The sequence below is a fragment of the Elgaria multicarinata genome, chromosome 7, assembly GCF_023053635.1.
Source record: "Elgaria multicarinata webbii isolate HBS135686 ecotype San Diego chromosome 7, rElgMul1.1.pri, whole genome shotgun sequence".
Taxonomy (NCBI): Eukaryota; Metazoa; Chordata; class Lepidosauria; order Squamata; family Anguidae; genus Elgaria; species Elgaria multicarinata.
Genome location: NC_086177.1, coordinates 65454123 through 65526211, shown reverse-complemented (window position 1 = coordinate 65526211; position 72089 = coordinate 65454123). Strand labels below are relative to the sequence as shown.

Here is a 72089-nt window from a genome sequence, read left to right as displayed (position 1 = left end):
AGATGCGAAGTGATGCTGCTTTTCCTCTTTAATGCCCACATTTCTTTAAATGACCAGAACCATCCTATTTATGACATCTCCCAATTCACATTGCCGGTCTAGGAGGATACCATGGTTAATGGTATCAAAAGATGGTGAGATGTCCACAAGAAACAATAGGCTCTCCCTCTCTCTGTTTCTCTCTCCAAAACAGATCATCTGTCAGGATGGCCAGCACAGTTTTTATGCTGAATTTTATGCAATTAAAATGGATCTAGAAAACCCATTTCATCCAAGAGACATCCGCAAGCTGCAAACCTGATTCTTCAAGGGGAGTACTAAACCTGCCTAAAACAAGTTGAATTCTGATTCCATCCAGAGTCAATCTGTTTCCTAACCAGGGTAATCCTGAGCATGAGTCAGGACAGAATGTACCCCAAGTGGCAGTCTGGAATGATCGAAGGGCCCAGTTGAGAGCTGGGGGTCTGAGGTTATGGGGTGGAAGAACCACCTGTGAGGTGTCAGAAGTTGGTAAGCATTTGCCACTGGAGACTGGGAGGGGAAGACTGTTGCTGGCCTAGTACAGCACAGGGGGAACACCAAAGTCTTGTTTTTGCTTGTGTGTGTGTGTGTGTGTGCGCGCGCGCGTTCTGTTTGTTTGGCTGTGATTTTTGTGGGGTCAGCTAAGGAGCGGAGGAAGTTGGGGCCACTATAAAGGTAGTGCAGGGCAGAGGGGTTATGGTAGTGGGAGGTGATGACATTGCTCAAGGGGAAGGAGGATGAGACAGCAGTGTGCTGTATCCCCTTCCAGCCTACCTCCCAGCCTGGGCCCCCTCTATCCTGAAGGTGCTATTTCTTAAATACCAGGTCGGCTCATGGGAAAGGTTGTGTCATCTCTGACCTTAGAGCTGAAAAGCATGCGACCTGGTTTGTGCCACCAAAATCTGGCTGGTTAATCTTTCTACAGTGCCAAGCTTGACTGGAGGGGTGGGGAAGGGGGGTGGATAGTCTTGGTCAATAGGGATTCCACCCCCCTGGTCAGATACCCCATCAGCAGACACTGGTGGGTCTGATGTCAGTAGGGTGGTGAATTCGCTCCAGGTTTCAGTCAGGATCAATCAGAACTCTAAAGGAGCTAGAGATAAGATTGGGATTCTGTTGGTGCACCCGCTGCCTAATAGTCTCCCTGCTGGAACTGACTGAATAGTCCTAAGTACAATACTGAAGACCGAAAGGTTTGTGGTCTTGTGGGACTTCATGCCAAGGCTACTTGTCAGGAGTGGCTCAGGATAACATGTCAACCATGTGCCTGTCTGAGATAATACATAGGCCAACACATGTGGTAGGGCACATTTTGTTTCCTGTACTGGATTGGGAGAAAATGATCTCTGAGTAGGGAAGTCAGTAGTGATTCTACTGGCATAGGCAGTTCATTATCAAGCTGATCTACACTTGGAATGAGGGTATCACCTGGGCTATCAATATGATCACTCCTGAACATATTCAACCTAGCTGTAGAACTGTGTCAAGTCCTTGGCATTCTGAGCAGCTGAGGGCAAGGAAACAATAGTGTCAACAATTAGAGCACAAATGGTGGAAGACTCATAATGAATACAATTGAACACAGGTAAAAATCCATTTCTCTCACTCTGTCTTACTTCCCACCCAGTTGGCTACCAGAGAACAGATAGATTGCTCCTGTTGAACTGATGGTATGTTACCTCCCACTCTTCAAGTAGATATCCAACATGTACAGGAAAATGTCCTCCTACTGTTAAGCAAGAACCTGTAATCCACTTATGTCAAGAAACTGCAACAGAATTGAAGAGCTGAGAGCCACTTACCATTGAGAGCTGAGCATTTTTAAACACTTGTGCTTTTGAAGTTCTCAAACAAAACAAGAGATGTTTGTCTTGCAAGGAATGTACTCTACTCACTACTTTGCTGTACTTTACCACTACCATCCCGTAAAGTTGGATTCCACCCTACCCCTACTTAAAAGATTAAGTTTTACAACTACAAGATCAAGCACTTAAAGATCCTACCTCTTTGACCTCTTTTTGTGTAATCACATTGAAAGTAGGGTTGTCCATGGACCCCCCCAATCCACTCTGGATTGGGTCTGCTCCGCTTTGGGATGATCCGCCTCCGCTCCACGGCGGATTCAGATCCGGATCTCCGCGTTTCCCCCCCATAGATTTGCATTGAAAATGTAAAACGCCTTTAAGGTTTTTAGTGTTCAATTTAGAAACATAAAAATGGGCACCAGGAGAGCTTGTAAGTAGATCCTTAGGCATGGCCACTTTGAAGGAAATTGGATGATCCCCTGATTTTTGGTGAATTTTTAAAAGATTCCCCCCATTTACAGAAATGCATGTATCTCCGTCATTTTTCCAGATACACACATGCCCATTTTGAAGAAAATCTGATCATGCCCTAATTTTTGGTGAATTTTTAAAATTAAACCTAAATCAGAATCTTCCTCTCAGGTAACCTCGTCAAAAATGAACACAGGGAACTTCAAGATAGAAAATGATTAAACTGGATGAGCATACAGCACATAGCTGTTCATGGGATGAACAACTCAGACCTTGCGTTGCCACGCTTGGGTCGCAATACTTCTAAAAACTTAATTTCTTTCATGCCATCCACTCATTTCAAAGTGCTATAACGTGTTGGTTTTTCAAGATGCACCCACACACACCTCCATCACAGTTCACACATTCCAGGGTATGCCCAGCCAATAATTGTAACAATAATAATACTAATAATCACAACAACAAGAAGAATTAGAACAAAAATGCTGTCTGACTATTACCAGTAAGGGGAAATTGGATGTGCCACCAGTCGTTTGGCCGGTCCTGTCTAGGTGCCTGCCTTTGAGAAGCCACATCACACATCAACTTGTGCAAATCATTGGCTTCCTTCCACTGGTTCCCCTTTGGAGGGTTCTGATGACCCTCAAGGGCAGTGGGCACTGGGCATGTCCACATGCTGTACAGGACATCATCCACTTGCACCACTGTATTCCAGTTGTCCATCAAAGTTATTGTGGGTACCTTGCAGTGCTGTGTTGCCTATCTGTTATTTCATTTTACATATTATTTAAGGTTGTGAGTTTGCTGGGGCTACTGCTTCACCAAACCACTACAAACTGAAAAAAAGTCCGAGCCAAAAACAAAGAAAGAAAAGTTACTAAGTATCCCATTTTGCTTATCCCCCCCCCCTCCAACATTGAGATTGGAGGATGCTTCACATGGGCTGATCACTTATCACGATTGGGAGATGAAGCTGTCAATCAATGCTGAAAACAGTTCCTCCCTCTGGCTTTACCCATTCAATAAAAATTAATTGCAAGCAAACCGCACAATGAAAAATTCTGAAAATCAGCACAAATGACCCGCAATCATCAATTAAGCACAGTAATTTTCAGGGATCTAGCTTTAAAAACAAAGAAGTTATAGGTGATTTTTTGCCCAATGCTATTCTATGGGGGGAAAAGTCCGAAATGGCGGGTGGAGCCCCGAAAACACGCAGAGCACTCCGCAAATTAAAGAACCGCTCCGCTTCCCCCCAACCCGCTTCACCTCCACCTTTGGCAGAGGCGAAGCAGGTCACTCCGCTCCTGCTTCTATGACCCGAAACGGGGCGGAGCACAGTCCTAATTGAAAGCCCAGTAGAATACATTCAAGTGGCTCACACTGCTGTGTATGTAGTACAAAACAACACTTTGCACTGCACCACAACCCCTAACAGATTGTACTATATTGAGTAAAGAGACCATCTTCTATCACAATAGACACAGAGTAAACATATAGTTTTCAGCATTAGGACCAGGGAAAGCAAGGGGAAAAAAACCAAGCTGGCAGAAAAAATAATACTGTCAAACTACGTATGGCCTTTAAATTGTATGGCTGGCATCAGCATTCATACTGTACAGTAAGCAGTTCAGCACTTGGGCTTGGAAGGAGGGGAGGGCAAGATTCATTTTTAATAAGATTGCCTAATATACACCACTATAACTCATGGTTACTGTGCTTACTCAATTACTGATGCCTTCAATTAGAGGACTCCTCTGTAAAGTAGGGCATATGGTCAGAGTAACTAAAGGTTATGCAGTTTGTTTGTTTGTTTATTTATTTGATTTGTACCCACCTTTCTGTTTAGGTGAATAAAACAATAATAAAATAAATACATTAAAAGCACAATTAAAAACATAACAATAACAGGGGGAAACAGCACTCTACCTAACAGATCTGCTTAAACACCAAAGGCCATCTTCAATTAAAAAAAGAATGTCTTTGCCTACCGGTGGAAGGACAGCATTTGTGATTATTGCTCCTGATATATTTATTTACACTTAAAAGCTGCTGTCTCTACCTACTACGCCAATTGGACTGGAGTGATGGTTCTTAAGGACAGGGCATATTTTCTCCCATTTGGACAAACAGCAGTTGGTGGGATTTAGATTAGCAAAAGAAAACAGGTGAGAGTCACACCCACCTCCCAAACCAGTGAAAATCATCACACGTCCTGCTTTCAAGTACACCAACATATTGTCAGGAGATCTCCCACATCATGCAGAGTTTGGGCCCGATGTGAAATGTTTGTTGAAGCTATTTAAAGGGTGATTTCCAATGTAATTTCCCAGGGTTAACGCTGTGAAGCTTAACACATGGCCAAGTGCCTTCCCACCCCACCCCCACAAAATCCTCACTTCCCCAACTTTGTTGAAATGTGAAAGGCCCTATATATCTGCTGTTAGCTGCTCTGTAACAGGAATCTGGAACTACCATGTCACTACCTGGAAATTTGTGGCCACTTAATAAACACATAAAGAAAAGCTCTTTGTGTAGAGCTCAGATCTCAATTCTACAATTAAACTGGGGGGGGGGGGACTCAGTGAGCGATCCCAGCCACTCAGAAAGAGGTGGTGGTAAGACCACTCCTTAAATTAAGTTAGAATTGCACCTTAAGTTAAGGGTTATACTGTTTTAATGGATATTGTAGACTGAATATCCTGATTCGGGATTAAAATGAATAGAGCCTACCTTTAAGTAACTGAAAGGGAGGGGGGAGAACTTCAATTATTTTTGTTTAATACTTAGTGTTGAATCCAAAGTTAGTCCAACTTAGAGTCATTGAAATGAATAGGACTTAAATTAGTCATGGTTAATGTAAGATCCATTCATTTCAATGGGTCTACTTTAAGTGGGACTAACATTGGATTTAACTCTTAGAGAACAATTAGTTATACACTCTAGTATAATCCCATGCAGGCCACTTGAGTAGCCAATATCTAATAATGCTCTGCCTGAGAGTTATCCATTTGTATTTGAAAAGCTTGCAAAGAATGTCAGCACACCAAATGTACACCTTCATGTTAATCACACTATTAATAGTGTTCAATAGCTTAACAACAAAATCATGTTCATTTTAGCAGACCAATATGTTTTCTCCATTCCATGAGTTTTTTTTGTATCTTGGGAAACAATATGATCCTTTTACAGGGTGAATCACACAGCAGGCTCTGAAACTGCCAGACCTCAAGGTAATAATTAATGTGTCAAGATAAATTGCGGAACCAAGAACAAACATTATTTTAGAACAGATAAAGAAGAGAAACATCACATATTCCTGAAACTTCAAGAATTTCTAGCTGGTTGTTTGCTTCCCTCTCCCCTCTCCATTCCTTTCCCCTTTTATGTATATTAGATCATGACCCTATGGGCAGGGGCTGACTTATCTTTTAATCTCTGTACAGCAGTTAGAAAATTGCAGGCACTTTACATAATAACAGTAAGAACAACAACGGTAGTGGCTTTAAATTAATCATACCTAGCAAATCCTTATTCATGCACTTTTACGTATTTGTTAGACAGTTGGACTAGGAATGAAGATTCCTGGGTTCAAATCTCCACTCAAGCCTGAAGCTGACTGGGTGACCTTGGTCCACAGTTACTATCACTCATCCATGGCCCTATCTCACAGGGATATTGAGAGGATAAAATGGAGAAGGTTGTTGAGAGAACAAGTACACTATTGTAAGCTCTTCGGAGGAGAGGCAGGATAAAATAAATGTAATAAAGAAAGAAATAGTTCAAATCCTTTAAAAGATGTTTGTAATATGTGGGTGCCACGACACAGGCTCTGAACACCAGACCCGGCCGCGGCTACTCCCTGCTCAAGCCAAGCACCACCGCTTGATACACCTGAGGCAAGGGATAAAAACCACCTTCCCCCAAACTATGTGGAGAAAGGGGTTTTAAATGGAGAAGGATTTTAATATATATAATAATGCGCTGTGAGTTATATCTGCTTAGGTGAATGATTGTCAGAGTGGGTGTTATATGTGTAAACTTAAGATGATAAATGCCAAACAGACACGAGGGCTTTTTGTGGTAGTTTAAAAACAAAACAATCAAAATTTATTTTTAAAAGTTCATAAGCTTTGTTTCAAATAACAACATTTAAAAACCTTTTTGAAACCTTTCATACAATCCTGTCACTCATTCACATTCGCGCTTTCCTTTTTCTCACACAATCACTCTTGAACTTTCTTTATTCTCAGTATTGATTAATATACATCCACTATGTGCACACCACACTCTAAAGACACCACTCACTACACTGACTCTCAAATTTCCCAGAACTTAAGTACCATAAACAGAGAGAGCACTACAGACTCTAAGAGTACCTAACAAGTCTCCCTGAAAAGCTTTTTTTTTCAAAAGATCTCTCAATCCCCTATATATCACTCCTCCCCCCTCCCAAGACATTCTAACTCCGCCCACTCAGGCCAACATTCTAAAAACCACAGACTTACAAACCGCAGACATACATTTGGAATTGACTTGTGGGGTGTAACGCCACAGTGGGCAATAAAAATAATCAAGACAATGTATTTTTAGAATGGAGTTTCTTCTAATAATGTAGTCCTATTCAGTAGCCCTATTCAGGCATTTTAATTCTGGCAATATGATGGAGCACGCTAACCCTATCCCCACTCACACATTTCCGCTGCCCTCTACTCGAGGTTCTGAAGAGGAGAGTCTCCTGTATCTATGGAAGTTCTTCTCTTCTGGTCACTCTAAAAAGTTGCTCTCCATGAGTAGAGGTTGATAAAAATGGCAATGGAAGGGAGTAGAGTTAGCATGCCCCAGTTGCAGAACATCTGAATAGGGCTAGTCTCTAAGATCCAACTGGAACTATTTATTTACAATAAAATATATTTGAGGCCTAGAGCCTCTAACTAAAGTCATCCACCTTCCAATAACACTAATCTAATTCACCCAAACCTCTTCCCAGACTGCCTGTACATGTAATAAGACATTATTGCTTTGAGCACCATCTGAACCTCTGTTTGACCTTTTGATCTTGTTGTTGTTCAGTGTGTGCACTTACAGATGCTGCCCCTTCTGTCCTCAAAACATTTATCTGAAAGTAAAGATACCTGAGAACATTCAGGAGCTGGAATTGTACCTTGTTGTTAGCTTTGCAGTGTATGCATTTTTGCCCTCAGGTGCTACGAAAGCGCCCCCCCACACACACACACACTAACAAAAGGGGCTGTGATTTGTCTCATTCACTCCTTTTTCACCCTCACATCATCCTGTAGGGGAAAAAAACATAACCAGTTAGTGACACATGGCGGGGGTGGCATCCATCCTGCCCTTTTAGGGTTCAGACTAGGGGTGTGATCCACTCTGATTAGGAGCGTAGAAGCAGTAGCAGATTGGCCTGCTCCGTCTTACCCAGAGGCGGAGTAGGAGCGGACCGCGGACCCCCTAGAAGCAAGGCGAAGAGAAGCGCCCATTTTTCGGAGCTCCTAGTTCAGGCGGAGCGCTCCGGTCGCCATCTTGAAAACATTTCGCCATAGGATTGCATTGCGGCAAATAATCGCGCATAACTAGGTTGTTTTTGAAGCTATCGTTCTAGAAATTCTTGTGCTCAGAGAGTCGTGGATGGGGGTCATTTTGAGACCACTCTCACCTCTCTGCGTTGTCTGGGTCGCGTGCTATATTTTTGTGAAAATCGGGTCAACCGCGCGGCTCAAACGGCGTTTTCGGCTTTTCGCCCATAGGATTGCATTGAGGGAAAGAATCGGGGATAACTGGGGGGGGGGTTAAGCTATCATTCTGAAAATTCTTGTGCACAGAGAGTCGTGGATGGGGGTCATTTTGAGACCACTCTCACCTCTCTGCGTTGTCTGGGTCGCGTGCTATATTTTTGTGAAAATCGGGTCAACCGCGCGGCTCAAACGGCGTTTTCGGCTTTTCGCCCATAGGATTGCATTGAGGGAAAGAATCGGGGATAACTGGGGGGGGGTTTAAGCTATCATTCTGAAAATTCTTGTGCACAGAGAGTCGTGGATGGGGGTCATTTTGAGACTACTCTCAACTTTCTGCGTCGTACGGGTCGCGCGCTAGAAGTTTTTAAAAAATCGGCGGGAAAAATACCTTTTTCAAAGGGCTGAGGGGCAGAGTCAGCTCCCGGTCATGATGATCCCAAAGTTGGAGGAGGGCATAGGCAAAACAGGTAACTTGGGATTCTGGGAAACTTCTCTTTCTTCATCTGAACGGGCTTTTCCCCGTGTTTTTTAACACAGTAGCCCCACCAAATGCACAAACACAACCTGAAATCATATACTAAGCCAAGAATAAGAGATAGAAACACAGCACTGCTCCCCACCCTAACCTTGGTGAACAACTGAATCGATGTGGTGCAAGGGGATGAGCTCCCCTAGGGCATCTCATCGTGGACGTGCCCCCACTCTCTCCTGCACTGGAAGGCCATTAGAGCCTTCCAAAGAGAGTAAAACGGTGGAGCAATGCCTATCATGAGTTGAAGTGAATGGTCACTTTTCAGTGGTAGAGCAATGCCTGTTATGAGTTGAAGTGAGCATTTTACTTCTTCTCAGAGCTGTTGGTGGCTGTCTTGAACTGGCAGCTACTTCCCCCTCCCCCGGGCACGTCCCCCTATTGCTGGTAAAAGACAGATATAGCCTTTTTTAAAAAAATTCTTCTTGCTGTTTATTGAGCAACACTGCTGCTTTTAATTCCACCCCTCCTTTGTTTATTTATTGATTTATTCCATTTTATATGCATTACTGGCTTATCCTTGGCTCACTTCCTTATGCCCCCAGAAATGCCAGCTGCATGCCTGCCTGCCTTCCCTCCCTCCTCCCCTGCCCACCTCGCAGGGATGTTGTGTGTGGGGTGCCCGATTTTCAAAAATTCGCCAAAAATCAGGGGATGATGGGATTGCTTTGAAACTTGGTGTGCGTGTGTATATCCCCATGAGGTGTCATGGTGCCAAACATGAGGTTTCTAACTTGAACAGAAAAAAAGTTGTATAATTTTTTAGCTTTCAATGCAAGCCTATGGGGGGGGGAAATGGAGCTCCGGATCCGGATCCGGAGCTCCGAGCGAAGTGGAGCGGAAGTGGGCGGAGCGGGGGCGGGGTGGAGCGGCCCGATCCGGAAAATGGCGGATCTGCAAGTGAAGCGGAGCGGGGGGTCCGTGCACACCCCTAGTTCAGACACAGTCCAAACAAGCAGCCAGCCAGTGCCAAGCAATGAGTAAAAGAGTAGCTTGCTCTTTGCAGGTGCTGTAATGCTGCACCAGAGTAAAGACCTATATTGGCCTACTACTCAGGTAAGTGATCAGTCAGTCTGCAATTCACTCTCAGATACCTCATCATCATAACACCTGCTCAGCAGTAGCTGGCAGTCAAAAAACACAGCACACCTGCGTCGCCGTCACATTCATTCATGTGATTAGTGCTGATACTGCGGAGACTTATTGGAAGAATTCAAAGTCTTTTTTCCCCTTTCTGCTTCATGTTTGCAGTTCACGCCACTTCCTGGAACAAATTATTCTTGGGCCTCACGTCGGTTATAGCTTTAGATCCTTTGGTTTCACTTCAAAAGCATTTTTTTTTAAAAAAAAAAATGATGTCATAGCTGCAAAAGTATCTGAGTTTGCACCAGCACTTTGTAATTGGAATTCAACAATTCTGTTGATGTTGCACAACTTGGAAATAAATGGTGGTGTTTTAGCAGAGCTGGAAGGCAGAGAAACATTAATTTTTCACTAAATCGCACAGGAAGCAGATCTGCTTAGTTTGGAGGACTATTTACAAACCTACTTTTTCAAGTCAGAAGTTTACTTGAAACATTCTGAAGAGTACAATGAGGGTAACATGCAGCACCTGGAGAAATTCCCTCTTCATCACAACAGTTAAAGCTGCAGGAGCTATGCTAGAGAGACGAGATATAAAAGAGGACAGGACTCCAACAGCTTTAACTATTGTGATGAAGAGGGGATTTCACCAGGTGCTGCATGCATACAAATGACACCTCAGCAGGTTCTACACTATTGCTTTAAAATGGTTTATAACAGTAGTGACAGCTGTTGGGGCCCATGACACACTGCATATGCAGTTTTCAAAATGCTTTCGAAGTGTCTTATTCTGCTTGGTGTAGATCTGGGCTGAAATTCCCTTTTCTATACAACTGTTAAAAATACAGGAGCCCTGCCCTCCTTTTCATATGGTTACCCTAGGGTGACCATATGAAAAGGAGGACAGGGCTCCTGTATCTTTAATAGTTGTATTGAAAAGGAAATTTCAGCAGGTGCCATTTGTATATATGGGGAACCTGGTGAAATTTCCTCTTCATCACAACAGTTAAAGATGGAGGTGCCCTGCCCTCTTTTAAATCTGGTCACTCTAGTATAGCTCCTGCACCTTTAACTGTTGTGATGGAGAGGGAATTTCACCAAGTTCTCCGTATATACAAATAACACCTGCTGAAATTCCCTTTTCTATGCAACTGTTAAAGATACAGGAGCCCTGTCCTCCTTTTCATATGGTCACCCTACCCTAAGTAACTTATCAATCATAGTATGGTTCAAAGTATTTACCAATTTTACTGTAGCTGATTAAATAATGTGATAGTTAGACTTAATCTACTTTGTGTTCGACAGAAGAAGCATTTCCTGGGAGTGAACTGTAAGAATTTTGAACTAGCCAAATAATATTTTGCATTCACCACTTTGTATCAGTTTGGCCTGTTCAGACAAGACGCTAAGCCATGGTTAGACCACTAACCCTTTTGCAGCAAATGGTTAGTGAATGTGTTTAAACCATGGTTATGGAGCCACCATGGTTAGGAATGGTTCACATGACACATTAAGCCATAATGTTTAGTTCAAAATGCTTAACCTCCCTGGCTTAGCATGTTATCTGAACAGGTTCTATATCTGCTATACATGATCAAACAGCAAGTGGTCATACTGGAAAAAAAATGCTTCCCTGCAAAAGCAGACAGTTTCCATTCAGTTTAAGGGAACAAAAGAGGATTCATGAAGTTTTAGATATATTTTTGGTTTTTCACTTAGGATTTCATGAACCAGATTTGATTAGAAAGATGCTACTGTAACAATTAATCACTTTGGGGGGGGGGGAAATCTCAGTATAATGTTTATGAAGAAGCAAGTTTAATAATTCTATAATGTTATTGAAAAGTATCTTGAGGAATTATAGTTGTCTTATATTGGGACTCTGAGGTTCTAACTCAGAGGGAACTCTGTTAAGGAGAATAAAGGCTACTTTTGCCTGGTTTATACTATGATCTGAGACATCATTTTAGCTTCGTGAAATCTTGCGTCAGGGCTGATCTACATATTGAGATTTTAGCATGTGCATGGGTACACCCTCTTATATGCTGTAATTTGTGATGCAGATTCATTTGCATTGCAAATAAACACTGCAGAAAGCTATATTAAATGTATTATGGGTGCACACATTACAATATACATAATTCCCTGCCTCTGGAGGTCAGGCAGGCACCAACTTTGTATTCCTTTCGCGCCTCCTGAAAATGTCATTGTTCCAGGAAGCCTTTCCTTAATGACCAGCCATGGTTCACAGTTCGCCTTTCATTTTGCTTTTAAAAATCCATTTTAAGGTGTTTTATTCTGTTTTTATTGTATTTAATCTTGTACACCGCTCCAAAATTTTGAATGGGGAGTGGTATATAAATGTTGTAAATAAGTAAATAAAGAAATATATAACAAATATATGCAAAATCTGCAATATGTACCTATTAAAACAATCAAGTATGAAGCTATCATGAGCAACCCGCTGCTAAGTCCAAAAGAAATCAAGAAGATCATCAGACTGGGTGGTGGGGGAGAGGTGAATCACATTTCCCTCCTGTCGCTTTGCTTCCTGCTTCTGTTCCACAACAGGAACGAGCAGCTTCTTCTTTCTTCACATGGGGAAGAAAGCAGAAGCAAGCAACAACCACGTGGCCCATTCATTGGGCATTTTTATGGTGCAACCTCTCCTGCACAGAGCAGGAAATAGCTCTAATTAGCGCTACAGCCGGAAGAAACGTATTTTCTGAGTGGTATTTTGAAGCGGGAAAACCCACAGAAGGCGCAGGAGATGCAAGGGAGGATTGCTGCGTCATCAAAATGTCCCGCGAAGATCCGTGAGTGGCCAGTTGCTAGCATGCCCCAAAACGCTCCTCTGATGATGCTCCAAGCCTTGGTGAATGTTTCAATCGAATGCTTGCAAAGGCTTAAACTTTTTGCAAGAGTTCAATCTGCCCACTTGCATAAAGCTCAGAGAATGCTCAAAAAGCACCTGCTATCTCATCTCCCCTCTTTCCCTGTGCCAAGGCCCAGAAATTTACCCTGGAGTAAAGCAAAGGGTAGCAGTGTGGGCAAACACTTGTCAAGCTGCACTGGAATGTCTTTCCCTGCTGGAGGTTCTGGGATTGGTAATGCTTTTTCCTGGAGGGAAAAGACACTCTGCTGGGGCATGAGGAGCACCTCCGTCTCCTTCCCTTGCATAAGTTTTGTCACCGGGAGATACTTCTTTTTATTAACACAAAATGTTTTACTGGCTGGAACCTCTTCTAGTTGTTCTAATTTTATAATAGCATGGCATGGAAAATATATCCAAGCAAAGACTTTTTAAACATGATATTATCCTGATAATTAAACCAAAATATTATTTCTACATTAGCCCAGTGGCATTCAGAAACAGATTATAAGTGGTTCAATGAACAGCAATAATGTACAAAACTCTTTTAGTCAAATCTTAACCCTGTTAGACCAAATGCATTTCTATTTCAAGTGATTTACTATATTTTTTGCAAATCTATGTTCTTTGTTGGGGTTGCCATGTGGCTAGTTCTTGACAAAGAACTTGCATAGTGTTCATATATCTGAACCAGCTGGTAACTATTCTTTCTTCAAGGTAAGCTGGTATTTAATACTTGCAGATTTGACTTCTGAACTCTTAGAGCCAGCAGCATTCCTCCTTTCCTATTCCAGTGGGCTGCCTCAATTTTCCATGCTGGGGCTGCTGGTTTTTCAGAATATATTGATAAGATAATATATTAATGAAGAATATCTTTTCCAAAATTGAGAGATCGAGAACTATTTGTTTCTTTCTTCATCCCAGCAGTCCTAGGGACGGGCTGTCTGCAACCTGAAGCCAACACAGCACCTAGAAAGCCTAATCTGAATGCCTGCAACCTCCTTCCACGTTCCATCTTAAGGGCGCTTCCAAATCGAGGGCTCCTAACACTACCACTCAGAAGGCATTATGTGGTTATTCAGCCTTTCTTGCCTTAGCAGATTTTCTGCGGTAAGGAAAAAGACAGAAGAAGCAGTGGGAAAACATGGGAAGTTATGAGTGGAAGACATTCTCTTCTGGAGCAATGGCTTATTAAAAGCTTTGTCTGGAAGCACTGCAAGACTGGAGCAGGATCTACACTGCTGCTTTAAAATGATTTATAACAGTAGTGACAACTGTTGGGGCCCAGGACACACTCCATATACAGTTTTCAAACCATTTTCAAAGTGTCATATCCTGCTTGGTCTAGATCTGGCCCAGGGACTAGGTTTGGATAATCAGTGGAGGAAAAGAAGCCATCGTGGCTTCTCTTATCTGCCCTGAATGTGCTGCCCGCCTGACATTTCCCTAATTACCCTCCTCCAAAGCTGGCGAGGTGTGCATTGGGGATGGTTTCCAAACCACTCCATAACCCCTACAACAAGCTGTTGTGTTGTTTTCAGCACCTGCTGAAGATGTCTTTATTTCAAGAAGCCTTCCTCAGTTCATCAGCCTTGGTTTTATTGGTATTTTGTTTTTAAAAACATTTAATATTGTGTTTTATTATTTTGATCTTTTATTGTTCACTGCTCCAGAATGTTTAGATGTGGAGCAGTATATAAATGTTATATGGCTTGGGTCCAGGTTATTCTCCCTTATGAGCCTGCCTGTGCTTTGAGATCTTCTGAAGAAACCCTTCTTTCAGTCCCACCATCTTCACAGGCACGCTTGGTGGGAACATGGGGGAGGGCCTTCTCGGAGGCTGCTCCAGTGCTTTAGAACTCTCTTCCCAGGGAAGTTAGACTGGCTCCCTCCTTGATGAGCTTTCGGAAGCAGGCTAAAACTTGTTTGTTCCAGCAGGCCTTTGGAGAATAATCTGTCCCTCTATCTATGTTAATTGACTTATAATTTTGTTGTGTATTTTAAATGTGTGTTTTTTTCCTTTTCAATGTACGTTTTAAACTTTGTAAGGCCGCCTTGAGGCCCAGTATTGGGCAAAAGGCGGAATACAAATATAATAATAATAATAATAATAATAATAATAATAATAATAACGAATAAATAAATTGCTCTGATAGGGATTTGGGCATTTTCTTATGGCCAATATGATTACCTTTAGTTTTTGTATGATGAGCAGTGTGATTTATCTGTGGATTATGAAGAACCTTACCACCTCCTAGTAAGATCGGACATTAAGAATAAACAGCAGCTCCTTCTTTACCTAATGTGAGGCAGCCGTTTAAATGACGTACCAACCTCTTGAAAAGCAGGTTATTTTTCTCCTTCTGAGCACAAGAAAGGTTGCAGATACCTCTAGGCTACTAGTGAGATCACAATACTATCATTATGTTAAGACTTGCTCCTGCCTGTCGGAATCTGCTTCTCTGCATTTACCAAGAATGCTTGCTGAAATTGAGCAGACTCCTAAAATATGAAGAAATCAATGCTCTCTTCTGGGATGAAGTTGGACTCTGCAGCCAGCTAGTCACTTGGGCTGGTATCAAGGGTGGACATGACTGGGCCCCTGCCAACGACCCACATTCCAGCAGGGGCCCACCTAGAAGGGCAACTAAAATTATCAAGGGACTTGAGCATCTTCCCTATGAGGGAAGGTTACAACAGCTGGGATTGTTTAGAAAAAAGGAGGCGAAGGGGAGACATGAGAGAGGTGTACAATAGGGGTGTGCATGGACCCCCCGCTCCGCCCCACGGGCCGATCCGAAAATTTCGGATTGGCCCGCGCCGCTCCGCCCATACTCCGCTCCTCTTCGCCGCGGAGCTCCGGCTCCGAATCGGAGCTCCGCAGTGAAGGGGAGTGGTGCCAGGTAAGGCCAGGAGAGGTGGGCGGGAGGTTTACCGGGCCCTGCCGCCATCGCTGCCTGTGCAGAGTAAGGGACCAAGGGGGAGGGGGGGTCCTTACCTGCCTCTGTCCATGGCCCATCAGCGTCTTCAAGCGGCCCAGACTTCCTGGTTGAACTGCGGGCTCAATTGAAGATGCCGACGGACCGCCGATGGAGGCAGGTAAGGGAGAGGAGGGCGGGGGGGTTACCCGGCCCTGCCGCTGTCGCCGCATGGGTGACAGCGGCAGGGCCCGGTAAACCCCACTTAACTTTCCGGCGGAGCTCCGGATCGAGGCGGAGGATCCGCCTTCACCTCAATCCTCTTCGCCACGCTCCGCCGGCCCCCCAATCCTCTTCGCCTCCGCCTTATGGGCAGGGGAAGCCCCCCGCTCCGTTTCTAATTCACCGGTCCGATTAGAAGCGGAGCACATCCCTAGTGTACAAAATTATGTATGGTGTGGAGAATGTGGATAAGGAGACATTTCTCTCCCTGTCCCATAATACTAGAACCCAGGATCATCCCATGAAACTGAATGGTGGGAAATTCAGTACGGATTAAAGGAAATACTTCTTCACATAGCACATAGCTAAACTCTGGGATTCAATACCACAAGATGTGGTAATGGCCACCAATTTGGATGGCTTTAAAAGGGGTTGGATAAATTCCTGGAGGAGAAAGCTATCAATGGCTACTAGTCATGATGACTAGGTACTACCTCCAGAGAAAGGAGGCCTATGTTCACCAGTTGCTGGGGAGGGTACTATTGCACCATGGCCTGCTTGTGGATCCATGGTTGACAGCTGGTTGGCCACTGTGTGAACAGAGTGATGGCCTAGATGGACCCTTGGTCTGATCCAGCATGTATCTTCTTAAGTTCTTATAAGAAGAGTTCCCTGGACTTGCTGCTCCTCTTCATCATTACAACCGGCTTGTTCACCTGCCTCTCATTCTGGCCCAGACAACAATGCTGGTGAGATGCCACTGCCTACTGGCTCACTGCCTGTCAAGTAACAGCAATGATTAAAAAGAGGATGAGGAGCAATAGCATCTGGTAACAGTGGCAGTGAGAAGATAGACTTAAGCCCTTTCTACACCTACGGGCCTTCGGGTGGGAGGCGGGACAATCCCAGACTTATCTGCTTCCGGGATCATTCCTGGGCATCTAAACAGAAGTGCAACATCACGGAAGTGAAGAGGGATGTTGCACCTGTCATTTTGTGTGTGTGAAAAACTCAGGAGCTGTAGAGCACTTGTGCTCCAGCGAAAAGTAAGTAAAAAGCAAACAAAGAAACAAAAGCCCCAACCCCACTTCTCACCACCCTCGATGTCCCTGGACTCCCCCTGGCCCAGCTCCTTCCCTCTGCTGACCCCCACTACTTGCAAGGAGGGAAGAATCGAGGATGGGGCCCCACACTACCCACGGTCCTTGGGATAGCCCTGGGACCGCAGGTAAAAGGTCTCTGTTATCCCAGGAAAATGGAGGGATCATCCCTGCCTGCTCCCAGGATCCCCTGTGTGTCATTTGGACTCACAGGGATGATCCAGGGATGATCTGGGGGGGGGGGGGGGAATGGCCTAACTAAGGAAGAACGGCATTGAGGATATCTTGCCTAAGGGCCCTCAGAAACCTGGAGCCAGCCCTGCTGATCATCGCAGACCACAGAAACAACGTGAAGGAAAGGTGTGGCTTGGCTCAGTGCACTGATCAAAACAAAATGATCTAGACAGAGTAAGCACATTGCTAAGCAGCAAATATAGAAACAAAAGGTAAGGAACAGAACAAAGATATTCTCTAAGAGGCTTGACCTGGGACGTTAAGGGCAAATGAAATAAAAGATCTCAAACGTGGTGTGATTCACTGCCAAAGAGTTTAAAATAGGGCATGACTGAAGCTAAGAATCCAGTTGCATAAGTACTCAGCCATTTCATAGAGAATGCCAATGGGTCTGTTCTCAAGGAGTAGCTCTGTGGATGAAGCCACACGGAGAAAGTAAGGCATTAGTCAGAACAAGCATGTTGACAGATGGTGATTCCTATCCTAGCTGTGATTTCATGAATATTGTGAATCGTTTTTCAGCCAGTCCACACAAGCAAATCACCACCAGGAAGTGATACTTGTTGATGTGATCACACCAACTCTCATGTTTTATTTTAGCATTTATTATTTAAAACATTTATATACTATCTCCCAACAACAACAACAAAATCGTAATGCATTAATGCAGTTTACATAGTAAAATTGGGCAACAATAAAACACCTCAAGTTTGATCAGTATTTATTTATTTATTTAGAATATTTATATACCGCTCCCCATTGAAAAATTTCGGAGCAGTGTACAAGATGAAAATAAAAACAGAATAAAACAGTTAAAACAAAATTTAAAAGAAGCAAAAACAGAGATTCAAGGCTGCATATTAAGGAAAGGCTTCTTGGAATAAAGATGTTTTCAGGAGGCGCTGAAGAGTACAAGGTTGGCGCCTGCCTGACCTCCAGAGGCAGGGAATTCCACAAGAGGGGAGCCACTACGCTGAAGGCTCTTCCCCTGGTGGATTCCAATCGGAGGATGGATCTAGGTGGAACCACCACGAGCAGGCCCTCGGATGACCTCAGTGACCGGGCAGGTTGGTAAGGACATCTAAGATTGTATGCTATTTGTACAACTGCACTTTAACAGTGCAGTTGTACAAATAGCATACAATCTTAGATATTAAATGACCCTAAGTATGAAACAAGGAAGCAGTAGCCATTCTAGATTAATTAATGTGCAGAAAAAGAGTAAGTGTATATGAGGCGCCAGTAGGATTTTCAACTTTTTTAAAGAAACTTTCCTTGCGCCCATCTTAATAACAGCAGCAATACATACATAAATGAAGCTGATGGATTTTTGTTTGTCCTGGCATGGAGATAAAGAGATGGGGGAAAGCTTTCCCTGCCTGTCTTTTGCATATTAGGCCGCTGTTAAAGGCAGGGGAGCAAGAAGAGGAATATATATCTTCTATATATTCCCAAGCTTAGGGAAGCATGCTGTTAATGCCTGGTCTACATGAACGCAAAAACATGATAAGAAACAGCAAAACACCCCTCCCTTGGCTGCTTGTTTTAAAAGTAAGAATGTAAACATCTTTATTAAAATACTCAAACATAAATGAAATCTCTTTTTGTTGGGGCCACGTTAAAATAAATCTTCCCTAAAGGTAGAAATTATTTCGTAGCCCTATTTTAAAAAATGTGTGTGGGGGGGGGGAAGGATCCCCCATTCTTCTTCACAACCTGCTGCTCTCCGCTTCTCTGTGGGTCAGGAAAAGCAGCACAGTCTGACAGCCGCTGAAAACAAAACCCCTAAAAAACAAAACACAATGCCTACGGATCAGGGACCAAACGATTGGCCGCCTCGTTTGACGGCAGGAGCTTGGACGCCTTTCTCTTTCCTCTCCATTGGCCTCTGGGTTGCGGGGCGGAACCTCTCTGCCTGCGTAGTTTCAATTGGCCAGTCCGAAAGAAGAGAGGCGGAGCTTCTTCTTCTCCCCCCTTCTTTTCCTGGCTGTAATACGGTCACGTGGCCCCAGTGTTTACATCCTCTCAGCTGTTTGGTTCCATTCCCCTCCCCCTCTCCTCCTAGCGTCGCTCGCACCAACACAAACAGTCGGAACCAGCGATAGCGTGTGAAGGGAGGGGAGGAGGAGGAGCAGGAGGACCTTCTTCCTCTGCGCTCAGTTGGCCGCGCCGTCTGAAAACAGCCCCTCAGCCCCCGTGGAGGGGAGCCCCAGACATTCTTCCCCCCCCTTTTTTTTTCTTTTCTATTCGCCCTGGTTGGCCCCGCTTCCCTTCCACATACACCCCCCCTCCTCCAAAGCTGCACTCGCTTCCCCTTGGCCGAAGGGATTCAGAGGACACTGCGGAAGGGTGAGTTGCTCGGCGAGGGGGGTGTCCGAGAGGGGGCAGTTGCTGAGCAAGTGGGCGGGGGGGGGGGGCAGAAACGAGCGTTTGAGGCGCGGGGCACGTATGGCGCCGCCGTCGCGCGGCAGGAGCAGCAGCTGCGGGGCTCGAGCCCAACCTCCGGGGCTGTGAGCCCTCTGAAGGCCGTTGGGAAGCTCAGCGGCGCGAGCCCAACTGTTCGTGGCGCTTCTCCCCACCCCCACCCCCCCGCCACCGCCTCAGGCCTTTGGCATGTTTTCCCTTCCATCCCGCCTTGTCGTCCTCGGTTCTTACTTCGGAGTGTTTGTTACGTTTACACTTCTTGACACAGGCCCCGTGTTTAGTGTCAGAGGGGGCTGGGGGTGGCGACTTCAGGTGCTTCCTCCTCTGCTGCGCAGTACATTGCTCCCTGCCTCCATAGGGACACGTAGCGGTGTTTGGGGACGGCTCGCTCGTTTTAGATCAGGAAGCAGAAGTGTTATTGTTTCATTCAGGGTCCCGGGACTGGCCGAGGGGGAGGGCGGCGCAGGGGGAGAGAGAAAACCAGGGTGTCCCGCCTGCTCTCTCCCCCACCTCCAGCTATTAACAAGGCAGACCCTTTGGCTTGCCGCGTAGCCGGGGCTATAAAAGGATAAACAAGTCGGTGGAGTCGCCGCCGCCGCCGTCTGCTCCTTCCTTGCTCTGCCTTTTTGGCCGCCAGTTGGCTTCGTTTTGAAGAGGTGCCAAAGAGGAAGGAGACCAAATGAGCCACACAGCAACAAAGAAGACTGAGGGCGCCCGGTTCTCCCCGTCACAAGGTTAGGCAGGGAAAGGGGCGGGGAGATTATTATTATTATTATTATTATTATTATTATTATTATTATTATTATTATTATTATTATTATTAATAATAATTCCTTTGTGAGTGTGTGCCCCCACCCGACCCCCAAAACCTTTAAATTCCCTCCCCCAGTAATACCCGAAACCACATTTGGCTCGCTCGAATACCTCTGCCGAAGCGGGCCACGAAACTGTACGCCACAATAAATCGGTTCGTCTTGAAGGTGCCACAAGGCCCCCCGTTGTGTTGGTTGCAACAGAGACCAGCACGGCTCCTCCTCCTCCTCCTGAAGAGCTTGTCACATTTTCCTTCGTTCCTTCTGTTTACACTGCAGGATCTGCCTCGAAGGCTGTATGGGGACAGGGGTGGTTGGTGGGGGAGGGGACGCGCAGGGCTGACTTCAGAAGAGCCGCTCGCTGTTTGTTTTTCTTGTCGCTCTTTTGGCTGGAAGGAAGAACCTGGGCGGCTGCCTCTGCCTTCTCGGCTTTGGCTTGCGGGTTTAGTGCCTTTCTTCTTCTTCATCTCACAGTTAAAAGGAGACGTTTGGTTTCCTCCTTTGTGTGCACAGTTAGTTGTGTGCGCGCTGGGACTGTCAGTAGCTCTCTCCACGCTCTGGGATGAGCGAAGGAGAGGGAGATTTCCTTTTAAAAATATATATGGGGGGGGTATTTGTTACAAATGCAACAAGCAGCAGGGCCTTGGTTCTGTCATCTCTTTGCCAAGTATGATAAAGGATAGGACCCTGTTGTTGACCTAGAAGGGAAAGTAACTAAAGGACTGAATCTGTGGTCAGAGACCAGTATCCTGCTCTGGCCTATTTAAAAACCCATTGTAGTTCGGGGTTGACCCCGATGCACAACTCTGGCCTATGATAGATGCAAATATATACTTTTGTTACTCTTAAGTAAGAGAAGCCATTCAACAGGTTTTCCCATTTCATCCAAGACATGTTAAACATTTGGTGCAAAATCCATTTTTTCCCTGCCCAAAATTCTTGAGGTGGACTGCCCATTATCAAAATTCTGAGATTTGGTGCCAAAATAAAATGCCTAGTATTGTTCCAACCAATGTAGGACAAACTAAACAGAGTTCCTAATTTTACTGAGGCTCAATTCATCATACATTACTGCAGAGGTGTCCTCATCATGTAGGCCTGCCGTATTCATGTGGTTACTTCCCACACTAGCACCAGCCTACATTTGCTGTTTTATATTATTTTTTATTTACAATATTTATATACCACTCCCCATCCAAAAGATTTTGGAGCGGTGGACAACAAATAGGATAAAAGAATAAAAATAGAATAAAACACCATATTAAAGTAACGTGTAAGGCCTGTTGATGATGTAAGGCCAGAAACATATATTAATGGACACCTGCTTTATCATGTTGTGGACAGCTGAGAGATATGAAGGCCTTGGCAGTAGGAAACCACCCAGAAATATTCAGGGATATTTTCTCTCTCTTAGAGGCCTGTAATAGGAAAACGGGACATTTCAGGAAAAAACTCAAGTGTGGTGTCGCAAGGCAGGGAAGAAACCTCATATGTATTACCTTCTATTTCAGAGAAATAAGTGAAATATTTTTAGAGCAATGTTTTAAAATTTTACATAGCTAATCCACACTGCTGCAAATTTAAATGCAAGATCCAAAAAAGGTAGTAATGTTAGTTATAATATTGCTACTATGTTGCCTGAATTACTAAACAAACAGTTTTGACATTGGAAAATAATGTAACCTTTGCAGAATACTGTACTCTTCTGGGTAGTTGGTGCTGTACTGGTTCTGCAACATGGTCTTTTTGTAATACAATTGGGTTTCTTTTGCTTCTCATAATTCAAGATTTCTCCATCTTTCTCAAATTAACTTATGAAAAGAGATGAGAAACTTGTTTCAGTTAGTGCAAACTTTACCTTTCCTGATGTTTCTAAAGCTTGGTGAAAGCTCAGGATAAGAAGTGATGGATCTTCCAGACAATGATTATTTTTCTAATAAAAAATTTGAATTATTTTCAAGGATAAATTATTTACTAAGAAGTTATGCTATATAAATTTAATAGACAAATGTATTTATAGTGCCAGCCCAATCCTAGGAACACATGCCTGGAAGTAAGACACATTGAACTCAAGAGGACTTGGACTGTTACTTGTATGATATTGCTATTGAACTCTTCAGTGGTAGTATAAAGTGTTAATATATATCCAAATTTGCTGCTATTACTTAATTACGAGAATACTTTGTTTGCAAAGTTTATTCTCTAAAAATAAGTGTTTCTTCTGTTTCTGCTTGATGATACTAAAGCCTGCATTCTGCTTAAGCCCCTATAATAAAACTTTTTTGTTTACTACATTGTGGATGGTTTCTATTTTTAGTTTTATTCCTCCCTGCTCCCTTTTCCTAACTGAGAAAAAACTAAGATATATTTATGTCTCTTACAGTACTGGGGAGTAAGACTCACTGCGTTCAATGGGACTTACTCCTTGATAAGTGTGTGCCCTCTTTCTTTCCTGGGAATAAGCCCCATTGAACTCAGTGGGACTTCTGAGAAGACATATGTAAGACAGCGAAGTCAGAGTACAACTTCTCTAACACTGGATGTATTTGTAATTATTATTTGAATCAAATTAGGGTATTTATATCAAAATTGCATAAATTGTAATTAATTATTAATTTAGCCACTTATAAAGTCTCTAACTTTTCTAAGCACTATGCAGAAATGAAAATGTAGGACAGCTCCTGCCTGCTGGCTCACAATCTAATAGAAATGATACAAAGAGGGGAAAAATGGAATGGGGAGGGAAGAGGAAAGCAAGCACTGGTCAGCAGTCCCAGGACAAATGATAGTTGTAGCAGTGTTCTCTCTGACTAGGCGGGAAGAAGCAAGCACCCTGCATCTGTTTGTTCTCTGGTCAAGCATTACAATTGTATGTGCTGCATAATGTACAGTACATTTTGTTCTTGAAATAATAAAGTAATTGATTTTTAAAAAGCATTGCAAATATTTTGACTTTTCCAAAATTCCATATTTTGGGAGACTTCCCCCTCATGGTTTCAACATTTTTAGAAAAATTAAAACTTTAGTTTAAATACATAAGTTTTCAGTGGCAGTCATCCAGTCCTTATTTATTTATTCTACACAGCATTATGTTCACTGTTTTAACTTTTGTAAAGCGCCCAGAGAGCTTCGGCTATGGGGCAGTATATAAATTTAATAAATAACATTTAATTTAATAAATAACATTAACAGTATTGGTTTCACTGTATCACATTGTTGATATCTAACTTGTCTAGAAGTAGTTGGCACTTTATTAACTGTAGAAGCAGTACAGTAGTATGAAAGTAACTGAGATTAGGTTACCATTGTACTACATATACATAGTAAGTTTCTTTACTTTGAAGACATTACCATTAAGATGAGCCATGTCCTGATTAAGCAAAATGGATTCTTAACTTGAAGAAATTATTTTTCTTAATACTTGAGGGCCAACACTGATGATTCAGAACATTATACTTCTTTAACAGTCAAATCTACATAACATTTATATAAAGTTTTCCCTATGTTTTCAATAATTGTTATAAATTCGTATAATATGGGCCAGTAGTATTGCCCCATATTGCAAATGGGGAAGGGGTACAGTTGGGAGAGTGGTGGTGTGCCTAAGGTCATCTAATGAATTTGCAGTTGAAGTGAGATGTTAACTGTGGAATTCCAACTCATGATCCCAGTTCACACGTAACTGTGGCAAATCATGGGTTAATCAAATCACAATTTCCTGCAACACATGCCTCTGCCATTTTGCATATGCAACCAATGATTGGCCTGAATGAAGTTTGCTCCATGACATCCAAACCCAGACACAATGGGGTAATGCTGAATTAGTCTGAATTTTTAATAATAGAGGGAACCATCTGTCGAAATAGCTGTATTATTCTTTATATAGCTTCCCCTTTTGTTTTCTTCCTCTGTATTTTAAGTGTTCCATCTAAGCAATTTCTTGCTTTTGTGCCCAAACTGAAAATTACACTGTTAACAGTATTTTAAATAGTACAAACTGTCGACAATATACAAATCCATTCTTTTCTTTGTTTTACTATATAGAGCACTTTTCAGTCACAATGGTTCCCAAGGCAGTTTTCAATTCAGAACAAATGTAAAAAGAATTCATACTTAAAACAACTTAATTCTAACAAAGTAAATTGGAAGAAATAATAATAATCTGGAGCAACAGGAACATCACACATTAAATCACAATAAGCAAAACAAAAACAAAACAGGAAAACAAAAGAGCAAGAATGGCTTGCTTAGTTTAATCTCTGAAAAAGGAAAGTTTTTTCCTTGATGAAACTCCACCGGAAATCCAAAGGATGGGTCTCCACAGCAAATGCCTTGCTCCTTGTTGAGGATAACCAGCATCTACAATTGACAGTACAAAAAACAGGATTTAGTTGGCACATTTTAAAATGTGGGAGAAACTCATACAAGAGAAGGCATTTCTCCTATACACAGACCCAGATCATATATAGCTTTAAAAGGCTATGAGCAGCAACATGGGTATGGAGATAAGCTGGCTCCCAATGAGGATGTCTTAAACAGGGGTTATATGTTAATAGTGGTTTTCGCCTGTCAACAGATGAGTAGCTAAATACTACAGCAGGTGGAGATTCCAGGCCGCTTTCAAAAGTAATCTCATATAGAGTTTATTCATCCAATTTGGAAGTCTGCAAAGCATGAATAACAGTGACTAGATCATTGTCCTCAAGATCTCTGTGTTTATACTGGTAACCCTTCTTATCTGAATTTATTTTTATTTGAAGGTTTTGGACACCTCCATCCTTTATGGATGTACCACATGGCAGAAAACTGAAATTATATTGGGTGGCCCCAATCAAGTCTGAGTACCTAGTGATTTGCTACTTTAGAAATACAGTAGCTGTGATTACAATGTGAATGCCTTTCACTACACTCTGAATGATTCAACTTTTTAAAAATTTTAAAAAATCCAATTTGGGCTTTGTTCACAGTGACCCTCCAGGTGTAATACCATCCCTGCAGCAGTATCTCAGTAAATACATGCTGTATGGAGATGACAGTTTGTCCCATACACACAATATCTGTTCTGGCTGCTGCAAAAAGCAGCTTTGATAACTTTTTGCTATGTATAAAGAGAAATACAAGTATATATAGGCTTCCCCTCTGCCGCCAGGTACAGTGACATGGCTTTCAGGTATGACATGTGGCAGGGGCCTATATGAGCAATTCTCTGCAGCCGCTTGTATTCAGGCAATCTTACAGCTAAGATAGACAGCGATAGTGAGGTGTTCTCCCTAAGTGGCTGAACAGACTACAGTGCTTAGGGAGGTTCAACTTGATGGGTGGCAGCCTTTTGTCATTCTTTTTTAGGGACCCATTGGAAAGAAGAGGTCCACCAATAGGCAAAGCCACCTCCCTCTTGTAGATCTGTAACAATCTGGAACAGTCATATTTGAATACACAAGGCCTGGCCAGTAGTGGTATGGTTAATATGGTTGCTGCTATGCAAGTGTTTACACCAGTATACGTGTAACTGGTTGAGATCCCATGCTGTTCGAACACTGCAAGGAAAAAAGGTAATGTAGCAGTGACAACAACTCTGTTACCACCTACCAGACATAACCACATTCCTGTTGATGACCCCCACGTCTGCATGGGAAGCCCTAATTAACATGTGTCATGGTGTTCCTGCTAGGCCCACCATAGAACCCAGACAAAGTAATACAAGCCACAGCACTCCTTCAACACAGGGCCCAGAAACAGGTTAGTGCCTAGATGGATGGTAGCACATGCAAGGGTTTTCCTTATGCAGGGATTCAGATTATCTAGAAACCCAATCACCATTGGCCTACTAACAACCATTCCCCCCCCCACCCCCAGGGAAAATCTCAGAGACCCAGTGGAGGAACTGGCATCCAATCACAATAGTATCTATGTGAAGGGACCAGGCTTTTAAAAGGGAGAGGAAAGTGGCTCACTGGGACAAGAAACGACGCACACTACAACAACAAGCTCACAGGAAATAGTCATGTAGCCTGCCTGGAAATTCAGAAGGGAAGAAAATTGTAATGAAAAACAGTGGGTGTTCAATTCTCATCCCCCCCACCCCGGAAAAAAATGGTCTCCCAAGGCAAAGCCTGTCTTTGGGGGATCTTGCTGGTAACAATTTTAGAAGGAGAAGAGGTTACCAATGTGGTTAGAATTTGGGCTTTCTTGTCCACAACATTCTAACTGTGGTCACAGATGCAAGAAATGGTCATGTAGGGGGGACCATTGACACTTGTTAGTGGCATGATCTATGGCATACATCTTTCTCTCCTTCTTAGCCTGATGCATGGGAAAGCAGCAGACATGGGGTCCTTTCAGGGCCAGCCTGTATGTGGGGTAGTAACTCAGTGGAAAAACACAGGGTGAGTAAAAGAGACATCAGGTTCAGACCAACTTTCATATATTTAGTCTACAAGAAATCTGGACACAAAAAAGAACTACAAGGCTATCAAATATTCTCAGTACCAGCAAAAAATTTTTTCAAGAAACAGAGGAGCTGTGGGGGCCTCACTTTGGGGATATCTGCCAGTCTAAATGTTGTGACCCAGGAAATAGTTACTGACTCACATTATATCTCTTAGTAGTTGTTGACCCTCTCATTGGGAAATGATAGTCCCAAATGGCCTTTGTTCTTGTGGAAGCCTCTAAGACAGTCCTCTATTGCACAGTAGGAAGAGTTCTTCCCAGCTGAGAGAGAAGCAGCATCGTGTGTGTTTATATTAAAGCAGCCCAAGATCAGGGAAGAAGAGTAGCAGTTTCAAAAGCAGCATTCAAAGCACTGCTTTTCTTTCAGGCAACAGGCACCGCCCCATTCCTGCCATCAGGAGAATGGGCCTTGGATGGCCAACTTCTACAGCTTGGGTGGGACACTAGGCACTGATTATCTTTAGCAAACCTGCTGAGAATGGCATTAAATAGCTAGCACCCACTTCCCAAACTAGAAAATAAAGTAACACTGGTAAATTTGATGCACATTTGGTGTTGACTCAGGTGGAGTAGTAGGTTAGCTAGGTCATTGTGTAGAGCTGACTTGGCAGTGATGTATCACTCCTTGGGCTTGTTCAAGGCTTGAAGGGATAACGGGTGAAAGCCTGGGTAAAGGAGGGGTGGATGTCGTAACATTTTTCAAAAAATCCCTTGGAGAAGGCATCTGGAGGAGAGCCTCAAATTTTGATCATAGGACACTGGTAGTTTCATACTGGGAGAGATGCAGTCCCAAACCATATAGTATAGACTTAGCGCAAGTACTGCAGTAGTATGAATAGGCAGTCAGTGGAAGTAGTCCAGAGCATAGACTACTGAAATCAGATTATCCCTGTCTAGATAAGGGCATAGCTAGACCACCAGTCAAAGGTGGAAGAAGGCACTTTTGAGGCCATTTGAGACTCAAGTGACAGCTCCAGGAGAACCAGCAAACTACAAACTTCCTTCAAAGGGAGTGCAGCAGAATCCAGAACAGGCTGAACACCATTCTTCCAGTCAGAACCACCCATTAACTGCATTTTGGTCTTGTCTGGATTGAGTTTCAGTTTATTAGCCTTCATCTAGACCATCATTGCAGCCAAGCACTGATCTGACACATTCACAACATCACCTAATGATGATGAAAAGGAGAAATAAGAGCTGCTGTGTTACTAAGTTGATTTTTTTAGGGTAAGGAAATGCTCTTTAGTTGTGTGTAGGGGTGGTGGTATCTTCATAGGATTTTTCCAGTGGCTTGGGTGTGTTGTGAGGTCCTTTGCAGCATATGACATCATAGCCAGCCTGCACCCAACCAGATGCTTCTGCCTTAAAAAGTCACAGTATCGCAGTCGTTCTACTGTGTTCTTTTTAGTTAAAGCAACTCCTCTGTGCTTGCTCTGCAATGAAACTCATAACACCCATCACTACCCCTTCAGTCTGAGGTAATGGCCTCCTGCTTGTAGCAAGTTCATCTGACTGTCATTTAGAATAAGACTGAAAATGTACTTGCTACAAGCTGAAGTAAAGCTGCTGGTAGAGCTACTGAATTAATCTTTATGGTCTGCAAGTGGTTGTCAGTTATTAAATGGATTTATTCTTTGTTGATGTTCACTGGATAGAGTGGGGAGAATACTTCATTTGTTGTAAAGCTAGCAGCTGTCGCCAAAGGTGACTCATAAATTTACAAATAAAATAAAAATAGTTGTTCTCAGAAATGGATGTACTCAAAGCTCCTGCCTCAGCTTGTTCCAAGCATTGATAGCTGTTTTTTGTATTTCCTGTTACAGTCCTCCCCCCACACAAGGACCTCAAGGTAGCATGCACCCCTTACTCTTATCCTCCTAACAATCCTGTGAAATAGGTTAGGCTGAAAGTGACTACTTGGATGAGTGGTATTTAAAACCTATATCTGCTCTATCATTCTATTATCCACTGCAGAACATTGGCTCTCATCCCTCTCTGAGGTGGATTGTGGACGTAAATCCATCCCCTTGCCTTTCTCAGCTCCTTCCCTATTAACATTTTACCAGTTATCTCTTGGGAGGATAGGCTTGTACAGCTTATTGTTGTATGTACAAATCTCTGGATGAGGGTCACTATTGATAGTGCCTTCCAATCATTTTGACAAGTGAGCGTCATTTGTCAGTCAAACGAAAATGAGAAATAGAAAATGTTTGCATACATATTTCATATTTTTTTCTCAACAGGTTTTTTTTATCGAATATGTTGACACATGAAACTCACAATTAAAAATCATAACCTCTAGAAAAGCAAAATTGCAGCTTTGTTGCCATCATAGACATTTTGATCAAGCAAAACTACAGCCTTGAACTGTATATCGCATGTATTTTTGTTTCTTTTTCTAAGCTTTTTCGCTTTACAAAATTGCAGGCACCAAGGCTGCAGTTTAAGGTAGGGTTATGGGGAGAGGAGAGCTTTATTAACCTCTTCCCCTCAGGCAGATTTTCTGCTGAAAATCCCCCTAAGCTGCTTTTACATTTACAAGGGGAAAGATACTTGTTTTGCAGGTATCTGACCCTTTTATACAAAGAATGACCACAATAGATAAAATGTAGTTTAGATTTGTTTTTGTATTTTTAAAAAGGAAGCTGTGATTGTAAAAGTCACACTTATAATTGTAGTTTTCAATTGCAAAGCAAAAGTCATATTTTAAATTCAAAATGTTAATATAAGTATATATTTTTTTACAAAATATAACCTTGCCCTAAATATAGATAGTGGTGTTCTAAGGTTATGCAGATGATAGCCTTTACATGACATAATTTCCCCCTCCATTCAATAGCTGTTGTCTTTTAATAAAGTTAAGGCAAATTAAGAGTCAGCTACCCTTTTTTTGCAGTGCTAAGCAATCTTTACTATTTGGGATATTATTCTGGGTACATTTTTAGAGAAATAGCTCTGGTATTATTTTCATTTGGCTGGTCATGTGATATATCAGGTTGCAACTGTTTGTATCAATCATTTCCTTTCCATAGATACTTGCTTCAGTATTGTTGTCTTTCTACCATGACACTTGATTAATATCACCCTCCAAATGTGTTACGTTCGACAAGTAAGTTGTTTGAAGTATCATTGTAGGTTGAACTGAGGTTAAACAAACCATGATGTAGTGACAAATATTTTTTCTGGAAGTTCTGGTACAAGATTGCTTCCTAAATTGGGCAAAATTGCACCTTTGTATATACTAGGGTCTCACAAGTCATTGGCTCAGTTCAGACAACACGTTTCTCAACGGTGGTTTTAGAACTCCATGGTGAGTTTTTACACCGTTAAGAAATGTGTTGTCTGGCGGGAGAACTCCATGCAATAGTGGAGTTCTTTTGGAAAACACTCCACGCAGAATATCCATGCTGTGCAGAGGAGAGTTCCTGCACAACTGCTGTATTGCATGTTGTGTGGTGGGCTCCATGGAGTTTTCTATTGCATTGAGTTGACTTTTCTCACTGGTACAGAGTTCCCCAGCAAGAGCGACAAAAGGAGTGAATGCTATTCTAGGAGAGCTACTAAGATACATATTTTTTTGAAGCAATAGCTGATGGAGTACCATCGGGAGGACTGGGGCGGGGGGAGAGTGGAAGAACTGTCAAACATTGCAATGGATTTTATTCAGCTGCACAGTAGCCCACAGTCACACAATGGTGGAGTTAGAACATGTTCTGTGGGTACCTCCTAAAAACTCAACTGTTGTATGGAGTTCTCACACTGTGTTGACTAACGTGTTGTCTGAACTGAACCTTTGTATGCTATTGTGTTGTATGAAACCTTGCTCTTTTAGAATTTCAGAATGGAATAGGTGCTAGCAAAGTATTATAATTGGTATATGAGAGATAGGCAGCTAGCCTAACAAGTATGTCCTGGGTTGTATGCAAAAATATTAGGTAAATAGTTAACAGTATATGGTCATGGCTGTATATCTGCTCTTAAAATAACCCAAATTCTGTGCTCACGGAAGGAGACCATGATCAATTTCTCTCTCTCTTCCCAGACCTTTACTGCGAGTTATCCAAGCCACAGAAGTTTTGCAGAGGGTACAGGGCACTATAAATGGAAGGAGGGAACAGGGAAGCATTTATCTCTTGCGCTAGTATTGGATACAACCCATTAAGTTAAAGTGTTTACCTATGTAAAAGAACAATCAGGGTGTACAAAACATTACTTGATTTCCAACATTACCAATGTGATTTAATAGATCAGGTATTATATTGATTATTATGCAAATTGTGGCTACTTAAAACAGTGTGAGCATTTAGTTTCCATCTCACAGATAAATGCTATTCTGCCCAGTTACTAGCTTTAGGGAATTGCTTTAGAGAATTCTGACCACTTAGTCTTCAAGTTATGATCTTGCTAAGTGTCCTTATATATGCGTAATGAGAAGCAAACAGTTTCTTAATTTTAGAAATGCTCCACTAAACAGATTTAAACTTTTTACTTTGAAAGACATGTAGCTGCATAATCAAGGTTTCAGTGTCTTGGATAGTATAAAGTATAATATTGTCTATACCTGCAAACCAATGTGTTTATAGCAACCAATTAGTGTACGTGCCTTTTCAAGAAATAGATAAATTAGGGAATGGAAGATTGATTTTAACTCTGAATTTCTTCTTGGAGGTTTATATCAATCCAATCTGATTTGTGCAGCTATGTTGTTGGCAATAATATACTGTATGTATATATTAGCTGAATTGGAAGACTTTTTCATAACTTTTATTATTTTACAGTAATTCTGTGGGGAAGATAGCTTGCGGTGTGGGGGGGAATACAGCTAAGAAAAGGTAGGCCAAATTGTTTTACCCTAAAAATAAATACGTTTTTCCTATGTAAATTATTCCTTTTTTCTTTCAGTAAGTGGTTACTTTATTACAAATTTGGGCTTTGGTGAATTACTGATAATTACAGAAATAATTAAAAAGTGAAAGTTTATAGGATTAGATTATATTTAAAGTTGCAGCCTCTTAAACACTGTTCAAGTTAAGTTTTGTATTGGTAATACCAACTTTTTTGGCCTGTGGTGGCAGTCAGTTACTATTCAAGATGTTGGAGAGTCAACCCTCTTCCCACTTCTTCTGCCCAACATAAACAGCACTTTCTTCTGGAGTAACTTAGCTGAGCAGATCCAGATGGCAGGCTGAAGATGTTGGAAAGTGCTCTTTGCAAAGCCAAAGGAGAAGTCCTAGAAAATGAGACCCTCTGGGGCATCCCTCCATTTTGTTATGAGAGCCTGCTGGCTCAATAGTTCATTGAGCAGAAATCAGTGAACTATGGAGCTAGCAAGCTCATAGAACAAAATGGAGGAATGCCCCAGGGGCATTACCCAGGCAACATTACCCATGTTGCCTGGGTAATGCCACTTCCCAAAGATTGCTGGGAAATGGTGCTGCCTTGAGGCAATTACTGACCTGATTCACATGACACAAAAAGCCTTAGGCCTTTCCTGGACCAGGCTTTATCACGGGGCGAACCCCAGGATCGTCCCTGTGCGTCCACAAGACGCACAGGGGATCCTGGGATCAAGGAGGGATGATCCCTCCCTTGCCCTGGGATAAAGCCCTGGCTTTTGGGCCCGCTTTTTCTGCGGTCCAGGGCTGAGCCCGAGACCACGGAACATGTGGTCCGTAGGTATGGTTTGATCTGGCTCCATGCGATTCCTTGCGCTTAGCTGCGCACAGGGTGCAGCGCTCCTCAGGAGTGCTGTGCCCATTGGGGGTAGGGTGGGGGGAATGGGAAAAGTAATTAAAATTTTAAAAAAAGCCACTTACCTTTAGCACACGAGTGTTCGTGCCCTCCTTCCTATTTAAGAAAAAAAATGGCGGGCATGATGCCTCTCCTCCTGAGGTCATCGCACCTCAAGTGTAAACGGAAGAGGGGTCTCGCGTTAATCACAATGCGAGATCTTCCCTCCTCCATCGCAGACTATGAGGTAGGTCTAGCTAAGGTCTAGTGTGTTGTCACCGTGTGTTGTTTCAGGGTAGTTTGTCATGACATCCAAACCCACAGCATTTTTTTTCATTGTGGGTTGTTTTCCACAAATAAGCCACCGAGAACCCATGAGTTGCTGTTGGGTTGTTCAGGCGGGCTGGTTGTGATGCCTGAACTCAGCAGGGCAGCTTCATTGTGGGTTGTCGGGAACGGCTAGAGAGCCACCCAGTAAGAGCTGTGAGCACCCTTACTGCTCCTCATGATCTTGCTAGTGCCACCATCCTCACCGCCATCTTCCCTCATAGCTTCTACCTCGTGCTTCTAAAAATTGAGAAGAAAGGACACCAAACAGCGTTCGAAAACATTCTCAACCTTTTACAAGTGAACACATTCAAAAGTCCACTGCTTTGAAATTTGCATAATTTCCCCTTCCACTTTTGTATTGTGAAATTTGTGTATATTTACTAATCCCACTCACTACTCTAGCTTGACATTTGCATACCTTTACAGATCCATCTCACTGCTGTTCCTTGAAATTTGCATATTTTTACCGATCCTCATCACTGTTCTGTGACAGCTAACAATGGGGACCAGTGGAGGAAAGCAACAAGCAGGAGGGGAGGTGGGCAGGGATCTGAAAGCGGCTGGTGGCTGCAAGAGAAGAAGCTCTCTGGGCAGGTGCAATTACTTCAGTAGTACAAGAAGCAGCCTTTTTTTAAAAAAAGGTATGTGTTATCAAGGCAAGCGCCAAAGTGAAGAATAAATTGACAAGAGGAGGGATATCTTTATGCTGAGTTAAATAGCAGAGTGGTGGTCTTGTACTCATATGCACGAGATCCCGGATTATTTTTAAAAAGTTTGTGAATGTGTTTAGGGTGACTATACGAAAAGGAGGACAGGACTCTTGTATCTTTAACAGTTGTGTTGAAAAGGGAGTTTCAGCAGTTGTCATTTGTATGCATGTAGCACCTGGTGAAATTCCCTCTTCATCACAACAGTTAAAGCTGCAGGAGATATACTAGAGTGACCAGATACAAAAGAGGGCAGGGCTCCTGAAGATTTAACTGTTGTGATGAAGAGGGAATTTTACCTGGTACTGCATGCATATAGATGACACCTGCTGAAATTCCCTTTCCAATACAACTGTTAAAGATACAGGAGCCCTGTCCTCCTTTTCATACGGTCACTCTAAACGTGTTACCACTTTCATAAGTGCTCTGGAAATTATATGTATTTGGTGATCTGATGCAGAGGGGTGGGAAGTAGGGGTATGCACGGACCCCCCGCTCCGCTTCACTTCCAGATCTGCGATTTGCGGATCGGGCCACTTCGCTCCGCCCCCGCTCCGCCCATGCCCTCTCCACTCCGCTGCGGAGCTCCGGATCAGAGCTCCGTTCCCCCCCCCCCCCAATAGGCTTGCATTAAGCTTAAAAAGTATACAACTTTTTTTCTGTGAATGTTAGAAACCTCACGTTTGGCACCATGACACCTCATGGAGGTATACACACGCATGCCAAGACTCAAGGCAATCCCATCATCCCCTGAATTTTTGGGGAATTTATGAAAATCGGGGGCACGTCCACATGGGATGCCCTAGGGGAGCTCATCCCCTTGCACCACATCTTTTCAGTTGTTCCCCAAAGTTAGGGTGGGTAGCAGTGCTCTCTTATTATTGGCTTAGTATATGATTTCAGGTTGTGTTTGTGCATTTGGTGGGGCTACTGTTTTAAAAAACACTGGGAAAAGTCCATTCAGACTAAGAAAGAGAAGTTCCCAGAATCCCAAGTTACCCGTTTTGCCGATCCCCTCCTCCAACTTTGGGATCATGTGATCATGACTCTGCCTCTCAGCACTTCAAAAAGGTACATCTCCTGCTTTTTTTACCCGATTTTTCCAAAAATTCTAGCAAGCGAACCGCACCACACAGACAGCTGAGAGTAGGCTCAAAATGACCCCCAGCCACGACTCTCGAAGCACAAGAAGTTTCAGAAATATAGCTTCAAAAACAACACAGTTATCCCCCTTTCTTTTCCGCAATTCAATCCTATGGGCGAAATGTTTCAAGATGGCGATCGGATCGGACCGTGGAAACAGGAGCGCTCTGAAAATGGCCGCTTCTCTTCGCCTTGCTTCTAGGGGTCCGCGGTCCGCTTCTACTCCACCTCTGGGCAAGGCAGAGCAGGCCAATTCGCTCCTGCTTCTGCGCTTCTAATCGGAGCGGAGCACATGCCTAGTGGGAAGTTTCCCTCGTGAGTCGGCAATCCCGTCGGACCAATTGAAGTAAGGATGCTGTCTTAGGGAATGAGGAAAAAAGGGTTTCTGCTGCAAATTCATCTGGGCTATGTGCTGGGAATGGGCAGGAGGACTAAGAGGGAAACAGCCCACACCACAGTAAGCTGCAGTAGAGCCCAATCGTCTGCCAGGATAACATGGGTTATCAAGAGCACAACCAACCTATGGTGTGTTATCTTCAGGGTGGCTTATTGTGATGTGCCAACTTGCCCACTCTTTCTTGCAGCTTAATTACCTCACAGGATTGCTAGGATAAAATGGCTGAGGGAAGAACCAGGTATGCCACCCCTAACATCCTTAAAGTAAGGGTGAATAGAATTACAATTAAAAGAACAATACAAAACAGAAAAATCCAAATTAGTGTAATGCATTTATTATACCAACCAAAAGATCTTACACTAATAAAGATTTTGGAGTTTTGCTTATGCTTAACACAGCTATTCTTATTTTTTCTTGTTAAACAAATCTGGTAAGGCACAATGTGTCAGAGGATCCTTTATAGTGATGTTTGGAAACTGCGGCATCATACATATTTTCGCTTAATATCCACAAATGCCAAAACTAAAGTTTGTGTTGCGGCCATGTCACAATTTAAGGTACTTTATGAGAACTGAACTCTCTGTCTTTATAGTCTTATGTGTTGCCATAATATAGCTCCAGTCTTGCCACTGAGATGTCAGTTTCATGGAGATGTGGATTATTTTAAAGCATTTTGTTTACATTTCTATACCACCTAATAGCTGAAGTTCTCTGGGTGGTTCACAACAGTTTATACCACAAATGTATAACAAAATGCAATATTGTAGTTTTATATTGTATTTTGTATTTGTGTTTTTAGGCTGTTGGTTGTTTTATTATGCTTTTCATGTATTTAATTTTGTGAACTGCCCAGAGAGCTTCGGCTATTGGGCGGTATAAAAATGTAATAAATAAATAAAATAAATAAAAGTACAAACCACAATAAAACCTAGCAGCAATGCAGAGATTTAAAACAGTTTCAAGCAGAACCTGTATTTCTAGGTTCCATTTTGAAGGGGGGGAGGGTCCTCTGCCACTCTTGTGTTGTATTCTTCTTTCTATTATATGTGCTTGGGTTGTCTGTCGTTTCGTAGTGTATAACATGGTTAACAGATTTCCTCCCCCCCTAAAGGAAGTTTTAGACTGCAATATTAACAAATTATAGCCTATTTTGTTATCATTTCAAAGATCCATTTTCCCCTCCCCCAACATATTCATTGGCTGACCAGCCAACAATTCTAATGGTTTTTGTTTGTTTTTAATTTAAGCGCTACTAGTACTTACAGGGTTTTTCACAGTGAATCAAAAAAGTGCCATTGATTTCAGTAGGGGTGGGGGAATTAAACCCCATGTTAACTCTCCCATTGAAAACTGGGAGCAGGGACTTTTATCTTTGGCTGAATTAGACAAATGTTAATTTTATCGTTTCTGGGCTGGTTAACTGGTCCTCCTCCTCTTGCCTCACCACAGAACTGGAATTTTGCTGTATTCTTTGGCTTTTTTCCTTATAAAGTGATGCAAGATGTTTGTGCAAGGCCAGTCTATCAGTTAACACTACTCTTTTGCTGTTGTACTGACCAAAATTTTACTACTGATCATAGATTAAAAGATGGCTGTAGAATCCATTTCAGCTTTGGCTTATGTTAAGTTTTCTTCATAGACTAGAGGGTGTATTGATTAAGACAGGAGGCTGAATGCCAACTTGTGCTTCCTTATTTCAGTAAGAGTAACATAAGGCCTACTATAGTCATGCTTTGTGTTGATTATTGCTACTAGAGCACCAGAGCAACTCTTTCTTTCTTTTGCTTTCTTTGCTGTCACTTAGCATTATCTTCCTGAATGGAGAATTGACTATGGATCTGCTCTTTTCTTTTGATAGGCCTGTTTCCCTCTGAGGATCAAATACACATTTCCAGCCTGACTTTGTTTTGACCTAATTCCATTTGGGGAGGCTGATATGGATTACTTTGACCTAGCAAGGCTCATGGTTACAAACTCTGAGAACCTGTGGTATACGTCGAACATTTGGGTTAATTGAACATTTTTATTATCCAGAATATTAGACACAAATGAATACTATTAGCTTTTCCTACCTAGTGATCTCTGCATTAAATTTGATATTTAAAGCTTGTGAAAATAAAAGCATGTCCTCTTAAAAATCTTCTAGGATTTTCTTGCGAAGCAGTATTGAACCAGACAGGATTGGACCGTCTTCTGCACAGAACGTCAAGGAAGCACCTGCCAATGTATTGCTGAAGTTAATTGAATTGTTACAGAAAATCATCATGGGAGGAGCTGTGAGCGCAGGAGAAGACAATGATGATTTAATTGATAACTTGAAAGAAGCACAATATATTCGCACTGAAAGAGTGGAGCAAGCCTTCAGAGCTATTGATCGTGGAGATTATTATCTGGAAGGCTATAGGGATAATGCATATAAAGACTTGGCTTGGAAGCATGGAAATATACATTTATCAGCACCTTGCATTTATTCTGAAGTCATGGAAGCATTGAAACTTCAGCCAGGACTGTCTTTTCTTAATCTGGGTAGTGGAACTGGCTATTTAAGCACAATGGTTGGATTGATATTAGGTAATTATTTTTTAATGATTAAACTTATGTTTGATGGTAGACACAATTTATAGGTAATCTCTGTTTTACTTGTGTAACTCTCACTCAGTTGAGTTTTAGCAGGGACATTCAAGTATTGTTCAAGCATGAATTATTATTCAAGCATTTAAAATAATAATCACATTCCAGTATTATTCAAGCGTAAATTATTATTCAGGCATTTAAAAAAAATAAGCAATCTTCCATTTGATATAAAACTGATATTTACTTTTAAGTTGTGCCTTTATCTATCTTGTTATTTCAAAGGTGAATGCTAAATATTTGTTTTGATCCACTGTCCCTTTATGCCAATTTATACAAGATGTGGGAGACTTGTAATTGGATAGCCTGGTGCCTAGTTAAAAGTAGCTGTGAGCAGAACAGTTTGATTTGGGCAGCAGAAATGTAATCTAGTTTCTGTGCTCACAGTCACTGTATTTTCTCCAACGGAGATAATTGCATTTGGGGGGGGGGGGAATACAAGTAGGTGCACATTATACCTCCCGTCACCTAGTACCTTAGTCCTGATCCAAGTTGGAAGGCCCTTCAGAAATAAAACTGTAAGACAGGGATGGGCAACTTTTAGCCCTCCAGATGTTTTGGCCTATAATTCTGCAAATAAATTGTCATTGGCAATGGTGGCTAGGGCTTTTGGGAGTTGTAGACCAAACATCTGGAAGGCCACAAGTTGCCCAACCCTAACATAGATGGAACCAACTATGGATTTCTTGTGTAGTTTGGTTGTGAATAATGTTATTAAAATATTGTCAGTCATGAAAATGATAAATCACAAAATGCATGGTTCTTAATTTCAACAATATGGTGTTATTAGCATAAAACTTGAAAAAAGAATTGACATTATTCTTTGTCCTAGAATAAACAGCTGACTCGCTGCTCCCTCTGGTGGGGAATTAAACGTTTCCCTACTCAATGCAATGTCGATCAAATTCTATGAATTAGCTGCTAGCTTCTTACTCAATGTTTATCTTCAGGCATTTAAATTGGGTATGCCCAGTGGCCGTAGAATGAAGGGGGTGGGGGCGGAAATAGAGTAGAGTGGCTCGTATTTTCATCAGTGCTTGTGATGTAATCAGTGACACAAATACTCATTCTTAAGGCACTTCTAAATGGCAGCTTCTCCAGCAAATTGCATCACCAACACTGGAAGTTGAACAGGAAATTTTCAGATCTGGAGAACTTGCTGGTATGGAGGTTTAGCCTATGGTGGCTGGCTTGGCCACTGTGCCACTTCTGCTATACTGCTAGTTTGCATGCATTAGCATGGACCAGTACAGGGATCAGCACAGTTCCCATATGGCTTGCAGATATCAGATGCACTGGCACAGAGTTAGTTGCAAATGCCTTTCCTAGAAGTGCCCTAACAGCTTGATTCCAAAAACTCTACTAAAGCAAATTTTTAATTCTCTAAACAGCTCTGCCTTTGGAAATATTTTGGACAATGCATGTACTGACAACTTTTATAAATTGTTTTTACCTAAAAGGAAATTTGTAAACATGTCTTCCTGTAAATGTTGCTTTGTCAATGAATCAGATTTTTTTCATTCGATGTCATGGAGCACAGAGGGCCAGTTCACACAAACCATTAACTTCCCTTCACATTCTGTTGGTTTTGATAACAAAAATATGAAGAAAGCTGCATACAAATACAGCCATAATCTCAGTGCTGCAAAAGGTACTGCTATGTGTTGAAAATGACTAATAACTATGTAGGGAGGCAAAATACATGAAGAATGTAACCATCCATGATGATACTATCTGTAAAGAAAGAATATACTCAGTCCTCCCTCAAGCATTTCAAAGTAATGTACAAAACACCTTGACTTCATATCTTATTTTGATATCCTGGATGAAATAATGAAAATCTGCCCATTATGTACATACGTTATAGCTAGGTTTGCATTGATTGCTCCCACTCCACACACTTAATCCTATGACTTAACTCTGCTGCAATTAATGCTTGAAAAGTCCCTCAGCTTTGACATCCTTTTCCACTTAAAGTTAAGGAAGGTGCAAGTAGGGCTATGAAGAAGGGTGAACTGAGCAGCAATTGTCTTCTCAACTGCAAGGGGTTGTGCATATTTTTTTATATTTTTTTTGCACATGTCCAGCTTTCTAGAAGCACATAAACAAATGGTTGTGGTTGAAAAAATAATAAATTTAAAAATCAAGAAAAAGGGAGGATTTTAATGGGAAAAAAATCCTTATCTGAGCTGCCCCTTTCAAGCTTAAAAAGCACAACTATGGCTTCAGTGCAAACTTTCTCTCTTCTTTTCGGTACCAGACAGATAGGTGCCACCGGCTGGGTTCTTTAGCCTTTCTATTTGTATGTATTGAACCATAGTACTTAAATCCTGTTCTGGAATTCTTACAATTCATCCCATGCCCTGTGAATATCTTCCCCCTTGTCTATATCTAACTTAATGCCTCCCCCTTTAGCTCCTTCTGATCTACAAGAGACAAGCACATGTACCAAGTGCTACCCACTTCTCTAGTTCCTTATTATTATTATTATTATTATTATTATTATTATTATTATTGTTAGTAGTAGTAATAGTATCCTGCCTTTTGCCCAATACTGAGCCTCAGGGCGGTCTTACAAAGTTTAAAACATACATTTTAAAACATAGGAAAAGAAATGTAAAAAAAAAAGTTTAAAATACCCAACAAAATTATAAGTCATTAACATAGATGGAGAACTAAATTACTCTCCAAAGGCCTGCTGGAACAAACAAGTTTTAGCCTGCTTCCGAAAGCCCATCAAAGAGGGAGCCAGTCTAGCTTCCCTGGGAAGAGAGTTCCAAAGCACTGGAGCAGCCATTAAGGCCCTCTCCCATGTTCCTACCAAGCACGCCTGTGAAGATGGCGGGACTGAAAGAAGGGCTTCTCCAGAAGATCTTAAAGCACGGGCAGGCTCATAAGGGAGAACATGGTCTTTCAAAAATATTACTGACGTAATGTTGTTTAGCATTCACATCTGATCTCTGTTTTCATGTACAAGATACCCATTGATTCAGTGAGACTTAAATTGCTGCTAATTCTTAATTTACAGGGCCTTTTGGAATAAATCATGGAATAGAACTTCATCCAGATGTGGTGGAATATGCCAAGGAAAAACTGGAGAGTTTCATAAAATATAGTGATAGTTTTGATAAGTAAGTATATTTACTGCTTGGCTGTTTTGTGGTAAAATGTTGCTTTTTGGTGGTGGTAAAATATGCACAAGTTTTTTTGGTGTGTGTGGTGGTGGTTGATTTTAAGAAAAGCTTACAGTGCCCATTATTGCAACCACAATGAAAAGTCTGCAATGCTATTTTAAAGTTAGAAGTCTTCAAAATAAATTGAAATGTGTAACTCAATTTGAATTATATACAATCCATTAGGATGAGTGGAGGCTTTACTGCAATTGCATTATTAATAATCCTGGCCTATCCTTTGAGATATTCTGTTACTAACATAGATATATGTGCCACAGCCTTATTGTGTCTATTGTTGTTTGAGCAGAACCTTCAATCCCCTACCATATCCTTCCCCAATCCAGTCCTGTGCACAGGTCTCTGTGTGCTCATTTCCACAAGCTGGGGATGGACTGTATTGTCTCTTCAAAGTGTATAAGAAGAACTGGGTTTACTTCTAAATATCACTGAAGTTCAAATTGGACTATATTTTGACCATTAGTAATGGAATAAAGATGTATTTTCAATAGTAGTATCTATGTCTCTGCTCTTTTTCATATTTTGGGTTATTTGTTGGCTAAAATGAAAGAGTCCATACTGTGTCATTCATATCTTGTGTATTATTCAGCATTTAGCACAGTAACTATTTTAGAACTGTATCTTGACACATATTTCAGGTATGTATCAATTGCTGATATCTAGTTGGGCAGTGCATTAATATCTACCTATTTGCCTTTTCAAATAATATATTCTTAGTCATAACCTTCATTACACATTGAATAGCACCTGTGGCACATCTACACAAGTTCAAATGCATGATTTCATTGTATGCCAACTGAACACTGATATGCAACCAAGCCACAGGATCAACAGTACAAACCAGTGGAAATATTTTCCCCCAACTGCCTAAGATCTGTTACTGATATGGTTGCTCGATCTGGTTTGGGTAACACTGTTAGCATATATTTCCTCTGCCTTGAAACCATACATTCTACTTTTGTAATGCTAGAGAAGGACAAATAGCATTTTTTTTTTTGTATTTTGTCATAAATAGGAATTATGCATAAACAGTCATATTTGGATGTGCTTCCAGGTGAGCCTTGTATTGTGCAATAACCCTGCCTCATTCACAGAATTGTATGGCTTGTCCAGAGTTGTATTCCTCCACTTGTAACCCTCACATGTTTTCCTACTGCTTCTTCCATCTTTTCTCTTACTGTAGACAATTCATTAAAGAAAAACACCCAGAATAGCTGTGTAGTGTCTTATGATTGGCAACTCTAGGACTTGTTCATCTGGAAGCATTCTAGATACCAGCTAATTTTTAGTTGAAATCAATCACTAGAATCTTGACTATTATTAATATTTTCAGGTGTGTAAATACTGGCATATGCCTACTTCTGGGTGAAGATGACTTCTCTTCATCAGCTACAGAAGCCTGTTTCTGACATAAAGGATGTTGACATCCAGAGTTCTCATCCTTTCATTTGCATCAATTATCACTATATGACAAGACTTAGGAGACTTGTATAAGTATTGTATAAGCTTTTACAGTTGCTGAAAGGCATGAGTCTTACTGAATCTTATTTTGAGGTACATGTACTATTAAAATTATTTTAATGCATATCCCATTTTCTACCAGGTAGGCTCCCAAATTATATTACAAACTTTTACAAGCTGCACTATTAAAAATAAAACCAATAAGTGAAACTGAAAACAAATATGTATTTAAAACAGCAGTTAAAGAATTGGTGTGTGTGTGTGTGTGTGTGTGTGTGTGTGTGTGTGTGTGTCAAACACCCATTAAAACCTTTGAAAAATAAAAGCAGTTCTTCCCTGACTTCTAAAAAATGTACTTTATTTAATTACAGGATTTTGTTTTAATTAGAAGCATTCTGGACAGATTACAATATTCAGAAAAAAATACAAAGAACAAAACACTAAACACATAACCATATAAAGTAAAGTAGAGCCAGTAAATGAGCTTGAAGACTGAAAAAAATAAAACAGAAGGAAAGCGAAATGCTTTGCAAAAAAATAACAAAATATACACCTAGTGGCTAAGGGAAGCTAGGCAAGACAAATCTCCCAGGTCATGAAAGTTCGTAATTTGGGTACTTCTACAGGAGGCTATAGAAGGGGATGCGGAAGACCATAAAGGGTAACCTGCAAATTAGTGCCCTCCAGATGTTTTGAAGTGCAGTGCATCTGATGGTCACTAGGTTAGGAGAAAGTGATAGAGGTAATGACAATCTTTCACGTATCCTGGCCTTATATCGTTTATGGCTCTTTAAAGGTGAAATCAAAAGGGACGGGACAGAGACTTGTGCGCACCTTTTAGTCAAGAAGATCCTTATGGCATCCAAAAGAGTAATTCTAGTGGAAGGGAATGCCACTGTTTTTAATGAACAGCAAATGAAATAGGACTTGAATCACCTACAGAGCAGTGAACCTGAGCACCTAACTTGCATACTTTATTTTATTTATTACATTTATATCCTGTCTTTCCACTAAAAGTAGTGCTAAGATGGCTAACAATAAAATATGGATTAAAATAACTTTTAAAGTAAAACTCATGAAATAAAAACACATCGTTAAAAATGATAGCACTGGGTGATCAACACCCCAGTTCAGCAACAAATCAGCTGAAATGCAAAAATCTGAGTCAAAATGTTTTTGCCTGCTGGGGAAGCTAGCCTGGCCTCCCTTGGCAGATAGTTCTAGGACCTGGGAGCAGCCACCGAAAGTGTTCCTGTCAAATGTGCTTGACAGAATCTGAAAATAATCTGGTGGTAGAAAAGCTTTATAACTTTTGTAATATTTCACCTGGTCAGTATAAATGTTCTTTCATATTCTGACTCTTAACAATTGCTGCTTTCTCTGGCTCATTTTTTAATCAATTTGTAATAATTTGGGAGCTTCAGGTTGAATCCTAAGCATTATATATTTGTATTATTCTAAATGTTGTTTTCCTAAAAAGTATTCAGAAATTAACAAATATGTGACTTAACATTTCTCTGTGATATTTTGCGTGCAGTTTAGATGAGAAGTGGACTGTTTCTCTAAACCAAAAAAATCTGTGTGTTGCTTTGCCTTCATTGGTAATATGAATTAGTACAAAAACACTTCAGAGAAAATCACCATGGTGTCTCTAAGGGCTGTAGTCAAATGATTGTCTAATCCATTCCTCAAGACAGAATTAGTAATGTAGAAATAAATACTGCACAATTTAGTATGTATGTACACCACCTTTCTTACACAAGTGCATTTGTGAATATGGCTGGCAGTTGTACGACCATACTTCTGTTGATTAGGAGTGTAATGATCAAGTTTACATGCAAAAATCATACATTTCTTATAGACAAATTGAGTTAAGATAGTTCTTTACCCTTTACTTGGCAAACATGACTAGATTACTTCCGTAAGAGTAGCTTGGCTTGTTATGTCTTGAATGTTCTGTGCCAAATACTTGAGTTACACAAATGAATTTTATACTTTGTCTTTCTCTGGCAATTAGATCAATACTTCCTTGATCTGAAAATAATGTCTGCAGCTATACTTTTCTAAAGATGCATATCCTTCAAAACGTTATATTTATCCGTGACAGGAGGTCATTTTTGTAAGGCTATTCTATTAATCATTTGTTTCCATCTTCAAATGTTTAGTTCTCCTTTGGAATGGAGACAACACTTGGAAAAACACAAAAGGCGAACATTTCTTTTTTATTTGATTTTAATAGAAAATGTTGCTTCAAGCAACAAAAACAGACAATCATGTTCAATACAGACTGCACTTTGGAGGAATACTTCATACATTTTGGTAGTTGCTTTGCCCTGATTTTGAGACTTAGTAAGCAGTATTTTTAATTAACATGAGCCATTTCAGATTTTTAAGATGGAAGAAGCCTTAAAAATGTAATGCACAGATGTAGCAGTGGTGGGGCCCCTCTTCACCTGTTTATTGAAGGGGAATGTGTTGTCTTTTCTGCTCCCAGTCAGCTTCTAGATGTAGAATATCCGTCTTGGAGGGAGAGCAACGGGGCAATGCTAGGTTGCCCATCTGCTAGCAGCCTATCCAAACTCCAAGTACACAAGCTGATATGATCTCTACTGTGCAAGAAAGCCAACACTTCATCTCTGGGCCATATGAAACTATCATCATTCTTCTAAAGAAATCTCTACAATGGTAAGTGATGAGAATCGTAGTACCACTACTACTGGGATAGGTCTTATGGTTAAGATAGCCTTTTTAGTCGATAATATCAATAGGGAAGAAAGTCAGCTTACTTTCATCAATCTCTCATCAGTGCATTTTAGTTCTGACAACATAGTGAAGGCTAGAAAATGAAGTTCTGGTGTTCTTCAAAATGGAAGCTGAACTGTCACATGTTTCCTTGTTTAAACAACTTCAGCAAAAGAGTATTCCCTCTGGAATGTTTTTCATGTTGCTTTAATTTGGACAGCTTTGGTGTTCTCTTTTGATTTATCTGAAGATCTCACAGAAGAAGACTGTATATTTACATCATGGTGTCCTGGAAGATCACACTGGAATCATGAATTCAGTTTTTGGTTTGTCTACCCTGATGCATGGAAGCATAGCAGAATAAATGAAGAAACTGTAAAGCAGACATCACTTCAATTCAAAGTTGAAATTTTACGTAGGAGCAATCCAGATAGTGGAATTATGCCTTAAGAAAAACAGTTTTGTCCAAATGATGCATCTCTTCAATCAACAGGAATATTACAGTGTATGATTGTATGGGGGCATGTGTCATGACTTGAATAATTGGGGCCAGGATATTTGAGGGAGCGCTTTCTCTCTTAGGAATCTGCCTGGTCACTGAGGTAATCAGATGAGGCACACCTGGTGGTTCCATATGGACCTGCAGTCTGTTTGAAGTCCTTTCACGTATTGGCTCCCTATCTATGAAACTCCCCGCCTGCTGATGTTACATAGGCACCAACCAACATTGCTTCATTTTTGGGCACCTTCTGAAGACATTTTTATTTAAACAACCATTCCCTGACTGACCAGCCACAGTTTTACTGGTGCAATCTGATATTAAAAGATTTAATTACATATTTCTATTGTTATTTTTCTCCCCTTTTTATTCACCACTTGGGTACTTCATTAGATGTAGAACAAGATATACATCTGATAAATTAATAATCATTGCTATTTTATTTTTATTTATTTAATCCATTTCTTGGCTGCCTTTACATACCATAGTCTTCTCAAGGTGGCATGCAGAATAAAAACAATACAACAATACTGTTACTTCACTTGAACAGAAGACAACTATTTACAAATCTCAAATACAATGTTGCTACTAACAGTACAAAACAGCTGTTTACAAGTTTCTAATAGAACATTACTAATACGCAATACTACTTCACTTGAACAGAAGACAACTATTTACAAGTTTCTAATAGAATGTTACTACTACATAATACAACAATACTACTTCACTTGAACAGAAGACAACTGTGCAGTTTATTTTCCCTTACTAGCACTATTTCTTTGTTTAAAAAGCAAGTATAGCAAAATAAATACTATTGTAATTTTAATTAAATGACCTTCATAAAAGCATTCTAGCACCTATACTATGATTGCATTTTCATTTGATGAAAGTACATTCATTCGTTCAGAATATCTACATGTATGTTTAACTGTATACTGCAATAAATATATGTGATTGGTTTAGACTCTTTAGACTCTTTATGCCTGGCTTTCTATTGGGAATCTTCAAAACATGAGGTTCTAAATAATGTGAATGCCTTCCGCAGAGCTAAATTTTTTTGGATCTATAGTTTTGACTACAAAGGCATCAGATTTAAAAAATATGTCCAGATTGTGAAAGTGCCATGGTCCTTACTCTGTAGTCCGGAGCAAATGAGATTTGTTTGAGAGTTTATTTCAGCCTTGCAAATAAGTTCACAAATATTACTAGCCTGAAAAATATTTTACTAGCCTGCTGGGGGCTGGCAGAAGAGGGAAAAAGAGCTTTATCCCTCCCGCAGCAGCCTAATTTGATGGGTTTGCCATTGCCTAGGGATTTTTGGAGATGTGATTTTTGTATGTAGATGGCCATATACCAAGAATGAACACTCTATTCTCTATAGCAAAATGTTATCTTGGATATGTGAGTTCTCTTCTGATATAGACACACAGAAATTATTTTATAGGACTCTACTCTGAAATCAGGTTTGCCTTTCTAACTTTTACTTTTAATACTGAACAAAAAGATATGGTATGAGATCACAGAACATATACATAAACACTGAGTATTTGTTGTAGCAAGCAAAACACATTTCATTTTTTCCCAAATGTTCCAGGAGCCTGGCTTCCTTTTCTTTTTCTTTTTTCTTTTTATCATCATCATCATCATCATCAATAGAATGAAGTATCTTACTCATATGACATTTCTGTCCACAAAGGAAAAGAGAAGTCAAGGGAGGACAAATGTTCTTCTCCTGAAATCTCTCAGCTCTAATATTCAAAGGATTGCTGAGGAGCTGATTATATATAATGCTCAGCAAAGGAAGGAACATGAACCTCAACACTATTTAGATATAAATTAATATTTTTACCAAAATTCCAAGCTGTGATTGGGGAGTAATATATTTATTTCATAGTCACACAACAGCTTTCCTTTCAGTTCCCAAAACAGGGTACTTTGATTTTAGGTCACAACTGAGTTCCCTTCCTTGACCTCTAGTGATTTTTAATTTTTGTGAACCACCCAGAGAGCTTTGGCTATTGGGGGTGGGGGTGGGGGTATAAAAATGGAATAAATAAATAAAAAGTGTGAACTGTTTTCGGTTCTATTGTATTTACTTCCAAAAATATTGCATGTCATCTTCACTCATTTACATCATAAGCTGAAAATATTAACAATACTCTTATTTACTACCCAACTATACATTTTTTGTTTGAATCCTTTATCTGAAGGATGTGTTGTTGTTTTCCTGAGTTTAAGTAGGAAATCATTCAGCCTCGCCCCCCTCCCAATTTGCCATGTAGGTTAACAATGGTGGGCTAAGAGGTTTCTGTGAATCACTATTGATAATATTGCCTGTTAGCAGAACATAAATTTAGCACAATTTTAATGTCTTTGACACTGTTTTCATAAACTGCTGCATAGATGTTTGATTTAATGTTTCTTAAAAAATGCTGAAATCCAAAGCATTATTACATAGATTAGGATTGAGCCAAGTGTCTCTTTCCAATTTCTTGTCAAGTCAATGAGCAAGTGCAATATGCTTTATATTCGTAAGTAATGGATCCTAACATATGAATCTTTGCAGTAGGAATTGTTTTCAATAGAGTTTTATGACTCAACAAAGGTCATGTGGCTGAACTAATCTGAGTGGGAGGATTTAATTGATGGCTGCATCACAATGGCTGCCAGTGTAGGAAAGACTGTGTGTGTTTGAGCGTCATATTAAAATGTTACTTCATATAGGTCATAAAGCCTATATTAAGCACAGAATTAGGTATTTGTAATAGCATTCTAGAAAAATAGGCTAGACAGGTTTTTTGGTTTTTTAAGAATGGGAGCAGGGGCACAAAGACGTTGTATCACTATTCCCCTCTTGCATGCTCATCACTTCTGCTTTGGTTTAAAGCACTGTAAATGCTATAGAGGAATGTACCGGAGATGTTTTCGTTCTAGCATGATGCATTCTACTGTGCATTCTACTCAAGACAGTTAAGAATATTCTAGCAAAAATAATCCATACTTTTCTACTGCACCTTTAACATTAGCTTTCATAAACAAAAATGTCCTACACAGAAAAAGTCTTTCATAGAGGTCTTGAGAGAATTCTTATTAGATCTTCAGCTTTTTAACGCACATTACAAAATGTTATGTGAGGGAGATTATTTGGAAGACTTCACGGCAATCAATGAGGTTAGAAATTAAGATACAAAAATTATTCTCAAACTGTTACAGTATGCTCAGCATGAGTTCTGATATTGTACCCTGTGGGATATGTTTAATGTTTCAGGGGAAGATAGAAGTGGGAAAACTGAGAGGGTGAAACAGAAAAAATATTGTTGCTCTCACTTGGGTTTTAATTCATTTCTGTCTCTCCTCAGCAGATGCCATCTGTATGGATCTATCCCCTTCTTGATTTCCCACCTCTGGTCCTATGAATTTGAGGAATCTAGCATAATCTTGTGAGCTGTGATGCCCAGCATGTGCTGCCCCTTTATTCCCCATTCCCTGTCTCAGATTGGTTTGCAAACTAGCCTGTCCAGCTTATCTTCCTTTGTACTTGTATCTGTGGGTGAATTGTCTGGGAGAAGGCCTCACTTCACTATGTTACTACTTTGAAAAATCAGGAAGGCAGAGATCAGTTACAAGCCATAAGCATTAATTCGTTATTTTTACCCCTATTTCTATATTAACTTCACACAGGCAACTCATTTCTGTGATTGTTCAGATTAAATTAGAATATAATGAAAAATACACTCTATTTTACATATGGTTAATTTTGTGTGTGCTCTCATCAAATAAAATAGTACACAAATTTTAGAGCTACCTTCTAGTAATCAGATCATCTAGTAACCAGATCATCCTCCAGCCAGATTAGGTAGAAGTCAAGATCAGCTCTATAATAATAACTTCTTACGTAAATTCCAAGGGTAGCCTGCTTTTTGGCAACTAGATCTATCTGGTCCAATACAATCTAAAGTATAGCAGCATTTCATTGATAGATTATGGAAGGAGGAGAATGTTGAATAGTACATGATATCAATGGAAAATGTGGAACATGTGAACCTACCCCTTTCAGCAGGAATACTAACATTCAGTGTGCCCGTAATGGCAAAACCTGCCCTTATGATAACATCTACATTGCTCTTCTGGTTCTTTTAGAAACGTGACTTGTATAAGGCCTGGTTCAAAGGCAAACATTCCTATTGTTACCTGCGTGGAAAGGCTTCATTGTTTAGGCAGAGCATCAAGATCATTAAAATGGGTTTGGACTCCATTGTGTTGCTTGTTAAGTTGCATATGGGTACCTAAATGGCGTATGAGTCCCTTGGCTTGGTAGTCCACCAGAACTCAGGGTGTACTGCTCACTTTTCCCTGCCACTCTTTCCCTGCTCACTTTTCCCATTAGTTGGGAGCAGAATTGCTCAGGATTGTTCTGTGTGGGGGTAGGCTTTACCCTCATCCCTCTCCCAGTGAAACAGATGCAGAGGTTGCTTTTGGAGAGAGTCTTTAAATTATGCCACCACAGTGATGACATTCCCTGATTTCAGTGGGCAATGAGTGAGCAACCCTACCCTGTGAAGTAGTTGTAGGTAGCTAAATAGACTTTCTTTCCTCCTAAAATACGTTTCTAGAAGAGTCTCTTTGTCTTTTTACTCCTATCTATCAATAGTATATATTCTATGGAACTTACATAGGTAAAAAGGTTGACCATTGAGCTGCTAGACTTAACTCAGATTCTGTGCTCAGAATATATTATACAAATTTACTTCTTTTAAATCCTTTATTCTGAACTCAGCATTTGAATTACACTTCCAATATTCTGTGTAATTTAACGGCAATAGCTTTATTATATTATGGAAGCCTATGGTCAAACAAGTATTTTCATCATATATACACAAAGCAAAATGTGTAGTCACTACATGAAATGTTGTACACAGTGGACTACAAACATTTTCCTACAAAGAAGAGATCTCTGGTGACAAATTTGTTATGTGAAAATTAGTTATTTTGCTTCAAATTAAGTTTTAAATAATATCTGGTGGCACCGAGCCATTTATGCCTTTTAAAATTTATTATTTTAAACATTTATATCTCACCTTTTCTTAATTTCAAAACAGTTAATGATGCCAAAACAAACAATATAAAAACATATCTACACACTAATAGTGAACTCAATTCTTTTTAAAAAACTTTTTGAATGTGTTTTAATTTTACCTTATCTTGTACACCACTCTGAAACTTTGAATGGGGAGCAGTATATAAATATAGGGTGACCATATGAAAAGGAGGACAGGGCTCCTGTATCTTTAACAGTTGCATTGAAAAGGGAATTTCAGCAGGTGTCATTTGTATATATGGAAATCCTAGTGAAATTCCCTCTTCATCACAACAGTCAAAGCTGCAGGTACCCTGCCCTCTTTTAGATCAGGTCACCCTAGTATAGCTCCTGCACCTTTATCTGTGGTGATGAAGAGGGAATTTCACCAGGTTCTCCATATATGCAAATGACATCTGCTGAAATTTCCTTTTCTATGCAACTGTTAAAGATACAGGGGCCCTGTCCTCCTTTTCATATGGTCATCCTAATAAATACTGGAAAGAGAAAGAAGGAAAGAAAGAAAGAAAGAAAGAAAGAAAGAAATTCTCTGAGAGCCATTCCTTATGTAACCGAAACAGCACCATCAATACTCAAGAGGGAGACACCAGCAGTCTTGGAAGAAGACAAAAGAGTGCAAAATTACCACACATCTTCCGGAAGGGGTAGTGCTTGGTGTGGGAAAGCAAAATCCTGTCCCAGGTGGACTGAGCATGCTCAGTGGACACAGTATGCTGACTGATTGTTGCGGGGAGGGGGGTGTGATTGAAGGAGGGTGATAAAATGGAGTGCTGGAAACCTGAACAGGAGCATTCCATCATGCTGTGGCAGGTCCTACTAGTCACAACTAAAAGCAGTGCTGAACACTAAAAAGTGACAAAGAAAATACAACAATAAAAAGAACACCAAGTGTAACACTAGCCAGGGACAGCGTCAGAATTCATCATCATCATTAAATAAAAACCAACAGCAGTGTACAAACTACAGGCAGGGTTTGTTGGTTTTGTTTGCTTGCTGTTCTTAGGAAAGCTATTAAAGAGGAGACATGGCACCTTCCCTTTGTGCAATTATCTGAAAAGTTGTTTCTGTGTTCCGGATTGGAACAGAAAGAGGACTGCAGAGTTCTCAGTGGCAAAGTGCATAGAACTGGGAAAGTCTCAGATGTGCTGTATTACATAAATACTTATAAATTCTTATTGTCAAGGATGTTCATATTTTCCACTTGAGATTTCTTTGTAACTTCAACAAATTTTGGAAACTTAAGCCCAAAGAAATGAATGAAATATAAATTGCTCAACTCTGGATTTATGGTAGATTTAACTGTTCTGTATATTTCTTAGATAATGCAATTGCAGTATATGAAAGAGGTGCCATTTATTACAATTACTGGTCTCTTTCTCTTCCAACATTCTGACTTTTCATTATTTTTGTCTAGCTATTTAAATACCACAGTAGAAATACCACGTCTATATATCTACTAGACACAAGTAGATACGTAAGTAGTTCTGAATTATCATGGATCTTTAGATATATGTTTTAGAAGATATGACATTCTACAGTGATTCATCAAAAAAGCTTGTGTGAGTTCCAACATGAGCAATATGAGCATTGCAAGTTTCCATACATTTGACTATATTGCATCAGTTAGATCTGAAAGAGTTTCCCAGGTATGGGGATTTCTAGGAAAGCACTATATAACTTTTAGAGTAAAGCATGAAATGCTGTATATAATACAATCACTACAGATATTTTAAACTGTTTTCAAAACTGGGGGAGAGGGGACAATGTTTTGGACCTCTTAAAACAATTGTGCAGTTTACAAACAGTCTCCATGCAGACCATTGCATGGGTTGTCCTTTAGGAAATAAGAATTTTAAATCTTGTGATAAATTAATCACCTTCAGTTACCATTGTATATTTTTATCATTGATTCTTTTATTAGTAAATTTATATCCTGTTTTTTCCCTCTTGCAAGGACCCCAAGGCTGCTTACACGGTCCTCCTCCTCCATTTTATCCTCACAACAAAACTGTGAGGTAGGTTAGGCTGAGAGTCAATGACTGGTCCAGAATCATCCAGTGAGCTTTGTGGCTGAGTGGGCTGCATGTTCAATTGCAAATACACTCCATTGAATTCAGTGCCATTTCAATAAATGTTTAGAACTGAAAATTTAGTTGATACTTTTAAAAACATGAATTGTTTGTTTATGGCCAGATTTGAATTCTGTGAACCTGCCTTCGTAGTTGGCAACTGCTTGCAAATAACATCGGACAGCCATCAGTATGACCGGATTTACTGCGGAGCTGGTGTCCAAAAAGACCATGAAAACTATATGAAAATCTTATTGAAAATTGGAGGCATTCTGGTTATGCCAGTAGAAGATCAGGTGATTTATTTATTTATTTGCCGTGTGTTTAAGTTATTAACTATTCTCTTATTGTCAGTTGCCTCAGTACAGTGAATGCAAAAATAAAAAATACAAAGGTATTTTGTAAAACCTAAAGCAGAGAACCATAGGCCATATATGGTTTCCTGTGATCTCCAGAAATGTTTCCAGTCTTGCACAGTATAACTTTAGCAGCAGCGGCAGGGTGGTGGTTGTCCTGTGTCCATTTCTCAGTAAATTTTGAGTAGCATTTCTATTCTACACTTTATAACTCCCTCCCCTGGTTATATAACTTGTTGCACTACAGAAACTGTGTGACTGGAGCATACCACCAAAAATAGGGTTATGGGACAGAGGGTTTCAATAGTAGACTTCTTTCCTACCCCCAAATAAGTTGCCTACCCATATTCTTCTTTAACTTTGCTAGCAATCAAGGCATCTTCATCCTGAAATCAAGCCAATTAGAGGATAGCGCTTGTTTGATTTCAGTGCTACTATATTATTTTGTATTTTTATGTTCTCCATCTTCGTTTCCACAGAGAATTTCTTAAGTTCAGGGCTTATGGCAGGGTTGACAGAGCTCTGGGCATGGTGCCCTCCAGTCCCCAGAGCCTCTCTGGTGAGTCCCCCAAATCTGACTAGCGGGCAGATAAACAGAGATGGTGGCCAGCAATGGAGAAAGGCAGCTGTGCTGAAATCAATACGGCTTTCTGACCACTCACTCAGTGCAGTTCTGTAAACAGAAGAGGGGTTCAGTGTGCTGACACCAGCCATACTTGCTTTATAAACTGAGCTTTTGATAACTACAGTTATCAAACAGTGTATCTGCAGCATCCTGTAATTGGACCCCAAACTGCTCCAGTAACCTTTGAAGAGTACAATTCATCTGACTGCTTGATCACATGAAAAGTCTCACATGATTTCATTGGGCAGAATCCAATGGGGCGTTTCTGCCCCGCCAATTCCCTTCTGCAAGCGCTGGATCCTGCCAATTCCATTGCACAAGTGGGACTCACCGCTTATGCAGTGGAGATGTAATGCTTTTTCATGTGAGCTCTGCCAACCTGCCTTTTCCCAGAAATCAGTGTTCCTGTTCATTTTGAGTGGCCACGGAAGCACTTAATCAACATTGTTCAAGTCGTGGGAGCCTCTTATGCAACAGAATTGGGGTGTGTGTGAGAGAGAATTGGCTGAGGCATAAGCATCCTGTTGGATTCTGTTCATCATTCAATTGTTAGAAGTTTCAAGAAGTTTATACAAAAAAGTAATTGAGCCATAACAGTATCTTGGGAATCTCTCCCCACCCCCCCGGCAAAATTCACACAAACAACAGACTACATAGAAAGCTGAGTCTAATGCTCAATGTACAGGGAACCTGGAACATTTTCTTTCTCTGCCCTTTTCAATCAACGGAACAATGTTTTGAAAAGCATGAATTTTTTAGTGATACAGTAATACTTAGTACTTATTTTTCATTCATAGATATCAAAGGGCTTTTCTACGGTGAGTATAATTATCTCCATTTTACAGATGGGGAAGTTTAGGTACACTGAAACATGACTTGCTCAATCTAACAGTATCCCTAAGAAACTTGGCTTGCTCAATAAGTAAACAAAGTGCCTTTATAGTAAGCATTTTCATTAATTAAATACCATACAATTGCTTTATAGATTCTTCTCAATAAAACCAAACAGATTGTTTTATTATTATATGCTAGCATAGTATGGATGTTTTCTAAACTGAGATGTTTACATCATACCACTCTTTTTCAGTAATGGTTAATAGCTATCTCTTAGGGGGGAAATGAACACTGGACTGAAGCAAGGGTTATCAAAATAAACTGTTGTATTGTTGACCTACCCAGAGGATTTCAAGGAAAATTGGATGGGTACTGCTAATGTAACAGGTCTTAAATATACACTCAAGTATTGATTTTTTTTAAAAAAAACAACCAACCCATTGCTGTAACTTCGTCTTACAATTCCATTTATGGCTCATACCAAATGAAGTCCTGACAAGCAAATTTGTACATTCCAAATTAATAATATGTACACTTATCCTTATCTGTTTTGATCAGATATGCATAACTTTTTTTAATTCTAGATGCCTCTAAATACATATTAATATATGTATTAAAGATTTCATTGTCCTGGGCAATTCATGGATGTGCATGCATCAGATTTAACTATACTAAAACATTATAATAGCAGCCGGTTCGTCTCTGTTTACATCAACACTACATATTAATGTGGACATACAACCTTCTTCAAAGTTAGCAACGATACACTCTTATTTTTCAGAGTTCAGACAGTGTTTCTAAAATGACACTGGGAATTATGTAAGATATGTTTGAATGTAGTATATAATAAATGTAAGTTCCCCATTTCCCCAGTTCTTAAGTATTTTTTTCTTTTTTTTTTTTTTTGCTTAAACTGAAAGGTACTATGCAGAGCCCCCATTTGCACAAGCATATCTCAGCCGAGGTAAGGATGAGCCTTTTGCCTGTGCATCCCGCCCCTTCATTACTCTTTGTAGTGCAAGTAATCAAACCAGGAAGCCTTTAATTTATCATAATTTTCCATTTTGTCCAAATCAAAATAAACAAGGAAATTAAACCATGCATGACACTCTCTTGACCCCAGGCAGACATAACAAAGGTCACAGTCTCCCAGCGAATAGAACCATTATGCTTATGGGATTTAGCTAAGAGGGACTCATCTTGATACTAGTGTTCTAGGTCCCCATTTTGCTGGGATTGTCACTTCCTTTCCTATACCCTTTGGGAAGACCCATGGCATTATGACACTATCCTGTTATCGATAACACAGCATGTCAACTTCAGCATACTATAGCAACCATGATCACCACTACGCCGTAACAGCTATGGTTTCAAAGTCTGAGTCAACAGAGTAGTCTACATCTGTACACGGAGCTGTGATGTCAGTTATGTAGACTTTAGTACAGGCCCTTATCTTCACTGTTCACATGCCTGCATTTACGTTGGTCCTGCTCGCCTTAGTATTGGCTATACTGCCATTTCCTCAATATTGGTGCCCTTTGTTTCGAGTATCACAGTTCCTTTGGTCTCTGTCTTAACAGTGCTTATGCTTTGCCTTTCCCCTCTGCATCTCTGACCCTGTGTTTATTGTCAGTGCCTGCCCTAGTACTATTACCCTTGTTTATATATGCTTTGGCACCAGCAGCTTTAGACCCTACATAAATTACTTCTTCTAGGTCTGAGGCCTCTTCTGCTTTCCCTTTTGCTAAGTGATTGGATATAAGAGTGACCTTATTATCAAGGCCTGAGAACTGTTAGTCCAAATCAGTGTCTGTGTCCTCTTCAGTTTGCCATCTTGCATTCTGACATGTATATTGGGGATCAGAATTCTTTGTCTCCCATTGAGGACACTCAGCCATGTGTTGAATAACTTTTGTGTAAGTACAGGGTATTGAGTTTTGCAATTAAGCCACTTTCATCTCCCATTAAGGAAATAATATTTCTCTTAGCTGATGCTGACAACTTCGCTCTAGTAGCAATTTCTGTGCTATTTCACTGCATGTGGTGAAGGAGTTATGGGCAAAATATTCCACCATGCCCTCTACATTGAATACACTAGATAACCTACTCTGGGAGGTAGGCTACAGTTTTCTATTCAAAGGCCGTTTGCTGAACTCCATTAGTATTGGGACCATCAAGTAGTGGACCTATTCTGCAACTACTAAACATGAACATAGAAGGCTAGATATCATTAGGCTTAGAGAACTCACTGGGGGGGGGGGGGGCTGCCCCACAAGTTTGCTGAGCCCTGCTCCAAGGAGCCAGGCTTGCCAAGTGCTAGGGAGGCTGCATCACATCAGCCTTTCAAGCCCTTGTCAAAGCATACTTTCTGGGACCTCCAGAAAACGCACAATTTTCCTGGCACATCATTAGCACAGCTGGGGAATTGCACACTTTCTGGAAACCCTGGAAAGCACACTTTGCTGTCTCCCCCCTAATTCGAGCCTTAAAGGCTATCTTAATAGGGCCTTTAAGGCCCTGAGGCCCCAGAAAGCACACTTTGCCCCCTCCCCACCATACCAGTCGGGGCTTTAAAGGCTCTCTTAATGCAAGGTTAACAGGACATTTAAGATCCTGATTGGTTCACCAGGGGAGAGAAACGCGATTTCCCCTAAGCTGGGGAAATCACATATTTCCCCCTTGTCTCTAATGGCATTAGAATAGAGGATGAAATTGCCTATTTCCTCCCGCTGTGTTATGGTGGCCACCATTAACGCTGCAGGGGGAAAGGACAAAGAGTGCAGCTCAGGGGCGGACCTGTACGCAACTGCTCATGAAGGTTGGAGAGCAGTCAGGCATGGGCATGTCTGCCTGGGCCTGTGAGGGCCAGACACAGGGGTATCTGCTGTCCTCATGGTCCCAGACAGATTTTTGTTTCAACGCTAAATATCATGGGGAGAGGATTTTTACTCTCTGGTTGCTTCATTGCTTCACATCACCAACTATCAAGCATGTATAGATACCAAAACTTTTAATAGGATAAAGCGTCATCTATCTTTGAACAATTACCAGATAAAATGGAACTTGCCAGGGTTTTCCACCAGGAATCTTCTTGCTGGCAAAACAAATTAGTATGTTGATACTCATGGCCAGTTGTAGGGACTGAAGGTAATGGTATATGCAGTAGCTCTCTACAGACCTTCCTAGTTAATACTCTTTTGGGACAATACAGAAGGCCAGAACCAGAATTGAAGACCTGTTAGATGGGACAGGGCTCTTCAGGGAGAAGAACCATGACAGTCTGGACAGGGTGCAAAGGTTCTGCAATACTCAAAGCTCAGCAGACGGGTCTTGGAGGGAGAGATTGGATAGCAGTCTTCATTAGGTCGGGTCAGTTCTTGGAAGAGACCATAATCCAGCTGCACTATGTGACACTTGACAGAAGTACAGGCATCTTATCAGATGCCTTTGCATTCTGCCAAAACACTTCTAAGCTGCAAAGTTTTGGCTGTCAATTGACATAAGGTGGCAGAGCCCTCCAAATATCACCTTGACTCCTGCCTTGTCATCACATGGGACACCTGCCCACTGACATCTTTGAGACATGGCTGCAGAAACTCTCAGAAGGATGGAAACTGTCACCTCTGTTCTTTGGGTGCTCACTATCATTCACATAGAACAGGAATGGAGTACCTCTGGCTCACAGGCCTAATCCAGCCTGCAGAACCTGTTATCTCCTAATTGTTGATTTCCTTTTATTATCATGCCATTTCCCCACCCCACCCCAGTACTTCCCTGGCTGAGGCACTGGTTGGAGGAGCTGTCCTCCACCCAACACCTGGGCCAGGGAGGATGCAGTGCAAGTGGGTTTCCCCACCTCCCTGGCCTGCTCTGGAACTTATTCATAGTATTGGTGCTAGTATTGCCTGCTCTCTCTCTCGATACTTCCTTAGATAAGATGCTGCACATGGACCGTTAGGAACTGAATGGGAAGACAGGAGCCATGCCCCACTGAGTGTGCACACTGAGGGCAGAATTGGGTCACCTGTAAAATGCTAGCCTAGTTCTAGAAATATCCAAAGTAAGGTTTAGTGTAGAATTCATATGTGTGACTACACTGATGACCACTTGAAGAACCATAGTTGCAGGTAAGCAACTAATTAGAGACTACCTGGTTTAATTGCTTATGTAGTGAAGGAACAAAGAAGCAAATTGGTTGTGCAGTGAAGAAGCACAGACAAAAGTCTTGTTTATAAGGGGTGTGCACGGACCCCCCGATCTGCTTCTCTTCCAGATCCGCAATTTGCGGATCGGGCCGCCCCGCTCCGCCTATGCTCCGCTCCACTGCGGAGCTCCATAGGCTTGCATTGAAATCCAAAAAAGTCTACAACTTTTTTTCTGTTAAAGTTAGAAACCTCAAGCTTAGCACCACTACACCTCATGGACATATACACATGCATGCCAAGCCTCAAGCCAATCCCATCATCCCCTGATTTTTGGGGAATTTATGAAAATTTTAACCTCTAACGCACCACCCATAACCCCAATTCACACCCCTTTCGATATCTCCGTCAATTTTCACGTTAGAAACCTCAAACTCGGCACCATGATAGTTTATTCTTGTATATACATGCATGCTAAGCCTCAAGAAAATCCCATCATCCCCTGATTTTTGGTGGGGCTTTAACCTTTTAACTCACCCCAAATCAAGTCCCATGCTAGAACTACGTCAATTTTCATGTTAGAAACCTCAAGTCTGGCACCATGACACCTCATGGACGTATACACACGCATGCCAAGACTCAAGCCAATCCAAGCCTCCCCTGATTTTTTGGGAATTTTTGAAAATCGGACACCCCAGTATCTCAGGGATTTAAAGCTGCAGACAGCTCAATGGGGCCATTTCAAAGGAAATCCCAACATGCCATGAATTGGGGAGTAGAGATCAACCTATATGAATCTTCTTCCACACTTGAAAAATTGATTTGGAACTTCCAAAAGTCTAAGTGAGCGCAGGAAGGACTTATCCCCTGAGTCAAAGCAAGACACACACAAACCATCCCTGCAAGGTGGGCAGGGGAGGAGGGAGGGAAGGCAGGCAGGCAGCAGACATTTCTGGGGGAATAAGGAAGTGAGCCAAGGATAGTTTCAAAGCCAGTAATGCAAACCATCCCTGTGAGGTGGGAGCAGCACAGAGAGATGCCTTTTCTTTTGCATCCCATAACTAGGAGGCTAGGAGGATAAGAGTAAAGCTTTGTTATCCTTGCTTCAGAGTTGATTGACTGCACTGTGATCACAGCCATTACTAAACAACAAAATAATAATGTTAATAGCAGTACTAATTAATATTAATAGCAACAATAACAACAACAACAATAAGGAGTTGAACCACAATGAAAGCCTGCCTGATTTCACTGAAGAGGAAAAGCCAGGAGAGATTGGGCTATGGGGTGTAAATATAAAATGGAATAAATAAATAAATAAACAAAGGAAGGGTAGAATTAAAAGCAGCAGTGTTGCTGAATAAACAACAGGAAGATTTTTTTTTAAAAAAAAGCTATATCTGTCTTTTACCAGTAAGAGGGAAGTGGACGTGCCCAGGGGGAGGGGGAATTATGCCAATTTTGACTGACCCTGTCTAGGGACCAGTCTTTAAGAAGCAAACTAACACTTCAATTCATGATAAGCATTATTCTCTCTCCACTGGTTAACCTTTGGAGGACTCTGATGACCCTCCAGGGCAGGACACAGTGTATGTGTGCACTGGGCACGTCCACATGCCCTAGGGGACCTCATCCCCTTGCACCACATCTATTCAGTTGTTCACCAAGGTTAGGGTGGGTAGCAGTGCTGTGCTTCCTATCTGTTATTTACTTGCTTAGTATATGAATTCAGGTTGTGTTTGTGCATTTGGTGGGGCTACTGTTTTAAAAAACACTGGGAAAAGTCTGTTCAGGCTAAGAAAGAGAAGTTTCCCAGTATCCCAAGTCCCATTGTGCCTATCCCCTCCTCCAACTTTGGGATCATGTGATCATGACTCTGCCTCTCAGCACTTCAAAAAGGTACCTCTCCCGCTTTTTTTACACGGTTTTTCCAAAAATTATAGCAAGCGAACCGCACCACGCAGAGAGCTGAAAGTAGGCTCAAAATGACCCCCAGCCACGACTCTCTAAGCACAAGAAGTTTCAGAAAGACAGCTTAAAAAACAACACAGTTATCCCCTATTCTTTTCCGCAATGCAATCCTATGGGTGAAATTTTCCAAAATGGCGATCGGAGCGCTCCGCGAAAAGAGAAGTGCTCCGCTTATGGCCGCTTCTCTTCGCCGTGCTTCTAAGGGTCCGCGGTCCGCTTCTACTCCTCCTCTGGGCAAGGCAGAGCAGGCCAATTCGCTTCTGATTCTCCAATTCTAATCGGAGCGGAGCACACCTCTATTGTTTATGTCTTACTAAGCAAGATATAATTAATCAAATGCAGCTAGTGACCTTGTTCTGACATAATGATTAACTCTGCTTTTATTGTTACACGAATGAGCCTGTGCAAGCGTCAGATTTACACACACACACTCATTCCTCTTCTCTTGGCTGCAAGGTGATCAGAACTGTTCGTTTCTATTCTCAGTTCACCTCAATCTGGCATTGCCTCCAAACCATAAACCAGGATCAATTTTAAATATGATTTATTAAAACAAGTTAGGTTCGTAAGTCAAGGTTTGAAGTTGGCTTGTTTCTGTATAGTTAAGACAAACCATAGTTTATTAAGGCTTAGGTGTAACAACAAACTACAGCTAGTAAAGAAACAAAAAAGGAGTCTTCCAATATCCTTGGCACTGCTCTGGAGAAGAAGGGAGTGGGGAAAGTCACAGGGCCAAGGCTCACAGGTTCATTCATTTATCAATAAAATACAGTTTAACATGTCTGAATGGGGCCAGTATATGCAATAGGAATACAGATGTAGATGAAATTATGTATTTAATTACTTCTGGATCATGAATCTTCAATGATTCCATGCAGCTAACCCAAATCCAAAGAACTGGACAGAATACTTGGGAAAGCAAAAACATCCTTGCTGTTTCATTTGCTCCACTTGTGCAACCAAGCAAGAGTGACACCAGCAAAAATGATACTGTGGGACTGCGTAAGTACCATTTATTGTGCCTTTCCCTTGTGGCACAGCTTCTGTTTGCTACAAATGGTACTTATGTCATTATTCTTGTTGTACTAGAATGCATTGCTTAGTGGGGGGAAATCAATTCTGAGGCTTCTCTTTGATGTCAACATTAATGGCAACCATATACATTTGATTTACTTATTTACAACATTTATATACCACTCTGCATCAAAACAGATTCCAGAACAGAGAACAATAAAAGATAAAAAGAATAAAGCACAATATTACAAGCTTTTAAAGACTGGATACTGATAAAACTGTGGCTGGTCAATTGAGGAAGAGGTGGAACCTAAGAATCATAAGTGGAGTTCTGCTCACAAAACTGAGTCAAAGGTGCTCATGGAATGAATGCATTTATTGAATTCATATCCTATCTCCACCCAAAATTTGCTCAAATGGCAGTCAAAATGGCATTAAATGTGGCACAGAAGGCTGAGGTGGCAGAAGGAAATTTGAGACAACTCTTTATGAGTGGAAGGGCATTTCCACTCATGCAAACAGCACTTTAGTTCCAACCCATCCAGCTTAAAAAGTGTCTGTAGGGGTGGGTGGGGCGGTTGCCCTGAAGTTGAACCAAACTGGCTGATGATCAGGCTGCTATGACTGAAATCCAAACTTGCCACTACAAACATATATCGATCCCATTTTGTCATTATTACTAGGACTATGCACGGACCCCCTTACCCGATTCACTTCAGAGGCCAATTTGGAGATTCCAAATCAGCCCAGATCTGACTCAGGCCACTTGGGGCCCAGACCAACTCATCTTGGATCTGGGTCCGAAGCAAGATCCAAACTCCCTAAACTGCTTGGTGGGTGCTCCGGAAAGCCTTGTGCAAGGGCGATCGGGAGTCCATCAGACTCCTCCCACTCTGAACCCAGAGCTGCTGCTCCTACCCAGACTTTTTTTTAATGCAGCATGATGAAATTCTAAAAATTCTTGATATGACACCAAGAAGAGAATTATGCCAATGCATGCCTCCATAAAGGCATTTTATTTAAGATGTGTTAACGTGATTCTGATTTTAAAATATTATAGAGAGAGAAAGAGCTGTTGGAAGAACTACAAAATAACTCCATGGAACTCCTCCTTTTGTTGCAGATAGTCAAACAAGTGAATTCTTTTATGTGTAACATTTTTAAAATACAGGTTCTGTGACTGTTCAGATACTCCATGTTCAAAGGACAGGATCCAAAAATTAGTCTAAGGAATGCCTGGAGATATTTTTGCCCCACCACTTATTGGCAAAGCAGACCTCATACCATATTTTAAACTGCTGTTCAGAGTCCCATTCCAAAACTGCCTTGTCATGCAGCATGAGACAATGGAGCTAATATTCAAGGAAAAATAGAGCACCATTAGGCCTGTAAAACAGTTGTGTTAACTGGATCCCAGCCAATATAATTGATTTTCAGTCTGAAATGTCATAGTATGCAGTTCTTTGAGCTCTTATAGTAATACTGGGATGGTTCCAGATTTAGTCATACTTGGAGTAGACCCACTGTTCCATTGATTCAGACTAAATCTGGAATGAGCTCAGTATGCTTAGTTAAACATTTTCAATTGTTCTGGATTTTTCTCACAATTTTCACAGTACAGTTCATGTTAATTCATTTTTGACCTAGAGGACAATCCTAATTTTCTTCTCCTTTTAGCCCCCTGTTCTGTTAGGAATCTACAGGACTTGGCTCGGATCTATATTAGGCGCACTCTTAGGAACTATATAAATGATGAGATGCAAGCCAAGGGTATTATCCAGAAGCCCCCACCAAAACGTAAACGGAGAAGGTGCCGTAGGCGCAGGATTAATACCTATGTGTTTGTAGGCAATCAACTCATTCCTCAGCCTCTAGATAGTGAAGAAGATGAAAAGATGGAAGAAGACAGCAAAGAAGAGGATGATAAAGATCACACTGAAGCCTTGAAACCAGAAGAACCCCCACGGAATCTATTGCGGGAAAAAGTTATGAATCTACCACTCCCTGAATCTCTAAAAGCCTACTTGACATACTATAGAGAAAAATAACTTTTATTTTAAGTAGAAGTGATAATGCCTACTTGATAGTTCATTAATTCTTGAAATGTAGCATTTACTAAGAAATACATGGCAAATACTGGTAGTCTTTCAGCAAGACTTAAGTGCAGTGATAAAATGAAACATGTCTTAACTTTGCTGCAAGGACTTGCACTCAACAGTGTTTAAAATCCATTTTTGTTATCTTTGGGAAAATGCTCTTTTAACTCTGACAGAAATATATTCCAAAGCAGTATACATCACTAATTAAGAGTTTGCCTGATAAAAAATCTTTTTGGTCCCTACAAATTTGAATTGATGAGGGTTAACAAAATTTTATATGTGTGAATAATTGAATAACTACGTTCAGACATCAATAGGCGCTGTCTGCATTAAGAATGTTTTATCTCATATTGAATTGGAGCCCTTTATTTTAACATAGCTATTTTGCAATCATCGTTACTGTGTTGATGTGATATGATGTATTCCAAGGAATACATGAGTGCAATAACGTAGACACTGAATGATCTGGATTTAATGAAATATGAACATTCAGGTTCAGAAATGCCAGACAGCCCTGCTACATGTTCTTCTTTAACCTTTGCCGAAAGATCTCAAGAAAAGTGACTGCTTCTCTCAGAGCCTTAAGAAAACATTTTATTGACTATAACATTTTTCTTTAAAATGTACTATAACCCTGTTTCTGTACCACCAGCCTATGATCATCATAAAAAAAATCTCAGTTTTCCAGCATTTATGAAAAAGTATTTAGCTTCTTTTTAAAGTTCATGGTACAGAAAACATATTTCATATATATATCAGATTGTAATTTTGGTTTCAAGTACTATATTTACTATTTTATACAGTAGAACATGTAAAAAGATGAGCTTGTATTGCTTATTTGGATAGCTGTAATGGTAGAATTTTAAAGGATTTGTTCAGAGGTGCACTTTAAGTGGATTCTGTACCTTATTTATCTCAGATAAGGTAAGGTGTATGGTTCCTACATTTGCTATTGATACTCTTTTGGAAATTAATAGTAAAATTGCAAGTTTGGTGGACTGACATTGCGTGACTATATTGTTACTTCTGCCATTTTTTTGGTTATTTAAATACTTTGTTTAAATGGGTTATATTTTTCTTTTTGCATGATAGAGTATCTTAATTTTCACTAGCTTTATAATTTTAATACTCAGTGTAAAATATCAATAATAAAATAGAGTTCAAGATATGCTGTAAAAATGCTATTTTTAAGGACATCTGATCTATTAGGGCCCAACAAAAAGCATTCCTTATGGAGAAAATTCCTGCATAATTTCCTAGTGTGTTTATGTCATTACACAATGAAAATTCTTAAAACAAAATATAATCAGGATGGTTTTTATATACTCACAACCTGATAACTCATAGATGAAACCCAGTGAAATTACACTATTGAACTGTCACGTTCTGTGATATCCACATTACAATATTATAAGTATCTTATTGGACACAATCTATGAAATACATGGTTTGGTTGCAAGTTGGATTTCATGCTTATTTGCGAATTAAAACTTTTTGTCTTAGTGATTATCAAAACTTAATATCTATTTAAAAAGTTCTTCTGGTTTGTTAAACAGTATGTTGATTTGAGTTGGTTTCTGTGAACTTATGCTAATGAATAAATGCACTAGTTGCTGAAAAAAAGTGTATCAGCCTTGTTTCACAGGAACTAAAATTGACAAATAGAGAAGGTTCATCTCTGGGAAACTGACTATAGCACATCTATTTTATTTTACTAAATAGAATGAAGTTTTTAGTCATTCTGAAATCCAATTTGTATCTTCTTGGAATTTCATCTTTTAACTTCATGCATTTCCCCTATTCTCTTGTTCAAATAGATACTAGATGAGTTACGAATATTCATTATGTTAATTTTTTTTAAGTCACAAGCAAAGTTTCCTTTGTGTTTGTGAAATTATTTCACATTGTTGAATTTATATTTACTTCTAAAATAAATGCATAAAATGCAAAATGAATGAAAATTAAAACTTTTGTCATAATTCCAATAAAATGTCTGGTGATTTTTTGCTGACTAAGTGTTCCATTATTGTTTCCATTTGAGGGGTGGAGGGAGGATGTTTCTTAAAAACACACACCTAAAAACCCTACTCCAGTTTGGGGGCTGCTCATATTTATTTATTTATTTATTTTATTACATTTATATACCGCCCCATAGCCAAAGCTCTCTGGGCGGTTTACAAAAGTTAAAAACAATGAACATTAAAAACAGATATATAGAAATTTAAAAGCATAAAAACAATATCGATTTTAAAAATATTGATTTAAAACAACTATTCTGGGGTCAATTAAAAATTCAGCATATGTTGTTAACTGCCTGAGAGAAGAGAAAAGCCTTAACCTGGCACCGAAAAGATAATGTTGGCACCAGGCAAGGCTTGTTGGGGAGATCATTCCATAATTGGGGAGCCACCACTGAGAAGGCCCTCTCCCTTGTTGCCATCCTCTGATCTTCCCTTGGAGTAGGTACTCAGAGGAGGACCTTAGATGTTGAGCGTAGTGTACAGGTAGGTTCATGTTGGGAGAGGTGTTTCATCAGGTATTGTGGTCCCAAGCCGTGTAAGGCTTCATAGGTTAAAACCAGCACCTTGAATTGGGCTCAGAAATGTATAGGCAGCCAATGCAAGCGGGCCAGAATTGGTCTTATATGTTCAAACCTTCTAGTTCCAGTTATCAATCTGGCTGCTGCATTTTGCACAAGCTGCAGCTTCCGAACCATCTTCAAAGGCAGCCCCACATAGAGCGCATTGCAGTAATCTCATTTGGAGGTTACCAGAGCATGGACAACTGAAAGCTAGGTTATCCCTGTCCAGATAGGGGCGTAGCTGGGCCACCAACCGAAGTTGGTAAAAGGCACTCCGTGATACCGAGGCTACCTGAACCTCAAGGGACAGAGATGGTTCTAGGAGAACCCCCAAGCTACGAACCTGCTTCTTCAGAGGGAGTGCAACCCCATCCAGAACAGGTTGAACACCCAGTCAGCAGAACCACCCACTAACAGCATATCAGTCTTGTCTGGATTGAGTTTGTTTATTAGCCCTCATCCAGTCCATTGTCACAACCAGGCACCGGTTCAGCACATCCACAGCCTCACCTGATGAAGAGTGTACTGATGACAACACACTCCAAAACTCCAGTTGACCGCACCCAACAGTTTCAGGTAAATGTTAAACAGCTTGGGGGACAAGACTGACCCCTGTGGAACCCCATATTGGAGAATCCACAGGGCTGAGAAATGTTCCTCAAGCACCACCTCCTGGAGCCGACCAACCAAGGGCGGAACCACTGCAATGCTGTGCCTCCTACTCCCAACTCATCCAGACGCTCCAGAAGGATACCATGGTCGATGGTATCAAAAGCCGCTGAGAGATCAAGGAGAATCAACACACTCCCCCTGTCTTTCTCCCAACATAGCTCATCATACAGGGCGACCAAGGTTGTTTCCAGGCCTGAAACCCGACTGAAATGGATCCAGATAATCAAGGATCCAGATAATCAAGGACTTTGCCTAGGAACAGAACATTTGCCACTGGCCTGTAGTTAAGATTTTCCGGGTCCCCAGAAGCTTTCTTCAGGAGTGATCTCACTGCCACCTCTTTCAGAGGGCCTGGGACTACTCCCTCTCACAGAGATGCATTAATCACTTCCCTGGCCTAGCCGGGTGTTCCATCCCTGCTAGCTTTAATTAGCCAAGAGGGGCAAGGATTCAATACGGAAGTGGTTGCACTGTCCAAGCACCTTGTCAACATCCTTGAGCTGTACCAACTGAAACTCATCCAAAGAAACTGGACAAGGCTTTGCGCTGGATATCTCACTAGATTCACCTGCTACAACACTAGAGTCTAAGTCCTGGCGGATGCAAAAGATTTTACTCTGGAAGTGCCATATAAAGGATTTAGGTGATATGCGTGTGATTGGAAGCACTCATATTTGGAAGGAATATTGAACATCAACGTTATATCAATGCTACTTTGAGTTGCTTCACATACTTGTTGAACAAAAACAGAATAGCCTGTTGCTAGATCATACAAGGACTATTAACACAGTAACCAAAAGCCACAGGCGCTGTGATTTGAACCTACAGGGTCCGTTCTTAAAATTACCAGTGGTAAAGTTGCTGCTTCCCCATGGTTAGATTCCATTGGTTTGGATAACTCTAGTCACGTTTCCCTTATGCATTGCTAAATCAGAGGGAGGTCATGTCAGGCTGCAGTCCTGTACCCACTTCCATGGGTGTAAGCCCCATTGACCTCAATCAGACTTACTTCTGAGTAGATATCTATATGATTCAATGTTTTTATATGCTTGTCCTTCTCACACAATTTAAGGTTTAAATCCAAGCATTTGGAGCATGTTTTACATTTGTCCCGAGGATATGTGGGCAAGCAGGGTAATTTGGTTTAAAGAGCAATGGGAAGGGATGTGGGGAAAAGACAGGGAACTTAAAGAAATGTGTTGTTATTGTTAAGATGCTGCAGGTTTCTTATGCAATGGCAAGTGGGTCTGCTGTATTCTACCTTCTGTTGCCTTGCAAAACAAATTGATCTAGCAATCTGAATAGCTAGTCAGGAGAGTTGTTTGTTCTCCAATACAGAATAAGTATCACTAATAACTAATATCCTAGTCAAAAATTGTGCTAATGCAAGTGACCTCTAGTGCAATGCTAATAGCTGGTGGCATGACCTTTTCCCCAGGAAGCTGCTTTTAAGGGTCTCAGAGCTCCATGAGATGAGTGTTTTATTGCACGCTCATTACTGGGCGCACATAGATTTTTGCAGGTCCCTCTCATGTCGTCGCCTGCCTCCCACCCCTTCTAGCTTTCTTCGTGCCACAAAACAACTCCCCAGTAATTCCGACTTATTTTTAAAGACGGAAGTTGCTACTACTTTCTGCTTTGTGCAGGAGAAGTAGTGCAATCAAAATGGCCCACTGAATGGACCATGTGCATGTTGTTTACTTCCTCTTTCAAGAGGAAGTAATAAAGGACAAACATATGGGCGGAGAAGCGACATTAAGCAAACACAATTGTCTGTCCTGTGACGACGCTCTCAGAAAATGAAGGGTTATGGGTGGGGGGAGGGTTGGAAATAGCTTGAAAGTTTTCTGAGCTTGTCTGGGATGTTTGCCTGTTTGTGGTCCTGTCGTGTTTTTCATAGCAGGAGCATTAAAGCCATGCCTGCTGCAAGAATTGATTTGAAGCTGAATCATAGTATTAAATAATATGTGCAATAAATACCCAGTTTAAATGCTGGAGATCAAGTCGTATTCACGGTCCCAGATCATATATGGGATGGGATGAAATCACAATGCTATGTGATCAGTCCGATTTCCAATACAGATATTTTCCTAGTGGGAAAGTTTCATGTGGTAGAGGTCAGCATCACTATCGTATCGGAAAGGATGGTCATTTGAGAAAAAGATCTGTGCACTATACTCTCCCTGGCATGGATTGATTTGCCCAGAATTCTTGCTCCTGGTCTTTTGCATGTGTGGATTGATGCACCTGTACTCTGAGTCTGATGGTGTTGTACTGAATGTTTCGAGAGAACCTGCATGAAGCTACAATCCATTCCGTGTCATTTAGTTCCAGTAAACAGAGGGTTAATTATGTCAAAACAGAAGCAAACCCCATAATGAATGAAGGCCACAAGAGGGCAGTGTTGTCACGCAGGAGAATTTGGAAACCAGCACCGAACAACTGCACGGAAACGCTTGCATAATTAATGACGCTAACTGCAGATTTCAAAAAGCTGCCTGGAGAAATCATTTCTGCAAATACAAATCCAACTCTCTACATTGCTACAGTCCATAAATAATGGGGAGAGGCAGCACACTCACTGCCTGGCTTTGTTCACATTTAATCACATCGGGACTTTCCAGTTTAAACAGAATTACGATGAATCCTTTACAGATTTCTTCATTTTACAGAACTAATTCCCCTCTGTCAAATGTTCAGTGTAGACTGGTAATCGCATTTAGAAAGGACTGTTGTATTTTATGTTTATGTCATATAGAGCATTGTTTAGTGTTCCCTGGGACAAAAAACAAGTGTGCTCTGAAGTCCCTCCATACACATTTAGTTCCGAAGTCATATTAAAACTGTTGCACTTTAGTGGATACATCTATTCTTATATGGGCTTTGATGCAGACCTCCCAGTAGAGCACCTTAGCTTCCTCAAAAATAGTTCCCACTTGGGCATAGTCAGGTACCCCTCAACTGTTTTTACAAGTTCATACTTACTTTTTTTTAAAGAGTTCCTCCAGATGAGATGTTTATTGTGCAACCACACTGCCTCATTTATCGAATTTTGAAGGAGATCCAGACAATGCCATCTTCCATTTGTAGCCTTCCAGGGTTTTCTCTTGCCGGGGAAAAAAACCTGTTAGGGCACAATCCTATGAGTACTTAGAAAAAAACAGCTCCAAGCGGTCCTCCAGCCAGCCATGGAGCACGCTGGGAATTGTAGGACTTTTTTTCTGTCAAGCTTAAGCAAAGATTTTTAATGCAAAGAGTTGCACCCTTAAGGAGAAGAAGTCAGAATCTTTGCAAAATGCCCTAGCAATAGTTTGCCATAGAAGCGCTCTGGAAGCAGCCATATGTGCACCCTTTCTTATGTATTTCTGTGTTGAAGTTCTCTCACTGGGTCATAGACCATCGTTTAAAAAGAAGCATGTAGTACTTAAACTAAAAAAAAAAAAAGTTCAGCAAAGGTTTTTTATTATTACTGTTTGGAGGTGAAGATTGAAATTAGTGTTCTATTCTGGTCCATGACAATGTGAAGAAACAAGAAATCCTATTGTGAATGGATTGCTTAAGAGCAACAGCTGCCACCATTTCTGAGATCTCAGCGGCTTGAAAAAGGGCAGCTGTGACCACAGAAACAGCAGCAACTAGTCCTGAATGAGCAGCCAGTCCATGTGATACTTCTTCCGGTCTGAGTATGTATCACCTTGTGTGGATTGGGCCAGAATGACTTGTGATCTTTGTGGTATTACCCTCATTTGTCAAACTGGAGTTTCTCAGTGTCACCAACTAGAAAGACTTACAATTGGTGACCTGATACGTTAACTTATTAGAACTGTACATTATTTCCTGTCAGAAATTTCATCTCGCTTTCACTTCCTGTCTACACCAATGGCTGGACATAATGTGAATGGAGAGGGCAGCATAAGCAGTTTATCTCCCTCCCGGTAGAACCTTTGAGGTTGAATGGACTGTGACATAGAGCAGGCTGAGAGGATAAGGCAGTTGTGTTAGTCATAATAGATGGGAGAAGCTGATTATCTGCCTGACTGGATTGTGTGTTGTTAGGGGCAGGCATGTGGGCCTAACTTAGTAAGGTTGGATGGAGGTTAAAGCCTGTTAACTTTAGCCCCTCGCATGTGGTGTTGCAGGCCAAGGAGGAGAACCTGCAGCGACCATTCTGCACATGGGGATTTTGGTCGTGCTAATATGGATTATGCTTCACTGTAACTACTGTTGCTGAAGGAAAACCAATTCTCAGACAAGCTCCTTCCAAAAAGAACTGAATTTTAAATAAAACCATCCCCCCGGAATGTCCACTTTGCAGATTCGTCAGTATTCGTAATTTCATGCAGAAGAGCAAAGCGGGTCCCTAATAGTTCTTTTGTTTGTGTTTTTTTTTTATAAGAGTGGAAAATTTATTAATCAAACTTTCTATAAAGATGGGTTCCTTATCATAGCTATCACAGCTGTACTTTAGCTTTGATGATGAAAATGGTGTATGGATTAATCATGCTTTTAGCTTTGATGATGAAAATGGAGTATGGATTAATCATGCTTTTGGATTTTCCATGGATTTGTTTTGCCTGAACATTTTGCTTGAACACATTTTGAGAAGAACAGTATCAAAAACATTTCCTGTATATGATTAGAAATTAAAAGTGAATCTGTCTTGTTTCAAGTAATGAATCAAATTTGAGGAATTATTTCCTTTGAGGAATACTGAAATATATATCCATTGGACACATATGGTTCTCCCTGTAGTGTTTAGAGAATGTTTAATTTATTTTGACAATTCAAACAAAGTTTAAGCAAATGGCCAAGCTGCCACACTTTGAATATACATGTTATACTATAAAATATTGAAATGACTAATTTTGAACTGAAATTTACAAACCAAAGAATGGGGATACATTCACATTACACACAGAGACACACACAGCAGCTTACAACATCTAAAAACAGTGAAGTATTTCTCCAAGGTCTGAAGATACACTTATCCATCACCTATCAACCATTACATCAAAAGATGATTTGCATCACAGATTAGTCACCACAAGTAGAATTTTCATATTATCCATTGTCAACATAAACACTACTTTTCCATGGAAATGG

The 72089-nt window shown here is 40.8% G+C and overlaps 1 protein-coding gene across 4 annotated transcripts; it reads left to right on the top strand.

The window, feature by feature from the left end:
• The first annotated feature begins 19085 nt into the window (after positions 1-19085).
• PCMTD1 (protein-L-isoaspartate (D-aspartate) O-methyltransferase domain containing 1) lies at positions 19086-65744 on the top strand. 4 transcript variants are annotated; one of them, XM_063130711.1, is made up of 6 exons: positions 19086-19357; positions 37148-37572; positions 40661-40763; positions 52817-52988; positions 61499-61622; positions 63312-65744. In XM_063130711.1, the coding sequence occupies exons 2-6, from the start codon at positions 37266-37268 to the stop codon at positions 63680-63682; spliced, it is 1077 nt and encodes a 358-aa protein (XP_062986781.1). In that variant the 5' UTR covers positions 19086-19357; positions 37148-37265; the 3' UTR covers positions 63683-65744. The 4 variants fall into 4 exon arrangements, with proteins under 4 accessions (XP_062986781.1, XP_062986782.1, XP_062986783.1 ...); XM_063130712.1 differs by having other exon boundaries at positions 36860-37572; XM_063130713.1 differs by lacking the exon at positions 19086-19357 and adding an exon at positions 19979-20166.
• The last annotated feature ends 6345 nt before the right edge of the window (positions 65745-72089 follow it).

Excerpts from the sequence above, each read along its gene's own strand:
- PCMTD1 (XM_063130711.1), top strand. The coding sequence starts at position 37,266 with ATGGGAGGAGCTGTGAGCGCAGGAGAAGACAATGATGATTTAATTGAT. Across the intron at positions 37,573-40,660 it reads AATGGTTGGATTGATATTAG|GGCCTTTTGGAATAAATCAT; the intron begins GTAATTATTTTT and ends CTTAATTTACAG. Across the intron at positions 61,623-63,311 it reads AAATGATACTGTGGGACTGC|CCCCCTGTTCTGTTAGGAAT; the intron begins GTAAGTACCATT and ends TTCTCCTTTTAG.